General features: G+C 55.7%; 2 protein-coding genes across 2 annotated transcripts in view; one reads left to right on the plus strand and one right to left on the minus strand.

The window, feature by feature from the left end:
- Positions 1-8,550, plus strand: part of LOC137457364 (FERM domain-containing protein 7-like) — a 15,662-nt gene extending 7,112 nt beyond the window's left edge. The window contains exons 4-13 of the mRNA XM_068169255.1: positions 1,497-1,575; positions 2,303-2,400; positions 2,550-2,664; positions 3,319-3,466; positions 5,958-6,053; positions 6,310-6,473; positions 6,877-6,945; positions 7,023-7,098; positions 7,310-7,900; positions 7,970-8,550. Coding sequence (XP_068025356.1) covers positions 1,497-1,575; positions 2,303-2,400; positions 2,550-2,664; positions 3,319-3,466; positions 5,958-6,053; positions 6,310-6,473; positions 6,877-6,945; positions 7,023-7,098; positions 7,310-7,900; positions 7,970-8,392 — 1,859 coding nt within the window. The 3' untranslated portion in view covers positions 8,393-8,550. The remainder of the gene's footprint in view (positions 1-1,496; positions 1,576-2,302; positions 2,401-2,549; positions 2,665-3,318; positions 3,467-5,957; positions 6,054-6,309; positions 6,474-6,876; positions 6,946-7,022; positions 7,099-7,309; positions 7,901-7,969) is intronic.
- An 8,901-nt stretch (positions 8,551-17,451) lies between these two features.
- LOC137457369 (serine/threonine-protein kinase 26) lies at positions 17,452-59,033 on the minus strand. The gene is made up of 12 exons (XM_068169270.1): positions 58,735-59,033; positions 58,510-58,629; positions 37,516-37,746; positions 30,272-30,328; positions 27,253-27,361; positions 27,002-27,159; positions 24,716-24,901; positions 23,949-24,097; positions 22,531-22,624; positions 21,042-21,104; positions 20,815-20,951; positions 17,452-18,849 (listed from the first exon to the last, which is right to left on the minus strand). The coding sequence occupies exons 2-12, from the start codon at positions 58,549-58,551 to the stop codon at positions 18,825-18,827; spliced, it is 1,251 nt and encodes a 416-aa protein (XP_068025371.1). The 5' UTR covers positions 58,552-58,629; positions 58,735-59,033; the 3' UTR covers positions 17,452-18,824.
- Positions 59,034-69,144: the final 10,111 nt, after the last annotated feature.

A 69,144-nucleotide genomic window follows, 5' to 3' on the forward strand; every position in this document is an offset into this window, starting at 1 on the left:
GGGACAGGGCTCTGCTTTCCAGCGTGCAGCTGAGCTGATTTGATAGCAGGGCAGGACTGGTGGCAAAGACACAGCAGAAAAGCTGCTGCCTTGGCAGCCTGCTCCCTGCCCCAGCTTAGGCTGAGCTGGTGACAACCTGGCAGCCTGGCAGAGGAGCTGCCTGCATGTGTGTGAGCATTGCTCTGCTGGCAGAGTGGCAGGCATCGCTCCTGCCTGCCCTCCTGTCCCCTCTGCAGCTCAGATGCCTGCCTGAAGTGGGGGTTAGATAAGAAGGGGTTATCCCTAAACTGGGGTGAGCCATAAAGCTGGGTTAGCTGTGGAGTGGGGACATCCATGAAGGGAGGTTATCTCTGCAGTGGGGTTAGCTGTGAAGAGAGTTAGCCATGAAGTGGAGTTAGCTGTGGAGGGAGGTTAGCCATGAAGGGAGGTTAGCCACGAAGGGAGGTTAGCCATGAAGGGAGGTTAGCCATGCAGTGGGGTTAGCTATGGAGGGAGGTTAGCCATGAAGTGGAGTTAGCCCTAAAGTGGAGTTAGCCATGAAGGGGGGTTAGCCATGAAGGGTTAGCTGAAGGCTGGGGCTAGCCCTGTACCTTGCAGGCTCTGCCACTCCTCCAGCCCTAGCCCCCCCAGCCTCCCCATGCCACTGCATGGAGATGCTGCCTGACCTGAATTCAGGCTCAGCACCTCCTGCCATGCCCACACCCAACATGAACATGGTGCCTCCTTCAGCTGACGCCTGCTTCCCCCCTGCAGTGAACCAAACAATAATTTCCCCAAAGCTAGGGTGATGAGGAGGTGGTCGAGGACATGAGACCCCAGTATTTGCCAGGGGCTGCAGGGCAGGAGGCTGCAAGGCAGTGTCTGCAGGAGTTTCCTTGTCCAGGAAAAGTCTTTCTGGGTGCAGCAGAAACAGGATTATTTCAGGCACTGATTTTCTTCCCCATCTTCCTTCTGACCTGAGCCTCCAGGAGCACCTGAAGATGTGGTGCTGAGGGCCTGCTTGGACTGGGTGACCTTAAAGGGCTTTCCCAACCAAAGAGATTCTATGATCCCACAACGTGCCAGAGCCTCTGAAACTGCCTCCCTCCACACTCCTTGGCTTGGCCTTTGCTGCTTGCCCTCACTCCTCCTACCATAAAGCTTTCCCCAGCCAGCCTCCTGTGGGGCTGCTGCATCCCAAGTGCTTGGAGGGCAAAATGAAGCTACAGCCATGCGCTGGGGCCATGCCCCTGGCAGCGCTCCGTGCAGGCCCTGCTCCTGGCCCTTTGCAGCTCTCTGGGACATGTGCTCTCAGTGTGGTTTTGGTGTCACTGGGAACACCGGTGGGGGGCTGGACAGGCTGGTTTGTGGGGGCAGGCTGGGCTCCCTGAGGTTCAGGGCTTCCAGGCCTGATTTTTAAGGGTGAGTCACTCCATGAGGGGACAGCAATGTGTGAAGAGTTGTGAATGTTCTGACAGCCATGGCAAAGCAAACTCATGCAGGTGTTGTGTTTTAAGATCCTAAGGAGGTTCTTTTCAAATTTATGGTGAAATTTTTCCCAGTGGACCCCGGGCACCTGAGAGAAGAGCTGACCAGGTACAGTCCTTGTTCTGTTGCCTTCTTACCACCCAGCCCTGTATTTTGGCAGCTGTGAAGGATGGATTGAATTCCTCATCTTCACCCACCTGCACCTGCCTGTGAGCTGGGATTATCCCAGGCACTGAAAGAGCTCTGTGCTTTACAGAACCAGTCCAGAGAGTGTCTCTTCCTGATCCTCTGTTGCTAAACAAATCCACTGGAAGGATTAGCTGCCTTGGGGGCTGCACTTTGGTCCCTGACAAACACTTCAGGGGCTGAGCACCAAGCCTGGCTTTGCTCAGTCTAGCTCCTGCCTCAAGCTGCCTTCTGAAAGGACTTTAGTTTTCATTCTTAAGAATTACTTTGTTAGCTCCTACACTTCACAGCAAAGTTTGTGTCCGGGGATGGAGACTAACACTAAGACAGTGCTTCTGCACAACCTTAGCCCCAAGAGGCGCAAACACCCTCCAGAGCACAGAGGAATGTTAACTCTCAAACCTCCCAGTGGGGGTTTCAGTGGCAGGGACATCCCGGTGGTGGGGGTGTGCAGCCGCAGCCTTCTGCAGGGGCTGTGCCCTCCTCCTCCGTCCCCGCGGACCTGCGTCCTTTGGGCTGGAACCTGTGCCGAGGGCAGGGAGAGGTGCGGGGACAGCCTGCACGGAGCCCTCACCGCTCAGCCCAGCCCCTGGCTCCCTGCTGAGCCCTCATCCCCCCCGCCAGGGCATGCTCCTGTCCCCCTCCGCAGGTACCTCTTCACCCTCCAGATCAAGAAGGACCTAGCACTGGGGCGGCTGCCCTGCAGCGACAAGAGCGCGGCGCTGCTCGTCTCCCTCCTGCTGCAGTGTAAGGGCAGGGCAGCGCCTGCAAGGCTGCTGCCTCCTCCTGCGGGACCGCTGGGGGCAGCGGGGCTCTGGCTGCATTGCCAGGGGTCCCCCCCGAGGCAGACACCCCTCACAGCCTCACCCATGCCCTCCTCATGTCTTCCCCCGCAGCCGAGCTGGGTGACTTCCACGAGGAGACAGACCAGCAGCACCTGGAGACGCACAGGTACCTGCCCAACCAGGAGTATCTGGACAACAAAATCCTGCACTACCACCGCAGGCACGGGTAAGGGCTGCCCCCGGCCACAGATGCCACCCACGGCACCTGCTGGCTGCCTGCCGGAGGAGCTGACCCCATTAGCAGGCAGGGCTGGCAGGGGGGGCGATGCCAGTGTGGGCAATCCCAGCATGACATTTTTGCAGCCCATTTCAGTAGATCCCTTCTCACTCTTGTTGCTGGAGCAGGTCCAGAGAAAGGCAACCAAGCTGGGAAGGGTCTGGAGAACAGGGCTGGGGAGGAGCAGCTGAGGGAGCTGGGGGTGTTCAGTGTGGAGAAGAGGAGGCTGAGGGAGACCTCATTGCTCCCCAGGCTCCCTGAGAGGAGGCAGCAGTGAGCTGGGGGCTGGGCTCTGCTGCCTACTCTCAGGTGATAGAAGGAGAGGCAATGGCCTGAAACTGTGCCAGGGGAGGGTTAGGTTGGAGAGGAGGAAAAATGTCTTTGGTGCCAGAGTGGTCAGGGCCTGGCAGAGGCTGCCCAGGGAGGTGGTGGAGTCCCCATGCCTGGAGGTGTTCCAGACCCCTGTGGCCATGGCACCTGGGGCCATGGCTTGGTGGCCATGGTGGGGCTGGGCTGCTGGCCGGCCATCAACGACTGGATGACGTTTCCAGCCCTAATGATTCTCTGCTTCTCTGCTGAGTCCCAACACGCCTGTGCCTGCAGGGGGAAGACGCCTGCCGAGTCGGACGTGCAGCTGCTGGACGTGGCCAGGAAGCTGGAGATGTATGGGATCCGCCCCCACCCTGCCAGCGATGGAGAGGGCACCCAGATCAACCTGGCTGTCACACACATGGGGGTGCTGGTCCTGAGGGTGAGCACAGGGCTCAGGGCGCCGGCCAGCGCCCAGGCAGGGTGGGGGCAGCACCTTCAGTTGGTGGGGAGGGGGTGGTGGGTTGAAAAATTCCTCCCCCCCTTCCCCAACATTAAATTTGCCAGACCAGCTTAGCTGGAAGCAAATGAAAGCTGTAGTTACAAGTGAAGAAACTAGGGGTGGGGAGATTGAGATTGGCTGTGAGGAAGAAGTTGTTGCCCATGAGGGTGGTGAGAGCCTGGCACAGGTTGCCCAGGGAGGTGGTGGAAGCCTCCTGCCTGGAGGTGTTTGCAGCCAGGCTGGAGGTGGCTGTGAGCAACCTGCTGTGGTGTGAGGTGTCCCTGCCCATGGCAGGGGGTTGGGGCTGGCTGAGCCTTGGGGCCCCTTCCATCCCTGACAATTCCATGACCTACAATGAAATGCAATGAGTACACATGCAGTGGTTACAATATTTACAGGTATTTACAATCGATGAGCAGCACAAGGACCCCCCTGGGCAAAGACCAGGGGAGCTGCTCCTAGCTTCTCCCTCCCAGCCTCCCTCTTACCGCCCTGTACACAAAGGCACAAGAGAAAGGGGCAGAGAGACATTAGAACTCAGCCCAAACAATGCAGCCGCGGTCAGGCAGAAGCCAGTTGGTATGTCTCAGAAGGAAGAAGGCAAGAAGAGAGAGACACTGTTTTGTGCAACTAGTTGAAGTCCTTTGTGTCTCCCGATGGCTTTGTTCGGACGGATCGTCGCTGTCCTTCGCAAACCCAGCAGTGATTCATTTACATTCTGCTGCTTTCTGTTCAGGATCTGTGAAAATATTTCAAAGGCATAGCCTGAGACTACCACAGGAGGGACACCAAACCCTCCCACACCCTCCAGGAGGGAGCGTGCCCTGGCAGCCCCCGGGGGTGGCGGTGATGCGCCGAGGCGCTGGCGGGAGGCTCGCCCCGGGGCTTCCAGCCGCGCCGGCTGCCTGCTGCCGGAGCTGCCGCGGCTCTGCCGGCTCTTGTCACAGCGACGGTGGCTGCGTAAGCACCGCGGGGGACAGGGCAGGCTCACATGTGTCCCCTCTATAATCTCCCAGTGCAAATAGCCACCTCCTGCCTGGGTAATTACCCAAGGCTGCAATCACCGCGGGGCTGCAGAGTAAACAGAGACTTGTCAGAGCCGGCATGAAGCAGCGCTTGCCTCCCACACCACCTCGTTTCCACCTGGGAACGTCGTACCAGAGCAGACAAGGAGACAAAAAAGGAATCCTAACCGTGGTGCTGCTGCTCCTAATGAGCACTGCCAGCCCCAGCTGTTTGTTCAGAGGCTTAAACACTCCTCAGGCAGCATTAGAGCATCTGTGATCCCACTCAAATATGGTCTTGCTCAGAAAGCTGAATGGGTCTCGGGGCCACAACTGTACCTGGTCCTGCTGGGACATCAGTGCTGTGTGGCTGTGGCTAAATGGATGGACAATGCTCATGAGTGGTAGGGTCCCCTTGCTGCCTGCTCAGGCTGTCACAAGGGGAGCTGAACTCTGCTGCACTTGCCAGCAAAGGAGAGGAGGGTCTTGCTCTCAACAGGGAGCTCATTTTGCATTGATTTGTGTGAGCACAGATGAGACTTCCTGCCTTGACCTCTGTAGGCTTCATCTGGGGCTCCCAGAGTTTATGGATAGCTTCAGTACTTGAGAGCAGCCTTGAGCAGAAGGCCTTGGGGGTGTCAGGTGGTGACAAAGTCCCCAGGAGCCAGCACTGGGCCCTGGCAGCCCAGAGCCAGCTGAGTGCTGAGCTGCAGCCAGAGCAGGGAGAGCAGCAGCACAGGGAGGGGATTCTGCCCCTCTGCTCTGCTCTGCTCAGAGCCCACCTGCAGCACTGCCTCCAGCTCTGGGCCCCCAGCACAAGAAGGACCTGGAGCTGCTGGAGAGGCTCCAGAGGAGGCCACCAAGATGAGCAGAGGCTGCAGAACCTCCCCTGTGGGGCCAGGCTGGGAGAGTTGGGGCTGTGCAGCCTGCAGAAGAGAAGGCTGCAGGGAGAGCTCAGAGCAGCCTGCCAGGACCTGAAGGGCTCCAGGAGAGCTGGGGAGGGACTTGTGACAAGGGCTGGGAGTGCCAGGATGAGGAACAATAGCTTTGAGCTGGGAGAGGAGAGATTGAGCCTGGAGATGAGGAAGAAATAGTTGAGAGTGAGGCTGGGGAGACTCTGGCACAGGCTGCCCAGGGAGGCTGTGGCTGCCTCCTGCCTGGAGGTGTTGAAGGCCAGGCTGGATGAGGCCTTGAGCAGCCTGTGCTGGTGGGAGGGGTCCCTGCCCATGGCAGGGAGCTGGATGAGCTTGAAGGTCCCTTCCAACCCAATCTATGAGTTAAACTCTGAACCTCAGTTCATACTTTTGGATCCCAACCAGCGCCTCCTGTCCTCAGCAGCAGCAAGAACCACATCAACAACTTGTGTCGTTGCCCTGCAAGCCTGGCTTGCCCCATCCTGCTCTAAGTGCTGTGCCCATCCTTTGCAGGGCAATACAAAGATCAACACATTCAACTGGTCCAAGATCCGCAAGCTGAGTTTCAAGAGGAAGCACTTTCTCATCAAGCTCCACCCAAACATCTCTGTGAGTACCAGGCTGCAGGCAGCAGCCAGGCTCAGCGCAGCTGGGCAGAGGGGCAGCCCCCAGGGCCTCTGACCTGGAATAAAAGCCACTTCTGCAGCTCGCAGGTGACTCTCCTTGGGCGTGGTGTGTGCCCCCCCTTCATGTGCCCGGAGGCCAGAGCCACTGCAGCCCAGTGTGGTCCCTCGGGGCTGAGGAGGCGGAGGGCAGAGCCTGGCCCACGCTCCCAGCGCTGGCTCTCTTGTCTCTGGCCACGCAGGCGCTGTGCAAGGACACGCTGGAGTTCACCATGGCGAGCCGGGATGCCTGCAAGGCTTTCTGGAAGACCTGTGTGGAGTACCACGCCTTCTTCAGGCTGTCTGAAGAGCCCAAGTCAAAGCCCAAAGCCCTCCTGTGCAGCAAGGGCTCCAGTTTCCGGTACAGGTAACTCAACACAGGAGGGGAGGAAGGGCTTGGGGATGGCTCCGAGGCTTCTTTCTCTTTTTCTGTCTGGGTGTGAGGGGGCGATGCCCAACGGCTGCTTTTCCTGGAGAGACCACCTCCCTGCTCCTGCCGTGTCCCCTCGCCTCCCCTGGGATGTGGGGATGGGGCAAGGGGATGTTTAGGCTTGATCTTAGAAGTTCTTCACAGCAAGAGAGATTGCCCTTTGGGATGGGCTGCCCAGGAGGCAGTGGGGTGAACATCCCTGGAGGTGTTTAAGCAAAGCCTGCCTGAGGCATTCGGTGCCATGGTCTGGTTGATTAGTTAAGGCTGGCTGGTGGGTCGGACTTGGTGATCTTGGCTGTGAGTCTGTGATTCTGCTCATACCTCTCCCCCCTTGCTGCAGTGGGAGGACACAGAGGCAGCTGCTGGAGCATGGGAGGAAGGCAAAGATGAAGAGTCTGCCCTTTGAGAGGTACCTGGGGGGCATGGAGGGGAAAGGTGCCCGGGTGGGGGCTGGCCGTGCACCCACCTGGGCCCTTGTCCTCGCAGGAAGCACTACGCATCCCGCTACGACGAGAGGCAGTGCCGCTCCTCCCCGGACCTCCTGACCGACGTCTCCAAGCAGGTATTTCCCCTCAGCACCACTCAAAGGGGTTTGGTCTGGGGGTTGGGGGGGGTTTGGCGAGGGGAACGGGTCCTGGTGTTGCAGCCCTTGATGGTGGAGCAGACTGGCGGTCAGAGCAGACTCTCAGCTTTGCAGGCTCACTCTGCTTGGCCCCTCTGCCTGGTTGAGGGTCTGGGCACCCACCCACCCCCCGCCCTCTGCCCCTGCCCAGGTGGAGGAGCTGCGCCTGGCCTACGGCAGCCGGGGCTCCTACCACGCCAACGGGGTGCACGCCTCCGAGCCCACGCTGGACAGCCGGCGCCGCAACTCTGCCCTGGAGGTGACCTTCGCTGCTGAGCTGGAACGCTCCAAGCCCGAACCGGCCCTCGCCTTCCTGCCCCACTCCAAAAGCTCCTCTGCCTTCCCCGTGCTCTATGCTGAGCTGGAGCTGGAGCGGGCATGGGAGCTGGCTGACCCCTTCAGTGCCAGGAACCCCCTCACCTCCTTCCGCCCCCACCACCAGTTCTCCGGCAACAGCAAAAGCACCTCGGTGGGCAACATGCGGGAGGTGAGCGCCCGGCCGCTGGTGTACACGGATGTGCCATGCCCCCAGCCTGCAGCCGCCACGGCCCCGCAGATCCTCTTCTACCTGGACAAGCCCCCGCAGCCCCCGTGCCGTGCGCCGGTGCCCAGCGAGGAGGACGCAGCCGGTGGGTACAGCCCCGTGGCCGCGCAGCCCCTCAGGCGGAGCCCCAGCGGCGCTTGGGCCAGGGAGCTGCACCGAGAGGTGGCTGGCACGGCGGCTGGCACGGCGGCTGGCACGGTGGCTGGCACGGCGGCGGGCACGGCGGCTGGTACAGCGGCAGGCACAAACGTTGCCCCGGCTGGGGAGAGCAGACCGCTGGCTCGCTCCTTCGATTGTGGCCTCCAGGAGCAACCTCCCAAGCGGTCGTGGAGCCAGTCAGACATGAAAGCCATCCGCTTCCCCTACGGCTCCGAGTTCAGGCCCCTGGGCCCTTGCCCGGCGCTGAGCAGCCGCAGGCTTGGCCTCTTTCGGCCGGGGCCGGGGCCGGGGCCGCGGCGCTGCGCCGAGCGCTACGTGGGCAGCAGCACCGAGTCCAGCGACTCGGACTCCGACCTCCTGGCCGCCGACTACTGCTCGCCCTACGGCCACCGGCTGCGCTCGCCCATGACCCGTGTGCGCCTGTCCTCCGGCAGCCTCCAGCTGGACGAGGAAGAGGAGGAGGTGTCCTTTGCCACTGGCGCTGCTGCTCAGGAGAGGACTTCCAGGGGCACCGGCAGGTATTTCACCTAGGTGCCTGACCGTGGCCAGAGGAAGCAAGAGATGGCCAGCACCGGCCTGGGGCCACGGAAGGTGACACTGACATGGAGGGCTGCTTGTGAGGCAGCGGCGGGGCTTGTGCTGTGCGAGTGCTCCGAGCTGTAGAGCAACGGGCAGCGGGCAGAGTACCCATCCCCTGCACCCTGCCGCGAAGCTGGTGCGCCACTGAGGGGGGTCCTGCTCGAGGCAGAGGGGCCAGGGCTCTTCTACAGCCCTGCACAGATCCTGTGTCCTGCCTGAGCCGGTGGCTGCTGGCCAGGCTTGGTGCTGGGCTGCTGGAGTCTCCGCTGCAGGGATGGAGCACGACGAAAAGGGAGCAGCTGCTCTTCCAGCTGCAGGGAAGCACACTGCTGGGTGGGGGCTTTGAGGCCCATCTGGTGAGGAGCAGAACGGTGAGAGGAGGCTGCTCCTGGAGCTGCCCCCCTCGCAGACATGGCTCATGCCCCATGACAGAGCCCATCCCCTGCCTCTCCTCCTTCCAACACTGCAGGGACTGCCTGGCCCCCGAGGATGAGGTTGCTTGTGTGAAGTGACCCTTGTGACGCTTGGAGCCCTGGGGAAAGGGAACTGCTCTGTCTGCTCCCTGCCTTCTTCCCCAGAAAACATCTCTGCAGTGCTTGTGAATCATTTAGCAGCATCCCAGAACAGGCTCTGGCAAGCAGGTCACTGGATCCTGTACAGATCCTCTTTCTTGCACCCATTAGCTGCCATGCTCTGGCAGCACCTCCACAGCCCTGGTACCCCAGTGCCCTGCTTACATTCAGGGCAGCAGGTATGTGCTCTGCCACATCAGGCCCCAGTTAGGCAGCCTGGGGGAAAAAAAGATCTCCTGAGGGGGCAGGGAAATGACAGGCAGCTGGTGCTCACCCTTGGCCTCGGGAAGGCTGCCCTAACCATGGTGCTGCCAAACGTTCTCTGCTGCACCAGCACAAAGTGATTTTTACCAGGCCTGCCTGGAGCTAGAGAGAAGGAGCAGGAGATGGGGTTGGTCACCATCCCTGGGACAGCTGGAGGGGATTCCTGACTTACACATTGCTCCCTCAGGGGGAAAATGTATAAAGATACTTCCTGGGACTACTTTTGCTGCAGGAACTTATTGCCCTGATCCCACACGAAATCCACTCAGAAAACTGGAGGATGGTGACACCTCTGTAAGCTCTCAGGGGGGGGCTTTGTTGCTGCTCCTCAGGAACAACCTCAGAAATACCTGTGCAGATACCTGACTGCAAAGAGAGGGAGAACCCAGTAAACCCACAGCTGAGAAACCACTGCAGGCTGCTGGGATGGATCCCAGCAACCAGGAAACTGGGAGAAAGGCTGAAAACAGGAGAGAAGAGAACCAGAGCTGGGTGATGGCTGCTGCTGCCTCTGTGCATCACTGCCCTCTGCTTCAGAAACTGCACAATAACATTCAGTTGTTAACACCTGAGGTTCAGGTTCCTCTTTCTGCCCTGTGCCATCTGCATCCCTAGCCCTGCAGGCACCCCCAGGCCACCTTCCCCTGTGCCTCCCAGCTGCCAGGGACCTCTCCTTGCTCCGTGGGCTTGTCAGGCTGCTGTGCCTCTCCTACAACAGCTTGCTGGCTTCCTCTGTGCCTGCACTGTCTCAGCAGCTGGAGGGACTCACAGAGACCACAGATCCCAGGATGTTAGGGGGTGGAAGGGACCTCTGGAGAGCTTCCAGTCCAACCTCCTGCCAGAGCAGGAGCAGAGAATCCAGCACAGGTCACACAGGAACACATCCAGACAGGGCTGGGAAGGCTCCAGAGCAGGAGACTCCACAACCTCTCTGGGCAGCCTGCTCCAGGCCTCTGGGACCCTCACAGGGAAGAAGTTCCTCCTCCTGTTGAGCTGGAACCTCCTGTGCTGCAGTTTCCATCCAGGGGGCCCAGGGTGCAACTGAGCAGAGCCTGTCCCTGTCCCTTCCTTCCTGACCCCCAGCCCTCAGGTATTGATAGATATTGATCAGATCCCTCTCAGCCTTCTCCTCTCCAGATTGAACACCCCCAGAGCTCTCAGCCTCTCCTCCCCAGGCACTGCTGCAGTCCCTTGCAGCCTCCCTTGGACTCTCTGCAGCAGATCCCTGTCCCTCCTGAGCTGGGCAGCCCAGAGCTGGATGCAATATTCCAGGGGAGGTCTCAGCAGGGCAGAGCAGAGGGGGAGGAGATCCCTGAACGCTGCTGTGAGCAGCCACCTTCTCCAGGGGTTGCACAAAGGAATAGATCAGATCAGCATGAGGAGATGCTCTAAGGTTTGTTTTCACTGCTGATGACCCTGTGCTGGAGAAGCTGTGAACTGCAGGGCCCCCTCAGGCTGCTCTGGCACATGTCCTGCTGGAAAAAAGGGAGAACCTTTCTAGCTGGAGTTGGTTCTTCCCTTTCCCAAAGCCCTGCACTGCGGATAGAGAAAGGGCTGCCCCTGAACACGGGGGGGCAGCCCACAAGCACTGCCATGGGGGGGAAGCAGAAAATCAGCAGTGTCTCAGAGGGGACACACAGAATGGTTTAGGCTGGAAGAGACTTTAGGGATCAGCTACTCCACACCCCTGCAATGGGCAGGGACCCCTCCCACCAGCACAGGCTGCTCAAGGCCTCATCCAGCCTGGCCTTCAACACCTCCAGGCAGGAGGCAGCCACAGCCTCCCTGGGCAGCCTGTGCCAGAGTCTCCCCAGCCTCACTCTCAACAATTTCTTCCTCATCTCCAGGCTCAATCTCTCCTCTCCCAGCTCAAAGCCATTGTTCCTCAGCCTGGCACTCCCAGCCCTTGTCACAAATCTGCTCATCTTGGTGGCCTCCTCTGGAGCCTCTCCAGCAGCTCCAGGTCCTTCTTGTGCTGGGGCCCAGAGCTGGAGGCAGTGCTGCAGGTGGGCTCTGAGCAGAGCAGAGCAGAGGGGCAGAATCCCCTCCCTGTGCTGCTGCTCTCCCTGCTCTGGCTGCAGCTCAGCACTCAGCTGGCTCTGGGCTGCCAGGGACCAGTGCTGGCTCCTAGGGACTTTGTCACCACCTGACACCCCCAAGGCCTTCTGCTCAAGGGCTCTTGAGCCACTCTTGGCCCAGTTACTGTTGTATTTGCCCCTAAAGGGACCCTAAGCTCAGGAAAACCTGCAGAAACACAGCTCCTGAGAGCATGTGCAGACACAGGTAAAGGCTGGCCCTGATCAGGTCTACCTTGAGCATATCCCAGGACATGCAGTCCCCCAGAGAGGGACTGGGATCAACATGCAGCCACTCTGCCCTGGGCTCCAGGAGCTGCCAGCTCTGCTGTTCAGGGTGTGCTGGGAATCAGCCCTGGGAAGGAGAAACAAGGACTCAAGGACTTGGGAAACTATTTTTGGCTGATTCCATTGAGCAGAGAGCACTGGGGCACAGCACATGCACAGCCTCCGACCCCCTGGTCAGCAACAGCAGAGGAACAAAGCAGCTGATGGGTGAGGGACAGCAATCACCATCTCCACGCTCCAGCCACTGCGTAGCTTCCTTGGGACTGACTGAAAGAGAGGAACCAGCCCAGAGAGCTGTGGCTCATGTGCAAGGAGCAACTGAAATAGGCCTTGAGTGAGTCCTGCCCCACAGGCCCTGCTCAGCTCTGTTCATCCCAAAGAGATCACAACATGGACTGCAGTGACACTAGGGGAGAGAAGAAGGATGGGGAGAGGCCACAGAGTGGTTTGGCTGCTGGCAGGGAAAGGGGGGACAGCAGAACTGGAAAAGGGACACTTGCACAGCCCTGGCATGAGCAAGCATTAGCACAGGGGGAGGAGGCACAGCAACAATGGGGTCAGAGCATTGAGCAACTCAGAGCTCCTGGGCTGAAGTAAGTAGGGTTCACCTCCCACTGCCAGACAAAACTGATCTGGAATCCAGGTGCAGGAGTTTCCTACTTTTGAACTAGCAGTAGGAAAGCAAATCTCCTCCCTGGCTTTGTGAGGGTTGGTAACTACTGCTACAAGTGATGGGAAGGAGGGAACAGTTCCATCCTCTCCCAGGTGTACACCTGCAAGATGCCCTAGAGCATGTGGTTAGTGACCTTGGATGCTGGCTCTGGGCTTTCTGCACTCTGATGCTGTGACTGAAGGCTGCATCTGTATGGAAGGTTAGGGGTTGGAAGGGACCTTAAAAGATATCCAGCCCAACCCCCTGCCAGAGCAGGGTCACCCAGGGCAGGGCACACAGAACACAGCCAGGGGGGATGGAAAGGCTCCAGAGCAGGAGACTCCACAACCTCTCTGGGCAGCCTGCTCCAGGGCTCAGCAGCCTCACAGGGACAAAGGTTTCCCTCCTGTTCCCCTGAGACCTCCTCTGCTCCAGCTTGCCCCCAGTGCCCCTTGTGCTGTGCTTGGCCATCCCTGAGCAGAGCCTGGCTCCAGCCCTGCACAGCTTTATCCCCAGCCATGAGGTCACCCTCAGGCTCCTCTGCTCCCAGCTGCAGGACCCCAGCTGCCTCAGCCTGGCCTCACAGGAGATGTTGCACTGCCTGCAGCAGCTCTGTGCCTCTGGGCTGGACTCTCTCAAGCAGTTCCCTGAGCTCCTTCTTGCATTGAGAGGCCCAGAGCTGGACACAATGTTCCAGCTGTGGCCTCAGCAGGGCAGAGCAGAGGGGGAGGAGAACCTCTCTGACCTACTGACCACAGCCCTTCTAATCCACCCCAGGATGCCCCTTGGAACAAATCCATTTGTGTCCTGTAGCTCAGGCTCTTTGCTAACACTTCAGTATCAATTCCTCTCCAGCAGCAGTGGGAGCCCAGCAAAGCCACCAAGGCAAAGTTCCTTGAGGAACATTTTGGATTTGTCTTTCCATCAGCTGTCTGCCAGCAACAGAACCCTGCTGAGTGAGTCACACAGCTCATCCATTACTAACTGAGGGTGGGGAAAAGCACAGCTGTCCTCTGGCAGGCAGGAGCACAGCCAGAGGGGGCTTCTGCAGCAGGTGACAGCAGCTCCAGGTGCAGAGCTGCCATGTCCAGAGCAGGAGAGCCAGGCAGGGACTCTGCTGCAGGGGAACCAGGCAGTGCTATGCACACATGCAGGAGTTTTTCCCCACGCTGCCCCATGAGGCAGGAACACATCCCAGGCCCTTCCCAGGAAAGGAGGAGGTCCCAGAGCTCAGCAGTGTGTCACTGTCACAGCACAAACAGGAGAGCTGGCCCTTTCTCACATGATTCACAACTCTGCCTACCCAGAGTGGGTTCTAGAGTGGCAGAGGTTGAAACCCCAGCACCAGCAGGGCAGAGCCACTCTTCAGACAGATCAGGAGGTACACCCAAGCACTTCTGCCCTCACCCTCCCATGGGGAAAGAGCAGCTTAAGGGAAAGGATCTGGAAGCAAAAATGTTTGTGACTGAACATTTGCATGGAGCTCTGACCATGAGATTTGGGTGAAGACTGCTGAAGGGAGAGCTGAGGTGTAGCTGCCATAGGTTCATAAAGTGGGTTGGAAGGGAACTCAAAGATCAGCTACTGCAAGCCCCAGCCATGGGCAGGGACCCCTCCCACCAGCACAGGCTGCTCAAGGCCTCATCCAGCCTGGCCTTCAACACCTCCAGGCAGGAGGCAGCCACAGCCTCCCTGGGCAGCCTGTGCCAGAGTCTCCCCAGCCTCACTCTCAACAATTTCTTCTTCATCTCCAGGCTCAATCTCTCCTCTCCCAGCTCAAAGCCGTTGTTCCTCAGCCTGGCACTCCCAGCCCTTGTCACAAGTCCCTCCCCAGCTCTCCTGGAGCCCTTCAGGTCCTGGCAGGCTGCTCTGAGGTCTCCCTGGAGCCTTCTCTTTTCCAGGCTGCACAGCCCCAACTCTCCCAGCCTGGCCCCACAGGGGAGGTTCTGCAGCCTCTGCTCATCTTGGTGGCCTCCTCTGGAGCCTCTCCAGCAGCTCCAGGTCCTTCTTGTGCTGGGGGCCCCAGAACTGGAGGCAGTGCTGCAGGTGGGCTCTGAGCAGAGCAGGGGGACAGAATCCCCTCCCTGTGCTGCTGCTCACACCTGTGACCATGCCTGTTTGTACCTTCACCTCACAGTGTTCTGACACCTGAACCACATTGCCACTGGCCATGTACACTGTCCAAGTGCACAATCACAGAATGTCAGGGCTGGGAAGGGACCTCCAGAGATCACCCAGTCCAATACTTCTGCCAGAGCAGGGTCACCCAGGAACACATCCAGGTGGCTTTGGAAAGGCTCCAGAGCAGGAGACTCCACAACCTCTCTGGGCAGCCTGCTCCAGGGCTCAGCACCCTCACAGGTCCTGAGGACTCCTCTACAGCATCAAACTGCCCCCTGGGGATGCTCCATCCATAGGGTGCTGTAGCAGCTGGTAGGTGCTCTCCAGGAAAGAACACCATGGGGAGGATCAGGGGGGATACCCAAACCTCTTCAGAGCAGCCAGGCATCTCTGAGCATGGCAGAGCTCTTCTTCCTTGTACTAAACATCAGCTTTGTAAGTGGCACCTTCACACCTCTGAGGCTCTGCTGCAATCCAGCGGGCAGCCCCCAGCTCCGGGCCTCTGCTGCAGCCCAGGGGGCAGCCCCCAGCTCCGAGGCTCTGCTGCAGCCCAGCGGGCAGCCACCAGCTCCGGGGCTCTGCTGCAGCCCCGCAGGCAGCTCCCAGCTCCGGGGCTCTGCTGCAGCCCAGCGGGCAGCCCCCAGCTCCGAGGCCCTGCTGCAGCCCAGCGGGCAGCCCCCAGCTCCGAGGCTCTGCTGCAGCCCCGCGGGCAGCTCCCAGCTCCCAGGCTCTGCTGCAGCCCAGCGGGCAGCCCCCAGCTCCGAGGCCCTGCTGCAGCCCAGGGGGCAGCCCCCAGCTCCGAGGCTCTGCTGCAGCCCAGCGGGCAGCCCCCAGCTCCGAGGCCCTGCTGCAGCCCAGCGGGCAGCCCCCAGCTCCGAGGCCCTGCTGCAGCCCAGGGGGCAGCCCCCAGCTCCGAGGCTCTGCTGCAGCCCAGCGGGCAGCCCCCAGCTCCGGGGCCCTGCTGCAGCCCCGCGGGCAGCTCCCAGCTCCGGGGCTCTGCTGCAGCCCCGCGGGCAGCTCCCAGCTCCGGGGCTCTGCTGCAGCCCAGCGGGCAGCCACCAGCTCCGGGGCTCTGCTGCAGCCCCGCAGGCAGCTCCCAGCTCCGGGGCTCTGCTGCAGCCCAGCGGGCAGCCCCCAGCTCCGAGGCCCTGCTGCAGCCCAGCGGGCAGCCCCCAGCTCCGAGGCTCTGCTGCAGCCCCGCGGGCAGCTCCCAGCTCCCAGGCTCTGCTGCAGCCCAGCGGGCAGCCCCCAGCTCCGAGGCCCTGCTGCAGCCCAGCGGGCAGCCCCCAGCTCCGAGGCCCTGCTGCAGCCCAGCGGGCAGCCCCCAGCTCCGAGGCTCTGCTGCAGCCCAGGGGGCAGCCCCCAGCTCCGAGGCTCTGCTGCAGCCCAGCGGGCAGCCCCCAGCTCCGGGGCCCTGCTGCAGCCCCGCGGGCAGCTCCCAGCTCCGGGGCTCTGCTGCAGCCCAGCGGGCAGCCCCCAGCTCCGAGGCTCTGCTGCAGCCCAGCGGGCAGCCCCCAGCTCTGGGGCTCTGCTGCAGCCCAGCGGGCAGCTCCCAGCTCCGGGGCTCTGCTGCAGCCCAGCGGGCAGCTGCCACCTCCCAGGCTCTGCTGCAGCCCAGCGGGCAGCTGCCACCTCCCAGGCTCTGCTGCAGCCCAGCGGGCAGCTCCCAGCTCCCAGGCTCTGCTGCAGCCCAGCGGGCAGCTGCCACCTCCCAGGCTCTGCTGCAGCCCAGCGGGCAGCTCCCAGCTCCGAGGCTCTGCTGCAGCCCAGCGGGCAGCCCCCAGCTCCGAGGCTCTGCTGCAGCCCAGCGGGCAGCTCCCAGCTCCGAGGCCCTGCTGCAGCCCAGGGGGCAGCCCCCAGCTCCGAGGCCCTGCTGCAGCCCAGCGGGCAGCCCCCAGCTCCGAGGCTCTGCTGCAGCCCAGGGGGCAGCCCCCAGCTCCGAGGCCCTGCTGCAGCCCAGCGGGCAGCCCCCAGCTCTGAGGCTCTGCTGCAGCCCAGCGGGCAGCCCCCAGCTCTGAGGCCCTGCTGCAGCCCAGCGGGCAGCCCCCAGCTCTGAGGCTCTGCTGCAGCCCAGCGGGCAGCTCCCAGCTCTGAGGCTCTGCTGCAGCCCAGCGGGCAGCTCCCAGCTCTGAGGCTCTGCTGCAGCCCAGCGGGCAGCCCCCAGCTCCGAGCTCTCTGCAGGCAGAAGCAATGCAGGACAGAACAAGCTGGTCAAAGTTTACAGAACTTAAATAGTTTATTCTTTTTAACCCATCTGAACCCTCCCCTCCCCTCCCCCAACACTGAAATAAGCTTCATCTATAAACAGATTTACAGACTAACAGCTACAGAAGCTAGAGAGAGCACTAGGGTTGGTTTCTGTGATGCAGGTCCCTGGGGAAGCTTCAGATCAACTATTTACAATTCTGCTGCTTTGACATTTATAAAAATATTTCTTTCAGCCATAACATTTTTTTGTTTCTTTGTTTTCAAAAACTATTTCCAGGCTTCTTTTTTCCTTTCCACCTCTGTCCTCAGCTGTGAATCCCAAAGGAGTCTCAGTCCTACAGCAGAGGAGGAGCAGCTCCAGACAGAAACCTTTGCTTTTCGTTTTAAATTAAAACAAGGAGTTAAAAGCAGTTTATTTATTGAATTCTTTTCTTTACAGTGTAGGCACCATTGAAAATAATTGTCCTTGGCATATCCAACCACCACCACCTCTCCCCAAGTGTCCTTTATCTGTGACCCCCCCCCAATGTAATGGCAACGTTTGACTCCCCCTGCAGCCTGCCTTCCACGCCCCTCCTGCTCCCTTATTTGGCAGAGAGATTTTGTCTGATCCTTTCAGATGGCTCTCTTTTGTTTGTGCAAACCCAACCCAACCCAACCCATGTGCAGGTTTGAACCACAAAATAAACACCCCCAGCCTTTATCAAAAATAAATTTACACCAACAGTTCCACAGCTAAGCAGTGAAAGACAAAGGAGGAAAAAACCAGCAACCAAACCAAAACCAAACCAGAGCAATCCCAGTTGAACAACTTCAGCATAATATACATACTGGGGGGGGGGGGAAGGGGGGGAGGAGGAATAGAACCCCAACAAAATAAACCAGAAATGAAGACATTACTCACCTAGCAGTACCATCAATACAGAACTGAAAGCTTTAACTATTTCTTTTAATGAATAAACCCAGCCCAAGCCCTCCCCTCCCCTCCCCCCAGAATAAATCACTGCATACTGCACAGCACTCCCTCAGGGTGAGGGAGTACCTGTCACCCAGTGGTTTGCATATTGAACTGGGACATACACATTGCAAATACACTCTCAGAGGACTATAAACAAAGGGTGGGTGATGTATGCTTAATGTCTTTCAAGAAGCAAAAGCCATCCAGAAGCCTCCCCCCAGCCCAAAGAGGATCACTTCTCTTACAGGACACACACAAGGGCTGCTGGTACTCTGACACCTGCTTGGGAGGTATCCTCTGGCTCCCTTCCACCCAGAGAGGGGAAAAGCAATCAAACCAACCCAACCACAACAATGAAAAACTGTTAACTGAAGTTGAAATTGGAGTTCAGGTTTTGTCCATTATTGCCAGAAGCCCACCCCCCCTCCCCCCCAGCTGTATTGCTCTAAGGTTATTGTTTCCCTGCCTACCCTGACGCCTAGGAGACTGAATCCCTACTTCCAAAGCTGCTTGCAGAAGGTAAGAGCTAGGGCTGTACATCAGGAGCTAACCTGTTGCTACATATCACCTGCAGACTAAGGACATATTGCTCTCAAATAGACTTCATCATAGAGCTGCCTAAAATACTGTACCACCGAGGCTCCCTCAGGAGCTGCTCTTTGCAGGTCTCTCTGGCAGGGCAGAGGGGAACCATGTGCTGGTTGAAGCAGGTGCTGCAGCAAGACCCTTGCTGCTAGGCTGCACGTCGTGAAGGAAGGAAACCAAAACACCCACACCAAACAAAACCCCCCAAAAAGCTGATTTTCTCTGAAGCTTTGTTAGTGATTTACAAAAGGTTTTTGGAACTCATTGATACAAAAGAGACCCTGCACAGCCCCCTGCACAGGAACAGAACAGCATCGAAACCCAGACTGCACTCGCACCGTCCTACAGGAACTAAAAGGTTGTGGTCCTATTCCTAAAAGCAAAACTGCACCTGGACATTTTCCTCAGCTTCCAAACAGGTGAAACTACAATATTAAAAGTTGTCCTTTACAAAATAATTTCCTGAAAATATATAAAACCATGTGCACTGCCACAAAATAGTTGAGAGTAGGCTCTTCCAAAGCCTCCAATCGCCCTCCGTAAATGTCGCAAAGATCCAAAAGGCACAAGGAGCTCATGAGCTAAGCACTGCCAAGCTTGAAGTAGTTTTGGTGGGTTTCACTGGGTCCATATGAAACAGCAGTCACTTAGGGGAAGGTTCTTAGGATGAGTCATTAACAGAAAACCTAGGAGAGAAAAACCACAAAGGTGCTGATCCCACTCTTGGAGCCCAGGGAGCAGCGCAGGGTTAGTAGTGCATCACCTCCAGGGACTGCAACTCAGCAGCTCACAGGGAAAGACCACCACAAGGGACACCGCCAAGAAACGGTCCCCAGAAGGGTAACTTAAGCATTCCCAGAATCACACAACATTGGGAGTTGGAAGGGATCCCCAGAGCTCACCCAGACCAAGCCCCTGCCAGAGCAGGGTCACCCAGGGCAGGGCACACAGAACACAGCCAGGGGGGATGGAAAGGCTCCAGAGCAGGAGACTCCACAACCTCTCTGGGCAGCCTGCTCCAGGGCTCAGCACCCTCACAGGGACAAAGGTTTCCCTCCTGTTGCCCTGGCACCTCCTCTGCTCCAGCTTGCCCCCAGTGCCCCTTGGGCTGTGCTTGGCCATCCCTGAGCAGAGCCTGGCTCCAGCCCTGCACATCTTTATCCCCAGCCATGAGGTCACCCTCAGGCTCCTCTGCTCCCAGCTGCAGGACCCCAGCTGCCTCAGCCTGGCCTCACAGGAGATGTTGCACTGCCTGCAGCAGCTCTGTGCCTCTGGGCTGGACTCTCTCAAGCAGTTCCCTGAGCTCCTTCTTGCACTGAGAGGCCCAGAGCTGGACACAGTATTCCAGCTGTGGCCTCAGCAGGGCAGAGCAGAGGGGAGGAGAGCATCTCTGACCTACTGACCACAGCCCTTCCGATGCACCCCAGGATGCCCTTGGCCTTCTTGGCCACCAGGGCACATTGCTGGCTCATGGTCATCTTCTGTCTACCAGGAGCCCCAGATCCCCTTCCCCTGTGCTGCTCCCTAATAGCTCAGCCCCCTCCTACACTGGTGGATTTCATTCCATTTCTCCCTGCCCAAATCTCAGCCTGTCCAGGTCTGGCTGCGTGGCAGCACAGCCTGAGGGCTGTCACCACTGCTGCCAGTTTGGTGTCATCAAACTGGCTGACAATGCCCTCTGTGCCCTCATTCAGGGGTTGATGAAGACACTGAACAGTCCTGATCCCAGTACTGACCTCTGAGGGACTCCACTAGATAGAAGCCTTCCACTAGACTGCCCCACTCTGCACTCTGAACTCCTTCCTTCAAATCCCCAGCATCCTGCTCCCTTACTGACTCTAAGCATGCTTAGACCACAGGTGCAGGCTCAAGGAAAGGAAGCAAGGTGTAACAACTGCAGCACCAAAGCAGCCCTGAAGACCAACCCCACTGTAACTGGTGCTGTGCTTCAGCCTCAAACAGCAGTGCTACACACAGCCGAGCTAAGTGTGAAGCACTGGACATGGCAGAGCTCCCACTTGGCACCAAGCTGCTCAAATTCACCCACCAGAGGAAGTTCAGTGTTGGCTAAGGGAGACTACCTTGCTCTCTACACCCCCCTGAAAGGAGGCTGGAGCCAGGTGAGGGCTTCTGTCCCTACTTCAGTGCAATTTGGGAAAACTGCTTGGTACATCACAGCCAGAGCAGTGAGAGCAGACCTGCAGGTGCCTGCATGATGTTTGGAAGGGCAGAGGCAGAGAACAGGCAAAACAGGGGCTGGTCAGTCTGGAGAAAAGGAAGGGAAGATGGCATGGCCCTCCAGCTCTCTGACAAGAGGCTGCAGTGAGGTGGGGTTGGTCTTCTCCCTGTTATCAGGTGACAGGAAGGGAGGAAATGGCCTGAAACTGTGCCAGGCTGGAGATTAGGAACAAGTTCTCTTTCCAGAAAGGGTTCTCAAAGCCTGGCACAGGCTGCCCAGCGAGGTGGTTGAACCCCACGGCTGGAGGTGTTTCAGAGAGGCAGAGCTGTGGTGCTGAGGGCCATGGTGTAGCACCAGCCTTGGCAGCATTAGGAAGGGTTGGCCTGGATAGTCTTTCCCTCTGTGGCTACCCCCAGCTGTCCATCAGTGCTTTCAAAGGTACACTATGTTTTAAGAAGGCCACACAACTTACTTCTGAAATTTCTCCATGAGTTTCTTCACCATCTTGTCTGTGATTCCTGGACATGTTGCTTCTGCCACATTGATGCTTTTCTCAAGGTCTTCAATTGCTTTCTTCCTGCTTGCATTGTTTGTGTCCTGCTGTTTGAGCTGTGGAGAAAACCCAAGCAAAGAAAACTCAGAAGTTATCAGACACTTGGCCAATGATTTGCAAAGAGGTTTCTTAAAGTCCAGACTCACCTCAGCAAACACAGGGGTGATTATCATGGTTAAGCAACTCAGGGTTTTAACAAGATCCTGATCCTAGAAGTTGGCAAAGAAGGATTCCATTAATTAGCTGATCCCTGCCCAGTGCCTGTGCTGCATTTAACACAAGGCACTTGGGAAGTTCACTGCACTCAGCAGGGTGCTTGAAATACAGCACAACACAAGGAAGGCACAGAACATCTACAGTCCTTATCTCACGTGGAGGCAGATGCCTGATGACACCTCTGAAACAGTATCACAGATCATCAGAAAGAGCTTGGCCTTTCCTCTCTAACATTGTACATGTCCTTAAGGTTCACATCTCCCTGGCCAGCTCTCCCAGCATGCAGTGTCTCCTGCGCTGGCAGCCGACACGGGCAGCAGAACAGCAGCACACACAGGACACTGAACTGGTGGAGTGGGGGAAGAGGCTGTTCTCAGATGGCTTTGGAAGGCTGTAGGGAAGAGTTGCCTTTGCTTGAGTTAGAGGAAGCTCTGTTTTGTCTTTGACTCTGAGGGGAATGTAAACACCTGGTGAGTGAAGGAGAGAAGCTGGGCAGAGCTTGGTTGGCTGTGTTAAAATACTGCTTGGTTATTTTGACCTGGTGCATGCCCTAACTACACACGTGCCACAGAGAATGACCAAGTGAGAGGTGACACCTGTGCCTCCTGATGGACTGGATAGCCTTGCCGTGTAAGGTAATGAAGGGCTCGGCCTGCTCACACCTTGTCCTGGAAGCACCGCTCGGGGTCAAGCTACCGTCTGTGTCCGATCTGTACTGTAACCAACGGCGCCCCCCGCCGTGCGCCGCGGCCGCCTGCTCCCTGCGGCTCCCGCCGGGGGAAACATCGCCTCTAGGGGCTGCTGGTGCTCCTCAGCCTCACCAAGGGAGGCCTTGAGCTCACTCTCGGTGCGACTGACCATTGGCTTTCACGCCGGCCAGGTGACCACATCGGCAGAGAGAAAAGAGGAGAAGAGGGCAGAAAAGACAACCAAAAAAGGTATCTGGTAGTGGTGCAAGATGCTCAGAGGGCTGGAGAACCTCCCCTGGGGGGCCAGGCTGAGAGAGCTGGGGCTGTTCAGCCTGGAGAAGAGAAGGCTTCAGGGAGAGCTCAGAGCAGCCTTCCAGAAGGGGCAGTGGCTTTGAGCTGGGAGAGGGGAGACAGAGTGGAGATGAGGAAGAAATTGTTGAGAGTGAGGCTGGGGAGACTCTGGCACAGGCTGCCCAGGGAGGCTGTGGCTGCCTCCTGCCTGGAGGTGTTGAAGGCCAGGCTGGATGAGGCCTTGAGCAGCCTGTGCTGGTGGGAGGGGTCGCTGCCCATGGCAGGGGCCTAGGACTGGATGGTCTTTAAGGTCCCTTCCAACCCAAGCCATTCAGTGATTCTGATGACCACTAAGCAGCAGCAGCTCCTGACCTCCACGCAGCTGCTCAAGGGCCAAGCTGCAGCCCTGGCCCTGCCCTGAGCCCCAGGCTGTACCTACCGTCCCGTTCTGCAGCTTCTTCGCATCTGGCTTCTTTCGCACCGTGGTGAAGCTCCACTCGGGGTGAGAGTTGTTCTCCTTGTTACTGGACTCCCTGAGGGAAGGAGGACACCAGGTACATAATCCCAGCCAGCACACACCCCTGCACACCATGGCTAACCCAACATCATCATACATCTAGCATGGGTTAGTTTTGGATTCCTTAAAATAAGAGAGCCTGCATCAAAAGATTGCCTGAAGTTCCCACCCAACAGCTTCAGAGGCTGGGTAACCTGAAACATGATCAAAGAGAAGATCTTATCTCCCCATAAAGCCTCCCTTCTCCTTTGGCATCCCATTTAAATCAGTTATCTGATAGCCAGAAATGCAAGAGACTGACAGCACCACTGCTGTTCCCCAGGCATTGTGCAAGCTTCCTCACACCCCTCAGCCTCGCTCTGCAGCCTCCCTAATCGTGACTCAGGGCTTTAGCTACAAGCACCAGCCTCAGACTGGGGAATACTCAGCACTTCAACACAGCTGAAGCTGAGCTCAGAGTGAACCTTCAAAGAGGCAATGAGCTTGACTTAAGCACTGCTCCTCAGTGTCCTATAAGAGGATTTCTTGAAAGAAACCAAGGCCCCAATGTGGGGGTGTCAGGTGGTGACAGAGTCCCCAGGAGCCAGCACTGGGCCCTGGCAGCCCAGAGCCAGCTGAGTGCTGAGCTGCAGCCAGAGCAGGGAGAGCAGCAGCACAGGGAGGGGATTCTGCCCCTCTGCTCTGCTCAGAGCCCACCTGCAGCACTGCCTCCAGCTCTGGGCCCCCAGCACAAGAAGGATCTGGAGCTGCTGGAGAGGCTCCAGAGGAGGCCACCAAGATGAGCAGAGGCTGCAGAACCTCCCCTGTGGGGCCAGGCTGGGAGAGTTGGGGCTGTGCAGCCTGGAGAAGAGAAGGCTCCAGGGAGACCTCAGAGCAGCCTGCCAGGACCTGAAGGGCTCCAGGAGAGCTGGGGAGGGACTTGTGACAAGGGCTGGGAGTGCCAGGATGAGGAACAATGGCTTTGAGCTGGGAGAGGAGAGATTGAGCCTGGAGATGAAGAAGAAATAGTTGAGAGTGAGGCTGGGGAGACTCTGGCACAGGCTTCCCAGGGAGGCTGTGGCTGCCTCCTGCCTGGAGGTGTTGAAGGCCAGGCTGGATGAGGCCCTGAGCAGCCTGTGCTGGTGGGAGGGGTCCCTGCCCATGGCAGGGGGCTGGAGCTGGATGAGCTCTGAGTTCCCTTCCAGTCTAAACCATTCTGTGACAGCCACATGGCCCAATGACAGAGGCAGAGGAGTGAAGCACAGAGGGGAGCTGCCACAATGCTGCTTTAGGAAGCATTATTGAAAACTAAAATAATTAGAGAAGCAGCCCCAGAGAGAGTGCCCTGAGCATCCACTCACGAGTCAGAGCCATCAGAGTCGCTCTCATCACTGCTGTGCCCCTCAGCTTTCCACCTCTTGAACCTGTCGATCAGCTCCGTCAGGTAGGAGGTCTTCTTGGCGTTCTTCAGGATGAACTTGTGCTTCAGCAGCTCCTTCGCCGTGGGGCGCTGCAAGAGACACTTCAGACAGTTAATGCCCTGCTGTCCTGTCCCTACTGCGAGGTCAACAGGGAGATTCTCAGCCAGAGGAGTGGCTCCTGCAGCAGCCACCCAGCAGCAGGAAATGAGCGAGAGAGGAAGCCGGGGAGGCAGCGATGCACAGTTACCAGCACTCTAAAAATACGCTGGTGTGTCACAGCCCCTGAGCTTGTGCCTGCTGGGCTGCAAGGTACACACCCAGGAAAATGACTAAGCAGAATTCTCCAGTGCAACATTTCCTTGTAAGCAGAATTCAGACACAGAGCAAAAGTTCTGCTGGAGGCAAAAAACCCAACATGTAAGACCCTCTCCTCCACTGAAGCTTCTCTTCTGACACCACCCCAAAGCTTGAGTGCTCTTCAGGAAGCTGATGCTGCTGGCTCCCTCCTCCTTGCAGAGTGTTTCAGACAAGCAGGATGGAGCCCCAGCTCTTACAGAGCACCATGGCCATGTGCAGTGCAAAGAACAGTGGCTAAAATTATTTCAGTCAAGTGTGATGCTAAAATTATTTCAGCCACAATGCACTTCCCAAGCATGAGAAAGCAGAAAGCCACCCCCAAAGACCCAGAGACACAGGCCTGTACTCACAAATGTGGGGTCCTTATTCAGACATGCATCAATGAACTCCTTGAAAGGTTTGCTGAACTCTCCCAGCAGGGTTGGAGGATTGTTTTTTGGAATGAGGAAGAGGACTCTCATGGGGTGCATGTCAGAGTTGGGAGGCTCCCCTTTGGCCAGCTCAATTGCAGTGATTCCCAGAGACCAGATGTCAGCCTGAGAAAGGCAAAAGTCACTGTTAGCACAAAATCAGGGGCTCCTGTGACCAAGTGTTCCTCCAGAACTGAAGCCTTCACATCTATGGAAGGAAATTCATTCTGGTCAACAAAGAATGCACAAAGACTCCTCTCTGACAACTGAAGGCAGTAATTCTGAGCCCCTCAGTCCAAAAGGGGCCACAGGGAAAGACCTCTGTGCTTGAAAGAGTACACAGAAGAGTCCTGAGTCTGGGTATGAACACCACCATGGATCAGTGTAGGTGGGGAGCTGAGCTGGTAGAGAGCAGCACAGGGGAAGGGGACCTGGGGACAGAAGGATGACTCCTGTCTGCCGGTACACAGAAGGATGCTCATGAGCCAGCAATGTGCTCTTGTGGCCATGAAGGCCAAGGGCTTCCTGGGGGGGATTGGAAGGGCTGTGGTCAGTAGGTCAGAGAGGTTCTCCTCCCCCTCTACTCTGCCCTGCTGAGGCCACAGCTGGAATACTGTGTCCAGTTCTGGGCCCCTCAGGTCAGGAAGGAGCTCAGGGAACTGCTTGAGAGAGTCCAGCCCAGAGGCACAGAGCTGCTGCAGGCAGTGCAACATCTCCTGTGAGGCCAGGCTGAGGGAGCTGGGGCTGGGAGCAGAGAAGCCTGAGGGCTGCCCTCATGGCTAGGGATAAAGATGTGCAGGGCTGGAGCCAGGCTCTGCTCAGGGATGGCCAAGCACAGCACAAGGGGCACTGGGGGCAAGCTGGAGCAGAGGAGGTGCCAGGGCAACAGGAGGGAAACCTTTGTCCCTGTGAGGGTGCTGAGCCCTGGAGCAGGCTGCCCAGAGAGGTTGTGGAGTCTCCTGCTCTGGAGCCTTTCCATCCCCCCTGGTTGTGTTCTGTGTGCCCTGCCCTGGGTGACCCTGCTCTGGCAGGGGCTTGGACTGGGTGAGCTCTGGAGATCCCTTCCAACCCCTAACCTTCCATATAGATGCAGCCTTCAGTCACAGCATCAGAGTGCAGAAAGCCCAGAGCCAGCATCAAAGGACACTGGCAGTTCACCACCCAGTGCTCTAGGTCATCTTGCAGGTATACACATGAGAGAAGATGGAACAGGCTCACAGGATGCTAGGGCTTGGAAAGGACCTCTGGAGATCTTCCAGGCCAACCCCCTGCCAGAGCAGGAGCAGAGAATCCAGCACAGGTCACACAGAACACATCCAGACAGGGCTGCAAAGGCTCCAGAGCAGGAGACTCCACAACCTCTCTGGGCAGCCTGCTCCAGGCCTCTGGGAGCCTCACAGTGCAGAAGTTCCTCCTCCTGTTGAGGTGGAACCTCCTGTGCTGCAGTTTCCATCCATTGCCCCTTGTCCTGTAACAGGGCACAAGTGAGCACAGCCTGTCCCTGTCCCCTCCTTCCTGACCCCCAGCCCTCATCTGTTCCCTCCTTATCATCAGCAGGAGTTACCAATCCTCAGAGAGCCAGGAAGGAGATTTGAGTTTCTGCTATCATCAGTTCAACATCAGGAACCTCTCCCTGGCACTCAGTCATCCATCAACAGCTCTCATAGCAGAGCACGGTGCCATGATGCTACCACAGCTCCCATCCTGCAGCTGAAGTTCCTTTTTAACTTCTCAGGATCAGTTTCTTGTGCTGAAACTTTCAGCAGCACACAGCAAACCCTCTAGTAATTAAAATCAATCAATCAATCAGAGCTCCTCATAAACACCAGAGACTAAAGCTTCAGCTACAGCTTGGCTTTCCAGAAGAGTGCAGGGTCTGGGGGCATTCTCCATTAGGAGACCTTTGTCGCTGCTTTAATGGATGCAAGAAGGTTGAATTGAAGTTAGAACCAGGTCAGCAAAGCTGAAAGCACTGAGGGAGCTTCCCTGAATGAATCTTAACATGAAAGCATTAAGCTGCTTGGTGAGCTTGCAGGGCTCTGGCATGTGAGCACAGGGATGTGGAACTGCTCCATGAAAGCAATTTCACCTTACTTCCCATTTGTTATTTGAACCCCTGGAAATGCAAGTCTTGGCTTTTCCCCTCCATGCTGCCAGGACTAAAGCCACAAACCCCAACTGATTCCTGCTGGAGCTGCAGACACAAACAGAAGCTCTCATACTCACTTTGGAATCATAGGCTGACTGCTGAATAACTTCAGGGGCCATCCAGAAAGGAGTTCCAACAAAGGTATTCCTCTTAATTTGTGTGTCTGTCAGCTGCCCAGCAACTCCAAAATCAGCAAGCTTAACATCTCCTTGCTCTGATAGCAAGACGTTGGCAGCTGCCAAGGGGAAACAACAGCACACCAGCATCACAATGCTGCTCTTAGGATGTGTAAAGGCTTTTCCAAAGTGCCACTTAAACCATGACAAACCTTTTATATCCCTGTGAATTTTCTTCTCTGAGTGTAGGTAGTCAAGGCCTTTCAAGATCTCCTTGAGCATGGTAGCAATCTGGAACTCATCAAAGGGGCCGGCACGCAGCTGCAGAGAGCAGACATGGAAAGCATCTTAGACTTGGAGCAACTCTGTACCTTGCTACTGATTTAATTCCAGCTGCAAAGGTGAAAGATTGTCTGAAAGGAAAGAACTGTAAGAATTCATGACAGCTTCAATGATGTGTGTCAGCCACCTACCAGAAACAGGAGCCACTGGAATGAGCACCTTCCCAGAGTCACAGCATGCCAGGGGCTGGCAGGGACCTCCAGAGATCACCCAGCCCAAGCCCCTGCCAGGGCAGGGTCACCCAGGGCAGCTCACACAGAACACAGCCAGGTGGGCTTGGAAGATCTCCACAGAAGGAGGCTCCACAGCCCCCCTGGGCAGCCTGCTCCAGGGCTCTGGCACCCTCACAGAGACAAAATGTTTCCTCCTGTGTCCATGGCACTTCCTCTGCCTCAGCTTCCACCACTGCCCCTTGTGCTGGCATTGGGCAGCACCCAGCAGAGCCTGGCTCCAGCCTCTGGGCACTCCCCTTGCACAGCTTTAGCAACAGCAAGGAGCTCACCTCTCAGGCTCCTCCTCTCCAAGCTCCAGAGCCCTCAGCTCCCTCAGGCTCTCCTCCTGAGGAAGATGTTGCACTGCCTTCAGCATCTTTGTGGCTCTGTGCTGGACTCTCTCAAGCAGTTCCCTGAGCTCCTTCCTGACCTGAGGGGCCCAGAACTGGACACAAGATTCCAGCTGTGGCCTCAGCAGGGCAGGGCAGAGGGGGAGGAGAATAGATTGGGTTGGAAGGGACCTTAAACCAGTCTAAACCCTCTGCCATGGGCAGGGGCACCTCCTACCAGCCCAAGTTGCTCAAGGCCTCATCCAGCCTGGCCTTCAGGGAGGGCACATCCACAACCTCCTTGGGAGACCTGTTCCAGGGTCTCACCACCCTCACTGTCAAGAATTTCTTCCTCCTCTCCAGCCTAAATCTGCCCTCCTCATCCTTCTTACCTCCTGCTGTCATACCCTGCTGCTCTTTCTCTACCACATGCAGCATGCAAAGCACAGGAGAAGCCAGAACTGACTCTCCACACAGCTCCAGTTCCCCCCAGACAGACTGCATTTTGCATTTCACATTGGGTGACTTCAGCTCAACTTTGTTTCAAAGTACATCAGTCTGGTGGCTGTGGGGCTTCCATTTACTGATGCTTCTTTTCCTCTGGTGCCAGTATTTCTGATTCCATGGCTGCTTTTGCACCCACCACACTACTCTAAAGCTGCTAGTGTGGAAGGAGGGTAAGCTTTGCCCATCAGGAAACCCAAAACAATTCATGTTGGTGCTTCTGCTACACAATAGAATAACCATGAGTGGAGCTGTGAAGCAGAGACCACCATGAGATCAGAGAGTGGCAAATGAGGCAAAACTGGGAGGTTGATTCACCTCCAGGTTCAGCTGTCACTGGTCACAGCTGCTTCAGCACTTCTGACACTCCACAGAGCAGGAATCACCCAAGACCCCTAAAGCATAAATACCTCACAGCACCTTTCTCAGAAAGCTCCTGAGCTACAACTCCTATGTGCTGCTCATCCCTGCTGTGCCCTTGCCTGCCTACAGCCTGCTTGTAGAGTTTAGAGAGTCACAGAATGCCTCAGGTTGGAAGGACCTCAGGGAGCCTCTACTCCAAGCCCCTGCCATGGGCAGGACACCTCTCAACTAAACTTGGTTGCCCAAGGCCTCATCCAGTCTGGCCTTCAACACCTCCAGGCAGGAGGCAGCCACAGCCTCCCTGGGCAGCCTGTGCCAGAGTCTCCCCAGCCTCACACTGAAGAACTTCCTCAGCTCCACTCTAACCCTGCTCTGCCTCAGCTCCAAACCCTTCCCCCTTGGCCTGGCTCCAGACCCCCTCAGCAAAAGTCTCTCTGCAGCTTCCTGCAGGATCCCTTCAGGTGCTGGCAGCAGCTCTGAGGTCCCCCTGGAGCCTTCTCCTCTCCAGGCTGCACACCCCCAGCTCCCTCAGCCTGGCCTCATTCAGGGCTTGTGAAGCTCAGCACATAGTTCAGCTCCTGCAGACAGGTGCAGTGTTAGCACACCTGGAACCAGCACTGCAGACAGGCCATCTGCCCCTCAGAAGCACACAGAGATGGAGTTCTAGCAGCTTACAGGATAGGGTGGACCTCAGAGCCTTACAGCTGAGGCAGAGCTGTACTGAAAGTAGAGGCAAACCACATCCACGGGAGTGTGCTCTGGTACTCTGAGCTACAGCCTTCATCAATGCTGCACTAGCTCAAGTCAAGAGCACTTTCACCCTCAGCTGGAAATACAAAGCCCAATGGCTTTTAAGCAGTGATTTTACCCAGGGCTCTGTGAGCAAACTCCAGTCATTCTTCAGCCCCAGCCCCACAGCAACATTATTGATTTATTTTAACTCAAGTGCAGTGAAGTCTCCTGGGAGGAGGGGGCAGGGAATGGACAGAGAACCCCAACCCCCCCATGTATGCCAAGAGGCTGGGGAAATACTGCAACAGGTTGCTCAGAGGTGTAGTTGAGACCCCCATCCCTTCAAGGGCAAACTTGCTGGAGCTTGGAGCAACCTGATCCAGTTACAGATGGCCCTGCTGACTGCAGGGGGGGTGGACAAGAGGAGCTTTAGAGGTCCCTTCCAAGCCAAACCATTCTACCACTCCATGAACAACACTTTGCCTACCACCACAGACACTTGCCTGAGAACAAAGGGATGTCTCCTGATGCTTGGAGACACAGGGAAAGCAATAAAGCAGCAATCAAACCAAAATAACCAACCTTGCTGCTTACCAGGCCTACCAAACTCACACCTGTTGGAGCATTACAGTGGAGCACCGATGGCAGATCAGCTGCCTCCAGGGACTAGATTCTAGGAAGCAACAGGGAAGCACAATAGAATCAGCTTCACTGCCACTGGGAAAGGAAAAACCCCAACACATACTTACAAGATCCAAAGCTGAGCCTCCACCCAGGTATTCCATTATTATCCATAGTTTTGTGCCCTGCAAAGGCAAAAGGCAGCTGTTAGATGGCAAACACTCACTCCATTTCGCTCCAGGAGCAGCACAGGCAGAGGAGTGCAAGGGCAGAACCCCAGGAGTCACCCAATCACAAGGGACCTCCTGTGCAAGAGATCTGACTAGCAGGGGAAACTTTGACTGCTCTAGTCCAAAAAGCAACCAAGAAAACCACACCCTGCCTCCCCCACCACCCCCCCGGCCCTGCCGCCCCCAAGCTGCTGTTAGCTGCTGTCTGAAATGATTCCACCTGAAGCAATGGAACTTGGAGCAAAAGAGGAAGTGCTGTGGGGGTGGCTGCAGCTCAAGCTGAGTGCTTTAGTTCTTAGGAGAAGCTCTCTCTGCACTGCCATATTAATTCTCTGATAAAGCAGCATTCCAGCTTTAACAGCAACCCTCCCTTGTCACATCACCACACCTCTCATCTGAGGAAAACACAGCTCAGAGTTACTGCTGAGTCAGAGAGCCAGCAGCCAGGGGAAACTGCACCTGGAACCCTCCCAAGCTCTCCAGGTGTGCAAAGCTTTCAGAGCAGAGGTTTCAAATCAGCCATAGAAAGGTCAAAGATAAGAGCAACCCAGTTCAGTAAGATCCAGGGCTCAAGGTACCTCCCAAAGCAATAGTTATTGTTATTGTTCCCAGGGATATTGCAAGGCTCATGCACCCCTCCACAATGGGACTGCAACAACAAATATGCTGCTGCCCCCAGCATGAGGGAGATGGAGCTGCTGGAGAGGCTCCAGAGGCTGCAGAACCTCCCCTGTGGGGCCAGGCTGGGAGAGTTGGGGCTGTGCAGCCTGGAGAAGAGAAGGCTCCAGGCAGACCTCAGAGCAGCCTGCCAGGACCTGAAGGGCTCCAGGAGAGCTGGGGAGGGACTTGTGACAAGGGCTGAGAGTGCCAGGATGAGGAACAATGGCTTTGAGCTGGGAGAGGAGAGATTGAGCCTGGAGATGAAGAAGAAATTGTTGAGAGTGAGGCTGGGGAGACTCTGGCACAGGCTGCCCAGGGAGGCTGTGGCTGCCTCCTGCCTGGAGGTGTTGAAGGCCAGGCTGGATGAGGCCTTGAGCAGCCTGTGCTGGTGGGAGGGGTCCCTGCCCATGGCTGGGGGCTGGAGCTGGATGGTCTTGAAGGTCCCTTGCAGCCCAAACCATTCTAGGAAGCAGACCTGCTGAAGCCCCACTCAGGGGCTGGAGCTAGTTCCTGGTATCAGCACCAGCAGAAGCACTCCTTCAGGCCTCTTGATTTCTCCATTCTATGCTTTCCCTGCTGCTGCCTGACCAGGGAGAGAAGCCAGAAGAACACTCCCCAGGCAAACAAAGGTGCAGCTTCTGAAAGCCCCACATCCAGTGCCCCTCACAAAGGGTGCTCTATTCCCTTCCCTCTGAACTGCAGCCTCTCACCATGCAGCAGAGGCTGTTCCAACACCATGAGCTCAGCAGGGAAGGGCTGCCTCCTTTTAGCAGATTTCATAAAGCCTGACTTTGTCAGCAGAGGAGACCTGCAAGGAGCTCCAGCTGAAGGCAAACATTGTGGTTAGCAGACATGCCTGGAGCATTTGAGCAGGACTTGCAAACAGTCTAAGGTACCAGTGAGTAAGTGTTGGTGAAAGAAGCTGCTGCTGCCCACTGGAGCTGGGGGTGGACACCTCCCAGGCAGGCAGGGACAACCTTGTCCCTAACTCTGTTAGCCCAATCAAGTATAAATAGCCAATGGAGAACAAGCAGTACCCTCCAGATGGGCCCCAAGCTCTGCTGCACACTAAGTGCTGGCTCATGCTGATGGATCTCTCTGGATGCTACCAGAGGACTTCTCCAGAGGCAAACCTGAACAGCTGAGGAGAGCCCCAGGCTGGTTTTAGTTGCAGAAGAGCAAGCCCAGGGGGCTCCAGGAGGGCAGGACAGATGCTGAAACCCCCAGGCAAGGGACATGACGTTGCAGGCACCAGGAGCAGCTCTGCCTCTCAGATGGGAGCCACAGCTCAAGAATCTTATCAACCTTCAAGCATTTGTGTGGCCAAAACCTTCCAGAAGTAGGAGAACTTTGAATACCTTTAACCTTTTTCTTGCTTCAAGTAAGGCAGCAGCACAGCTGGACCAGCCAGTAGGCTGCAGCAGAAGCAGCATGGCCAGCAGATCAGGAGAGCTGATTCTGCCACTCTGCTGGGATCTCACCCGAGTGCTGTGTCCAGCTGTGGAGTTTCCAACACACAGCAAGGACAGGGACCTGAGGGAGTGAGGCCAGAAGAGGCCACAAAAATGATGGGGGCTGGAACACCTCTGCTGCAAGGACAGGCTGAGGAGCTGGGGGTGCTCAGCCAGGAGAAGGGAAGGCTCCAGGCAGACCTCAGAGCAGCCTCTCAGTGCCTGAAAGGGGCTCCAAGAAGTCTGCAGAGGGACTGCTCCCAAAGGCCTGCAGGGACAGCCCCAGGGGCAATGGTTTGAGATGAGAGCAGAGCAGATTGAGATTGGATGTGAGGAACAAGTTCTGCCCAGGAGGCTGCTGGAACACTGCAGCAGGCTGCCCAGGGAGGTGGTTGAGGCTCCATCCCTGGAGATACTCCAGGTCAGGCTTGGTGGGGCTCTGGGCAACCTGATGTGGTGGAGGATGTCCCTGCTGCCTGCAGAAGGAGTTGGGCTGGATGAGCTCTGGAGGTCCCTTCCAACCCAGACCATGCCATGGCCCCAGGGTCACTCTTGAGGAGAGCTGCAGCACTGGGCACTGGCACTGCCAAGGGAACCCTCCACAGCCAAGGCTTCCTTTCTTGAGCTGTGATGTTAATTGCAAGCGAAGGGCAGCATGGCACGAGGAGGCAAGTGCAGACTCTGTGCTTCCCCTGCTGTGAACATCTGCAGACACAGCTGGAGACCAGCAACAGGTGGAGCTCCTCAGGGGTCTGTCCTGGCTCCAGGGCTGTTTGACCTCTGTCAGCCACAGGGGCAGTGGCATGGAGGCAGCCTCAGCAGGTTTGCTGCTGGCACCAAGCTGTGTGCTGAGCTGGACTCACTGGAGGGCAGGGATGGCATCCAGAAGGATCTTGACAGGCTTGAGAAGTGGCCAGGGCCAGCTGCAGGAGGGTCAACAAGTCACAGGGTAAGGTCCTGCAGCTGGGCCAACCCCAGGCACCAATCCAGGCTGGGTGCTGAGTGGGCTGAGAGCAGCCCTGCAGAAAAAGCCTTGGGGGTGCTGGGTGCTGAGCAGCTCCCCAGGAGCCAGCAGTGCCTCCTGCTGCCCAGCAGGCAGCTGTGTGCTGGGCTGCAGCCAGAGCAGGGTGGGCAGCAGGGCAGCAGAGGGGATTCTGCCCCTGGGCTCTGCTCTGCCCAGACCTCACCTCCAATCCTGCCTCCAGCTCTGGTGTCCCCAGCAGAAGGACGACACAGAGCTGCTGGAGTGAGGCCAGAGGAGGCCACAAGGATGATCCAAGGGCTGCAGCAGCTCTGCTGTGAGGCCAGGCTGAGGGAGCTGGGGGTGTGCAGCCTGGAGAGGAGAAGGCTCCAGGGGGACCTCAGAGCTGCCTGCCAGGAGCTGAAGGGATCCTGCAGGAAGCTGCAGAGAGACTTTTGCTGAGGGGGTCTGGAGCCAGGCCAAGGGGGAAGGGTTTGGAGCTGAGGCAGAGCAGGGTTAGAGTGGAGCTGAGGAAGAAGTTGTTGAGAGTGAGGCTGGGGAGACTCTGGCACAGGCTGCCCAGGGAGGCTGTGGCTGCCTCCTGCCTGGAGGTGTTGAAGGCCAGGCTGGATGAGGCCTTGGGCAGCCAAGTGTAGTTAAGAGGCTTCCCTGCCCATGGCAGGGGCTTGGGGTAGATGATCTCTGAGGTCCCTTCCAGCCTGAGCCATTCTGTGATCCTCTGGTCCACAGCATGTGATGGTTTGGGCCAAGCTAATGCAGGGACCAAGGGGCTTCATGCCTCAGGTGACCCAGGGGGAAGTGTGGTTTCACTAAGGAAGCCTCAGAGCCTGACTGCTGCCCCAGCATCTCCCCAGAGGCTTTCTGAAGATACAGCTGGAGGCAGAATGGCAGATTCTCAGAAGAAGGCAACTGTTCAAGCTCCAGGGTTATAGCTGGATCAGAAGCGTGCCTCTGCATCCCAAAGTGCAGCAAAGAGTAAAGCTGCAGACTATGGAGAGCAGGCAGTCCAAACCCCTCATCCACAAGGGCTGCAATTAGAAACCCCTCACAGGTAACATCTCCTCTTTCATGTCTGAGTCCTAAACAACCTTGTCATTAGCAAACCTGCTGTCCTCCTGGAAGGAAGAACTGAAACTGACTACGAGGGATGCCAAGAACCATCTGCTGCTTCCAAGCTTACCTCAGATTGGTTTGAAAACTAAGAGTAAGCTCCAGCAAAAGATTGATAGATTGGTTTGTGTGGAAGGGACCTCAAAGCCCATCCAGTTCCAAGCCCCTGCCATGGGCAGGGACAGCTCCCACCAGCACAGCTTGCTCAAGCAGCCTGGCCTTGGACACCTCCAGGGAGGAGGCAGCCCCAGCCCCCCTGGGCAGCCTGCTCCTATGACACAGGACAGCAAACTCCACTGCAGCTCAGAGCTCTATTATAAACAAAAACAACCCCTTGGTTGAGCCCAGCAAGAGGAGTGCAGGAAACAAAATCACTCATGGATTCATGGATTCCTGCAATGGATTGGGTTAGAGGGGACCCTGAAGACCATCTAATTCCAACCCCCCCACTTTCTACTACCCAGGTTGCTCAAGGCCTCATCCAGCTTGGCCTTGCACACCTGCAGGGACGGGGCAGCCACTGCCTCCCTGCACAACCTGTGCCAGGGTCTCATCAACCTCACTCTCAAGAAAACTCTTCAGACATTGTTCCTCATCCTGGCACTCCCAGCCCTTGTCACAACTCCCTCCCCAGCTCTCCTGCAGCCCTTCAGGTCCTGGAAGGCCCCAGAATGTGACAGTTCAGTGACCAAAAGAGGGAAGCAGCTCCAAGAACACTCCTCAGTCAATTCTGCAAACAGTTCTGTGTCACCACAGCAGAAGTGTGGCACAGGAACCTTGCTCAGAGACCTGCCTTTGACATCCAAAATGCAGCTATACTCTAGGGGACCAGAAATGCCTAAACACCACCACCAAAGCCACCCCAAACAGCCAAAGAGCCACCACCACAAGCAAAAGCACATGGAAAGCAAGAAAGCACTCCAATTACCCAAACATCCAACCTCAAGTGAAAACAAACTCCAAACAAAAGCCCCAAAACTACCAATCAAAAAGAAATGACCCCCAAAAGCTCACAGTGCAAGCAAGCCCCAAAGCTCAGCTGTTTAAGGCAGCTCTAACTGATGACCACTCCAGTCTTGGGTCAGGTTTGGGTTGATTTTGAGATCCTCTGAGCCCCACACAAATCCTTGCAGCAGCATTTCAAGGGGATCATACCTGCCAGCTCTGCAGGCTGGAAAGCCTTCAACTCAACAGTCTGGATTTCATTGGTGTTTGTTTGGTTTCAATGATGCCTCAGAGGACATTTCACACTGGTTACATAACTCTGCTGATGGCAATTTTGCTTTCTCTCAGCCCTACTATGCTGCACAATTAGAGAATCTCACACAATGGGAGGGTTGGAAGGCAATGCCAGAGATCATCCATTCCACCCTCCCTGCCAGAGCAGGGTCACCTAGGGCAGGTCACACAGGATCAAACCCAGGCAGGTTTTGAATGGCTCCAGAGAAAGACACCACAATGCCCCTGGGCAGCCTCCTGTCCCCTTGGCAGCCCAGAAGGCTGCTTTGATAGCAACCCAGGCTGGGGGTGGTGAGATTGAGAGCAGCCCTGCAGAGAAGGCCTTGGGGGTGCTGGAGGGGGGGAGAAGCTGGGCAGGAGCCAGCACTGGGCACTGACAGCACACAAGGCCAAGGGCAGCCTGGGCTGCATCCAAAGCAGTGTGGCCAGAGCTGGAGAGAGGATCCTGCCCCTCTGCTCTGCTCTGGGGAGACCTCACCTGCAGCACTGCCTCCAGTTCTGGGGCCCCCAATACAAGAGGGACCTGGAGCTGCTGGAGAGGGTCCAGAGGAGGCCACCAAAATGATCAAAGGGCTGAGTACCTCTGCTACAGAGAAAGGCTGATAGAGTTGGGGCTGCTCAGCCTGAAGTAGAGAAGGAACCAAAGAGACCTCAGAGCTGCATTTCAATATCTGAGGGGGACCTCCAGGTAGACTGGGGAGGGACTGTTCAGAAGGGGCTGTGGGGATAGGACAAGGGACAAGGGTTTGGAACTGGAGCAGGGCAGAGGTAGGTTGGACATCAGGAGGAAGCTCTGCACAGGGAGGGTGGTGAAATATTGGCTGCCCAAGGATGTGGTTGAGTCCCCATCCCTGGTGGCATTCAAGATGCAGCTGTGGGCAGCCTGATCTATTTGGAAGTGTCCCTGCTGCCTGCAGGGAGTTGGACAAGATGCCCTTGGAGGCTGCCTTCCAACCTGACACAATCAGTAAATCTGAAGATGGAAGTGAAGGACAACCCCAGGTCCCTAAGCAATAGACACGGCAGGAGGAACGCTCCAGCAGCTCTGCTCTTTTCTAGCCGTAGTGTCTATGTCCCAATCTCAAGAAGCAAGCAGCAGAAGGAGCAAATCAAAGGGAAAAGCTCTGTTTGAAACCAAGCAGGAAGCTGCCGGGCAAGGGCAGCCCCCGAGCCGCCGGGCAAGGGCAGCCCCCAAGCCGCAAGCCGCCGGGCAAGGGCAGCCCCGGGCCGCAAGCCGCCGGGCAAGGGCAGCCCCGGGCCGCAAGCCGCCGGGCAAGGGCAGCCCCAAGCTGCAAGCCGCCGGGCAAGGGCAGCCCCCAAGCTGCAAGCCGCCGGGCAAGGGCAGCCCCCAAGCCGCCGGGCAAGGGCAGCCCCCAAGCTGCAAGCCGCCGGGCAAGGGCAGCCCCGAGCAGCAAGCCGCCGGGCAAGGGCAGCCCCCAAGCCGCCGGGCAAGGGCAGCCCCCAAGCTGCAAGCCGCCGGGCAAGGGCAGCCCCCAAGCCGCCGGGCAAGGGCAGCCCCCAAGCTGCAAGCCGCCGGGCAAGGGCAGCCCCGAGCAGCAAGCCGCCGGGCAAGGGCAGCCCCCAAGCCGCAAGCCGCCGGGCAAGGGCAGCCCCGGGCCGCAAGCCGCCGGGCAAGGGCAGCCTGCTTGGGGTCTGATTTCTCCGAGCTGCACTCAGCCCAGCCGGGTGCTGCACCTTACCTTTAGATAGGATCCATAGTACTTGGTTACGTAGGGGCTGTCACACTGGCTGAGCACAGTTATCTCTTGCTGAATGTCTTCTATCTCATCCTCAGCTTCCTCCAGGTCGATGATTTTGATGGCCACCACCTGCTGGCTGCGGTTGTCGATGCCTTTGAAGACCTCCCCGAAGGAGCCCTTGCCGATGCGCTCCAGCTTGGTGAAGAGCTCCTCGGGGTCTGCCCTGTGGTTCTAGGCACAAAAGGAAGGGGGCAATGAAACACAACGCTCACTGTGCCTCCAAGCTACCACCCTCATTACTCCCCAAGGAGCACATCATCCAGATTCATCCTAGAATGGCTGGGGCTGGAAGGGAGCCCCAGACTTCATCTGTGGTCTCCAGCTGTGTCTGCAGATGTTCACAGCAGGGGAAGCACAGAGTCTGCACTTGCCTCCTCGTGCCATGCTGCCCTTTGCTTGCAGTTACCATAGAATCAGTCAGGGCTGGAAGGGACCACAAGGGTCATCTAGTTCCAACCTCCCTGCCATGGGCAGGGACACCCCACACTAGATCAGCCTGGCCAGAGCCTCATCCAGCCTGGGCTTAAACACCTCCAGGGCTGGGGCCTCAACCACCTCCCTGGACAACCCATTCCAGGGCTTCACCACTCTCATGGGGAAGAACTTCCTCCTCACATCTAGCCTGAATCTCCCCACCTCCAGCTTCATTCCATCATCACATTCCATTCCATCACAGCTCAAGAAAGGAAGCCTTGGCTGTGGAGGGTACCCTTGGCAGTGCCAGTGCCCAGTGCTGCAGCAGCTGAGCTGCCTTAGCTCAAATGATTGCTCTCCTCAAGAGTAATCCTGAAACCATGGCATGGTCTGGGTTGGAAGGGACCTCCAGAGCTCATCCAGCCCAACCCCTCTGCAGGCAGCAGGGACATCCTCCACCACATCAGGTTGCCCAGAGCCCCACCAAGCCTGACCTGGAGTATCTCCAGGGATGGAGCCTCAACCACCTCCCTGGGCAGCCTGCTGCAGTGTTCCAGCAGCCTCCTGCTGCAGACCCTACACCTCACATCCAATCCCAGTCTCCTCTTGTCTAATTCCAAACCACTGTCCCTCAGTCTAGCTCTACAGGCCCTTGTGAAAATATCCCTCACAGCTCTCCTGGAGCCCTTCAGATAGTGGGAGGCTGCTGCAGGTCTCCCTGGAGCCTTCTCATCTCCAGGCTGAACAGCCCCAACTCTTCCAGCCTGGCCCCACAGGGGAGGCTCTCCTCCCCTCTGATCATCTTGATGGCATCTTCTGGACCCTCTCCATCAGCTCCAAGTCTCTCTTGCATTGAGGCCCCACAGCTGGCCCCAGCCCTGCAGGTGAGGCCTCCCCAGAGCAGAGCAGAGGGGCAGGATCCTCTCTCCAGCTCTGGCCACACTGCTTTGGATGCAGCCCAGGCTGCCCTTGGCCTTCTGTGCTGCCAGTGCCCAGTGCTGGCTCCTGCCCAGCTTCTCCCCCCCAGCACCCCCAAGGCCTTCTCTGCAGGGCTGCTCAAATGGAGCTGAGAAATGGAAGCTGTTTGTGTACTAACCAGTGTAGTTACTCAGCAGAGTGGGTGTCCTCAGCAGTGCTGTGCTGCCTGCTGCTGTGCTCCCATTTTTCTGGCATGTTTGGGTGTTACCAGCCAGTCCTGATCAACACCCTTGCTTCAATATTCTGCTTCAGCCTTCTTACTCCTTCTCTGAACAGCACTCAGTCCCTTTTCATAGGGTCATGGTGTGGGCTGGGTTGGATCTCCAGGATCATCCAGTTCCAACCCCCTGCCATGGTGAGGACACCTCACACCAGAGCAGGTTGCTCAGAGCCTCATCCAGCCTGGCCTTGAACACCTTCAGGGGGAAGGCAGCCACAGCCTTCTCCCAGTGCCTCCCCAGCCTTACTCTCGACAATTCCTTCCTCCTCTCCAGCCTCAGCCTCCCCTCTCCCAGCTCAAAGCCCTTGCCCCTCGTTGGATGGCTTGCCAGCACCTGTAGCTGCCCTGAGGATGCTGGACCTGAGCAGCTGTGGGAATCTGCTGGCAAACACTGGGTGCTGCAGGCCCTTCACAGCTGGCTCCACACTGCATGACTGGATGAGATGTTTCATCTGACTAAGGCCAGCTACCAGGCTCAGGCTTCTCTGCCTGGGTGATGCTGTTAGTGCTGCTGCAGTCCCCTTCTCCTGCATTACTGCACCAAGAAGATGAATATGAAGAGCAGCTCCATCCTTCCATTCTACAGTGGTGGAACATAGAAAGTGAAATGACTTTTGTACCTGACTCCCTCCATGCTCAGGCTCCTTTACCTTTCACTTAATTGCATAATGCATGTCTGTAATTAATGGCTGAACTGGAACTCAGTGGGCAGGAAATACATTCATCTGATGCAAGCCTGCTGGTGGTGCAGGGTGCTGCACCTGGAACAGAACAGCCCTCAGCAACCCAGGCTGGAGGTGGTGAGATTGAGAGCAGCCCTGCACAGGAGGACTTGGGGGTGCTCAGAAACCTTTTAGTTAGACAGAACCTCACCAAAACGACCAGGAAACCTCCCAGCTGCCTAAAGGTGGCCCTGCTGCCATACACCACTGCTGCAGCTCCAGCAGTGTGGCCAGCAGGAGGAGGGCAGGGAGCAACTCCCTGCACTGGGCACTGCTGAGGCCACACATTGAACATTGGGTTCACTTAGGGCTGGTCAGTCTGGAGAGGAGAAGGCTCCCAGGACACCTTCTGGTGGCCTTCCAGGATCTGCAGGGGGCTCCAAGAAAGCTGGGGAGGGACTCTTGAGGGTGTCAGGGAGGGATAGGACTTGGGGGGATGGAGCAGAACTAGAAGTGGGGAGATTGAGCTTGGCTGTGAGGAAGAAGTTGTTGCCCATGAGGGTGGTGAGAGCCTGGCACAGGTTGCCCAGGGAGGTGGTGGAAGCCTCCTGCCTGGAGGTGTTTGCAGCCAGGCTGGAGGTGGCTGTGAGCAACCTGCTGTGGTGTGAGGTGTCCCTGCCCATGGCAGGGGGTTGGGACTGGCTGAGCCTTGGGGTCCCTTCCAGCCCTGGCAATTCCATGATCTGGGGTTGTTCAGCCTGGAGAAGAGACTGAGGGGAGACCTCATCACTCTCTACAGCTCCCTGAAAGGAGGTTGCAGTGAGCTGGGGTTGGGTTCTTCTGCCCTGCATCAGGTGACTGAAGGCCAGGAAATGGCTGAAGTTGTGCCAGGGGAGCCTTCAGCTGGAGATGAGGAAAAATGTCTTTGGTGCAAGAGTGGTCAGGGGTTGGCACAGCCCCCATCCCTGGAGGCGTTCCAGAACCCTGTGGCCATGGCTCTTGGGCCATGGAGGGGTTGGGTGCTGGTTGTTGTGGGTGGTCTTGGAGGCCTTTTCCAACCCAAACAATTCTCTCATTTTGTGCTTTGTTCATTTCTAAGAAAAAAAAAACAACAACAACTTGCAAATCTCTTTAGGGCTTTCAAATCTATACTCACAGGTGTTGAAAAACCTTCTTGTAGGGAGAGGTGTGGCAGAAGTAGCAAGCACTGGCACCCAGCCTGTCCCTGCTGCTAGTTAGGCTGCTCCCCACCTAAGGGTGTTCCTACACCACATTAATTGCAGTAAGGGGAAGTTAACTGAGAGCTCTCCCCTTCCAGCCAACAAAGACACCCCCCAACAAACAGCAGAGTTGAGAGAGGCCTAGCAAAAGCTGTCAGTAACCCTACAATGCTAATCCTCCTTTGGAGACCTTGGCAGCTGAGAGCCCAGAAATCACTCAGGCTAACTAGCAGCTGCTGCTGAGCTGAAACCTGTCTGACACTTCCAGACACAGCAGAGAACCAACAATTTAATCACAAGCCTAGGCAGCTCAGCCAGCCCTTCACAAGTGCTTGATGAACTCAAAGGACAAGGTTTCACTATCTGCAGGGGAGCTGCAGGCAGCTGGGGAGGGACTGTTCAGAAGGGGCTGTGGGGACAGGAGAAGGGACAAGGGTTTGGAACTGGAGCAGGGCAGAGGTAGGTTGGACGTCAGGAGGAAGCTCTGCACAGGGAGGGTGGTGAGACACTGGCACAGGCTGCCCAGGGAGGTGCTTGAGGCTCCATGCCTGGAGCCATCCAAGCTCAGCCTGGCTGTGTCCCTGTGCAGCCTGCTCTGGCTGGAGCTGTCCCTGCTGCCTGCAGGGCTTGGACATGGTGACCTTGGAGGGTCCCTTCCAACCCAGTGCAATCTGTGAAGCTGTGGAACTTGGGCTTTGCTTGGAGACTAGCCTTAAGCAGTACAGCCTCTGGGCTCCTGGGTGGACACAATCCTCTACACACTCTTCCCTCTCACCAACCACACAAGCCAGGCCTCCAAACTCTCCTCCAAGCTACTTCAGGTGAATCAGAGCCTTAAAACCCTATTTGAACTTGCAACAAGTCCTAAGGCCATTAATGGGAGTGCTGCAGTACAGGGAGAGAGAGGAACAGATGGACTCTCCACCACTGTGGAACTCCAGGTAGATCCCCAGGAGGGAGAGGTGGAACAGAGGGGCATTGGAGGAGAACAAACTGTGCAGGGCTACTAGAGGGAAGAGTCACATCCTTCTATTCTGAGCAAATCCTCTCCCAGCAAGCAGTCAGCTTTAGACAGCTCCTGCTATCCACCGAGGCTGACTGCAGGACCCTGGAGGAGCAGGGCAGGTATTTCTGAGCAGCTCAGAGGGGGATCATGTCCTTTGAGAGAGGCAGCAGCAAAGCTCTTTCCCAGCCCACTCTTTGTTCTAAAGCTGTCTTTTAAGCTGTGTTGAAGCTGTTCCAATTGCCTTGCCTTCCAAGGGACTGTTTGGCAGGGCTGCTGTTCTACAAGCAGTTTGTTTGACCAGAGGTGAGCAGACAGAATGGTTTAGTGGCCATGGCACTCAGGGTGGTGCTTGGACTGGATGATCTTAGAGAGCTTGCCCAACCCAAACACTTCTATGGGTCTCTGTTGTGAAGCAATCCTGAAATTGTCAGGGTTGGAAGGGACCTCAGGGATCATCCAGTCCCAACCCCCTGCCATGGGCAGGGACACTTTCCATGAGATCAGGTTGCCTATCCCCCTCCTGCTGTGGCAAAGGGTGGAGATAAAGCTCACACAAACTGAACTGCCTGCACCCCTCCAACACACACCAAGCAGCTCTCACAGCACACTCCCAGCTGAGCTCTGCTCTGGTACAAACTCAGAGGTCTCAACACTATCTAACACTCCTGAGCAGAGGCCCCAGCTGCCACCCCTGATCCTGCCCTGCATGGCAAAAGCTGCCTGCACAAATGCTTGTGGTTGTTTAAGAGAAACAAAGCAAACCAAAGTGGTTCCTCTGAGGACTCTGCTGGGCAGCAGACAGCACAACAAACACTGCATGGCCTCCATCACCACCTCTCCCAACACCTCTCAGCAGACAAAGCAGGCAGAGAAGCTCCTGCTCTCCCCAGGCCTGTTTGCACAGACAAAAGCAGCAGCAGGTCTGCCAAGCAGAGGCACACTGGCACAGCCAGCTCCAGCCTGGCCAGCTCCAGCAGCAGCCCTCTTGCAAGGCCTCTGCAGAGCTCAGCAGCTCCAGCACTTCACCAGGCCACAACCCCACAGCCTGTGCTAGTGATCACACAACATTAGAGGTTGGAAGGGACCTCCTGAGCTCACCCAGTCCAAGCCCCTGCCAGAGCAGCATCACCCAGGGCAATCTGCACAGGAATGCATCCAGGGGGGTTTTGAATGTGTCCAGAGACTCCACAGCCTCTCTGGGCAGCCTGCTCCAGGGCTCAGCTCCCTCACACCAAAGAAGTTTCTCCTCATGTTGAGCTGAAACCTTCTGTGTTCCAGTTTGTATCCATTGGTCCTTGGCTTACTGCTGTGCACCACCCACAAGAGCTTGGCCCCCTCCCCTTGCCCCCCAGCCATTGATAGGCATTGATCAGATCCCTCTCAGCCTTCTCCTCTCCAGACTAAACAGCCCCAGGGCTCTCTTCACAGGGGAGATGCTCAAGTCCCCAGAACCAGCAGAATCTCTCCTCCTCCCTTACACAACCACAGGTCCTGGCCATCTGTATGGGTCCATTCATGTGTATAAACAGTCACAGGATCAGAGCATAACTCAGCTTGGAAGGGACCTCAGGAGCCCATCTCACCCAACCACCTGCTCAGAAGCCCCAGATCAAACCCCCTAGCCTAAACCACCGCAGCATCCTCTTGGCCAGTGCAGCTGCAACAGGAGAGCAACAACAAAGGACCTGGGGGTGTTGGCTGATGGCCAGCTGAACATGAGCCAGGGGGTGCCCAGGTGGCCAAGAAGGCTACCAGCAGCCTGGCCTGAAGCAGCAATGGTGTGGCCAGCAGGAGCAGGGCAGGGATCCTGCCCCTGTGCTCAGCAGTGGTGAAGCCACAGCTCTCACACTGGGTTGAGGTTTGATGAGGCATGGCTGCATTTGTGATGCATTTGCTGCACAGGTTTGGTCTGGAGAGGAAAGGCAGGGAGGGGATCTGATGAATGTCTGTAGACACCTGCAGGGTGGTGGCAAGAAGAGGCCAGCCTCTTTTCACTGGTGTCCTGTGATAGGACAAGGAGCAACCATACAAACTGCAACCCAGGAGGTTCCACATCAATGTGAGGAGAAACTTCTTTGCTGTGAGGCTGCTGAGCCCTGGAGCAGGCTGCCCAGAGGGGCTGTGGAGTCTCCTGCTCTGGAGCCTTTCAAGTCCCACCTGGCTGTGTCCTGTGTGCCCTGCCCTGGCAGGGGTGAGACTCAGTGCAGCCCCTACCATCCTGTGATTCCCTTGTCTCTTTCCAGGCACCACCTGCAGGTGGTTTCAGCTCTCAAGCACACCCATTAGCACACACCACACATTCTCTAACAATTTACAGTCACACACCCCCCCCACAGGGAGCAAAAGAGTCCTGCAGCTCCTCCCCACCTCCTCCTCCCACCACTGCTCCTTTAAAACCCTGTTACAGCTGAAGCACACCAACAGCTCCCAGGCCTGTGTGCACACACAGCAAAGAGGCTGCAGGTGATGCAGGCTCAGACCCAGCAGAACTTAGAGGGAAAAAGCAGACACCCAGCCCAAAGGTGCAACCTGGAGATGGGCTTTTCCTCCACCCTGCGCACACACTCCTGCCTCTCAGCAACCTCCACCTGCAGCCCAGCTGCGATTGCTGCCCTGCAGTGCTGGGCAAGACTCAGCTAGCACAGTGAAGCCTCTGCTGCCCTGCTTCCTGCAGCTGTCTGACACATGCTGAAGAGAAAACTGTCCTACCAGCACCACAATTTCATTGTATGAAGTACCAAGCTGCCACATTGGCAAGCTGGGGCCAGGCTTGGTCAACACCTTCATCTAGGACCTGGATGAAGAGCCAGAGTGCACCTTCAGCAGCTTGCTGGGGACACCCAGCTGGGAGGGGTGGCTGACACCCAGGCTGTGCTGGCACCCAGCCAGGCCTGGACAGGCTGGGAGGCTTGAGGAGAAGTTCAGCATGGGCAAGTGCAGACTCCTGTACTTGGGGAGGAACAACATCCCCTGCAGCAGCACAGCTGAGGGGGTGCCTGCTGGGAAGCAGCTCTGTGGAGGAAGGGCTGGGAGTGCTGGTGGACAAGGTCACCATCAGCCAGCTGCACTGTGGACAAGGCAGCCCACTTTAGTCTGGGGGGCATGAGGAAGAGAGGCCAGCAGGCTGAAGGAGGTGCTTCTGCCCCTCTGCTGTGCCCTGGTGAGGCCCCACCTGCTGGATAGTGTCCAGCCCTGGGCTCCTCAGCCCAGCAGAGACAGGGAACTACTAGTGAGCCCAGTGGAGGCCACAAAGGTGCTGAGGGGCCTGAAGCATCCCTGGGAGGGGGAAAGGCTTGAGAGACTTGGGGCTGTGTAGCATGGACAAGAGAAGACTGAGCTGAGGTCCTCTCAATGCTGATCAACATCTGAAGGGTGGAGGTCAAGAGGATGGGGCTGGGCTCTGTGAGTGCTGCTCACTGAGGGGAAAAGGGACAATGGGCACAGCCTGGAACACAGGAGGTTCCCCCTCACCGTGAACACAAACTGCTCTACTTTGAGGGTGGCAGAGCCCTGGAGCAGGCTGCAGAGTCTCCTTCTCTAGAGACTTTGGAAACCCACCTGGACACATTCCTGTGCTCTGGCAGGGGTGGGACTGGATGCCCTCCAGAGGTCCCTTCCAAGCCCTACCATTTGGGGCAAGTCACAGCAGGCTCAAAAAGCAGATCTGAGCTTTGCTGTCCTTAAATGGGACCTGACCTCCATTACACACTTCATGAAGAGTTTCCTCAACCTGACAAGGCCCAGACTCAGCATTTTGAGTGAGAACCTGGAGATCTTCAGTAGGAAACAAGCAAAAATAAGCCAAAAAACTAACACTGTGTGGCTCTGTTCTGATCAGGTTTTAGTGGCCCTGCTGCCATACACCACTGCTGCAGCTCCAGCAGTGTGGCCAGCAAGAGGAGGGCAGGGAGCAGGCCCCTGCACTGGGCACTGCTGAGACCACACATTGAATACTGGGTTCACTTTTGGGCCCTCATTCCATGGAGGACATTGAGGGGATGGAGCATGGCCAGAGAAGGGCATGGTGAAGGGTCTGGAGAACAGGGCTGGGGAGGAGCAGCTGAAGGAGCTGCTGGCTTGAGAGCAGCTCTGGAGAAAGGCCTTGGGGGTGCTGGGGGAGGAGAAGCTCAGCAGGAGCCTGCAGGGAGCACTTGCAGCCCAGAGAGCCAAGCAGAGCCTGGGCTGCAGCAAGAGAAGTGTGGCCAGCAGGGCCAGGGAGGGGATTCTGCCCCTCTGCTCCACTCTGCTGAGACCACAGCTGGAGCTCTGGGGCCAGCTCTGGAGCCTCTGTGCCAGGAAGGCTCTGGAGGGGCTGGAAGGTGTCCAGAGCAGGGCCACGAGGAGGAGCAGAGGGCTGGAGCTGCTCTGCTCTGGAGACAGCCTGAGAGAGTTGGGGTTGTGCAGGCTGGAGAGGAGAAGGCTCCCAGGAGACCTTCTGGTGGCCTTGCAGGATCTGCAGGGGGCTCCAAGAAAGCTGGGGAGGGACTTTTGAGGGTGTCAGGGAGGGATAGGACTTGGGGGGGGGTGGAGCAGAACTAGAAGTGGGGAGATTGAGATTGGCTGTGAGGAAGAAGTTGTTGCCCATGAGGGTGGTGAGAGACTGGCACAGGTTGCCCAGGGAGGTGGTGGAAGCCTCCTGCCTGGAGGTGTTTGCAGCCAGGCTGGAGGTGGCTGTGAGCAACCTGCTGTGGTGTGAGGTGTCCCTGCCCATGGCAGGGGCTTGGGACTGGCTGAGCCTTGAGGTCCCTTCCAGCCCTAAAAATTCCATGATTCTAAGGGAGGTGAGCTGCTCAAAAATCCCTCTGGCTGTCCAACCCCAGCATTCCAGCCCAGCCCCTGGCAGATTTGTAAGCAGAGAATCTCCTTCACCTTCACACCATCCCTGCCCTGCAGCAGATGCAAGCTGTCAAGTGCACTTTGTGCTGAAAATGGAAATGCCTGAACTTGCTGCTTCTATTCCCAGCCCTTCCTTCTCTGGGCTCACACAGCATGAGGGAACAGCACAAATAAGCAAAGAGAAGGAATCATAACCCTGCTCCCAAAGCCTTGCTCCTGGAGGCAGGCACTAACAACACTTCACACAAGTCATTTGTGAAGAGGACTCTGAGCAAAACAACCCCCAAGCTTCCCATGCCACTGAGCTGCCCTCCCTTTGCTTCCATCCTCCTCTTAACCTACCCAGGACCTGCTAAAAGCATCCCCAAAGCCCTGCATGCAGCTGCACAACCTGCAGTCTGCTCACAGCAATGCCTGCCAAAGCTGTCAGCAGGACTGGGGGGGAAGGAGCACTCACTGAATGTCCAGGGCTGCACTGCATTCTGAACAAGACTCAACTGGCTAAATGGTCTGCAGCTAGAAAGATCCTACAGTGGTTTGGGTTGGAAGGGACCTTAAAGATCACAGGATTAACCAGGTTGGGAAAGACCTTCAAGATGATCAAGCCAACCTCTCACCCAGCACCACCTGATCAGCTAAACCATGGCACCAAGGGCCTCATCCAGTCTTATCTGAAACACCTCCAGGGATGGGGACTCCACCACCTCCCTGGGCAGCAGAGCCCAATGGCCAATCTCTCTTGCTGGGAAGAATTTCCTCCTTACATCCAGCCTGAACCTCCACTGGCACAGCTTGAGATTGTGTCCTCTCCTTCTGTCACTGGGTGCCTGGGAGAAGAGGCTGACCCCCACCTGGCTACAACCCCCCTTCAGGTAGCTGTAGGGAGCAACAGCCTCCTCCTCTTCTCCAGGCTAATCAGCCCCAGCTCTCTCAGGCTCTCCTCAGGTGAGAGCTGTTTTAGACCCCTCAGCATCTCAGAGGCCCTGTGCTGGACTCTCTCCAGTAGTCCTTTTTGAGCTGGGGAGCCCAGAACTGGACACAGCACTCCAAATGTGCAGACTAGAGGACCACACTCCTCTCCCTCCACAGACTCCTTCCACTAGACCAGACTGCTCAAGGTGGAGAGTCTCAGATGCAGGCAGAAGTCAGTTCAAGAAAGGTTCTCCTGCCCATGGCAGGGGGGCTGGAGTAGCTGATCTCTGCTGTCCAACCTAAGCCAACCTGTAAGTCTATGATGAAACCAACAGGTTGTATCATAGTATCACAGCATCATTCAGGGTTGAAAGGGACCACAAGGATCATCTAGTTCCAACCCCCCTGCCATGGGCAGGGACACCCCACACTAGATCAGCCTGGCCAGAGCCTCATCCAGCCTGGGCTTAAACACCCCCAGGGATGGGGCCTCAACCACCTCCCTGGACAACCCATTCCAGGGCTTCACCACTCTCATGGGGAAGAACTTCCTCCTCACCTCCAGCCTCAATCTCCCCACCTCCAGCTTCATTCCATTCCCCCTAGTCCTATCACTCCCTGAGATCCTGAGCAGTCCTTCCCCAGCCTTCCTGTAGCCCCCTGCAGATACTGGAAGGCCACAATGAGGTCACCTGGGAGCCTTCTCTTCTGCAGACTGAACAGCCCCAACTCCTTCAGCCTGTCCTCATAGGAGAGGTGCTCCAGCCCTCTGACCATCCTCCTGGCCCTTCTCTGGACACGTTCCAGCATCCAGAGCATCCCAGCTCCCTTCTGCTGGTCTTGCAAAAGCAATTCCATCTCATTTGTTGAGCACCAGGACAAGAGCCTGCTGAGTGGCTCACCACCCCACCTCAGTGCCCTAGCTGCCTGCTCACCTGGACCAGGGTCAGGAGAGGGCACTCCTGTGATCCCTCCTTGCTGAAGCACCTTTGTACTCTCCATGCTATCAACTGCTTTGGAAAAACCTCAGCTGCAGGCAGATCCCAAAAGCCACATGGAGCAGGGAGAACTCAGCCTGCCTGAGCTCAGCCTACTGCTAGCAGGACGCTTCTCCCCTCTGCAAGCAGGCTGCTTATCAGCACAGGGTGGGGCTTCATTTTCGCCTCACCCATTTAAAGGAACAGCTACAGCACAATTCTGCCAGCCAGAGACTAGCTCACTGCAGCACTTGGAGCAGTCTCCTACTGTTTAGAGGTTAGAAAGGGCATCTGCCTCAGCAATTGCACAGCCCTCCTCACTGCTCTGTGTTAGGAGCCACAAGTTAGAACCAAAGAAAGGACCTCAGAGATCATCTATCCCAAGCCCCTGTCATGGGCTGGGACATCTCTCAGCTACAACATGTTGCTGAAAGCCTCATCCAATCTGACCTTGAACACCTCCAGGGAAGGGGTATCCAAAACCACTCTGGGCAGCCTGTGCCAGAGTCTCCCCAGCCTCACACTGAAGAGCTTCCTCCTCAGCTCCACTCTAACCCTGCTCTGCCTCAGCTTGGCCCAAACCATCACATGCTGTGGACCAGAGGATCACAGAATGGCTCAGGCTGGAAGGGACATCAGAGATCATCTACCCCAAGCCCCTGCCATGGGCAGGGAAGCCTCTCAACTACACTTGGCTGCCCAAGGCCTCATCCAGCCTGGCCTTGAACATCTCCAGGCAGGAGGCAGCCACAGCCTCCCTGGGCAGCCTGTGCCAGAGTCTCCCCAGCCTCACACTGAAGAACTTCTTCCTCAGCTCCACTCTGACCCTGCTCTGCCTCAGCTCCAAACCCTTCCCCCTTGGCCTGGCTCCAGACCCCCTCAGCAGAAGTTTCTCTGCAGCTTCCTGCAGGATCCCTTCAGCTCCTGGCAGGCAGCTCTGAGGTCCCCCTGGAGCCTTCTCCTCTCCAGGCTGCACAGCCCCAGCTCCCTCAGCCTGTGCTCACAGCAGAGCTGCTGCAGCCCTTGGAGCATCCTTGTGGCCTCCTCTGGCCTTACTCCAGCAGCTCTGTGTCCTTCTGCTGCTGGGGACACCAGAACTGGAGGCAGGATTGGAGGTGAGGTCTGGGCAGAGCAGAGCCCAGGGGCAGAATCCCCTCTGCTGCCCTGCTGCCCACCCTGCTCTGGCTGCAGCCCAGGATATGACACAGCTTTTACCTTCAAGTTTTCCCCATAAATAACAGGCAGCCCTGAAGTTGAAGCACATTTCTCTTTGTTAAATGTCTCTGCTGAAGTAGTTATTACTTACTTACAGGCCACACAGTAGAACAATGCTAGCTGGAAAAGGATGGCTCCAGAACACAGTGTAGTTAGAGAGCAGACCCCAAGTTTATTTACCACAGAGAAGTCTCCAGGCACAACCACTGCCTGCAGTGAAGCCCAAGGGGGAAGCCATGGCTAGAGGACATCACACCACTCCTTCAGCTTTGGCAGGGACCATTCTGAGAAAGGAAGACTGCTGCCCTCTCCCCAAGGCTAGAAAGCTGTGCTCTGCACTGCACCACTGGCCCTTGGTCCTAGCAATCACACTGCCCCTGAAGCCACGAGGAGCACACAGGGGAAAAATCCTGGAACTGAAATGCAGCTCCAAAAGGCAGCAAGAAGCCTCCCTGCCAGCAAGCACCTGCCTGCTGCAGGAAAGCCCTTTTGCAACTGCTCTGCAGCTCCTACCCAACAGGGCAAAGCATCTCATTACATAAAGGCATGGGGAGGGGTAGGGGAGGAAGAGAAACACCCTGGAAAAAAATTCAGCTTCTTCTTGCCAACTAGGCTGGAACAAAGCTTGCAGGGATGGGAAAATGCTCTTGCCACAACTGCTTGCCAGATGGCCCTTCCCTAGGTGAGAGCTCACCAGCAAGGTGATCCTGCTCCCCTCACAGTTCCATGGCTTTGATTCACACACATCAGAGTCACACACCTTGCTTTACACAACTCCTGGTCATTTTGTGCTGTAAAGTGGTGTTCCTACCCTGTGCTCAGCTCCCAACACAGAAGCCTGCACTGAACTACAGCCTGACATCTAGCAAAGCACACCCAGCAAAGCAGCTCAGCACCCCTCAGCACCCCCAGTTGAAAGGCAAGCCTGCAGAGTCAGAACCAGGGGGGAAACAGGAAATACTTCATGTTCTTCAGGACTGAACACATGGCTCCTGAAAGCAGTGAAGCCACCCTAGACCCACAGACTCCCTCCTCCCCAGCTCATGTGTGAAAACTGCAGATTACTTTTCTCCTTCTCTGTTCGCTTTCACTGATGCCCCCTGAGTCCCTGCAGAACCAAGGCAGCTCCCAGCAGAGAGCCCTTCCACACAACAGTGCCTCAGCCAGGGCCATGCAAACCCAGGCCTGGCCTGACACCTCCAAGTGTCACCTACACACTTCTGCAAAGCTTACTTCATAAAGATCCAAGCTGGAGCCAGGCTTCTTCCCAAGCCATGCACCCAATCAGCACAGCCTACCCCTGCAAAGCCACATGTGCAAGACCCAAGGAAGAATGAGATCAGCAAGGTGCTGTCAGCTTGTCACTGCTTTGTTACTGGAGGCCTTTTCCCTGGGTATTTGGCCTGCAATCACAGCATGGTAGGGGTTGGAAGGGACCTCAAGAGATCACCAAGATCACCCAGGGCAGGTCACACAGAACACATCCAGGAGGGTTTGGGAAGCCTCCAGAGCAGGAGACTCCACAACCTCTCTGGGCAGCCTGCTCCAGGGCTCAGCACCCTCACAGGGACAGTTTTCCCTCCTCTGCTCCAGCTTGCCCCAGTGCCCCTTGTGCTGTCCTTGGACATCCCTGAGCAATGAGGGCAGACTTCAGGGTCCTCTGCTCGGGCTTGGAGCCTCAGCTCCCTCGGCTGTCCTCACAGGGAGATGTTCCACTGCCTGCAGCAGCTTCGTGGCTCTCTGCTGGACTCTCTCCAGCAGGTGCCTATGGCAGAATCCCTCTGGCAGGGTGGATTTCAGAGAGTACCACTGGAAGGGCATCCCTCCACAAAACCAAGTCTCCTTCAGAGCTCAGGAGTGTGCTTAGTGATCCTCAGCTAAGCAGCAGAACAGACTTGTTCTAGAAGACCTGCCAGAAGTTCCAACTGAAAGAGCAAGTGACAGCTCTGAAATGGAGTCAAGAGTAGTGAGGCAGCATGAGGAAGGAATTTGACTTTCCATTATTGGAAGTCAGAAAGAAATGGCAGGGTTTGGAACAGCGAGTCCTGCTGGGATAGACTCCTCACCAACTCTGTATCTCTTCAGAAACAACATACATGGAGCTAGTAAGGACAGCATGTCAGAAAACTGGTACAAACCCAGCTTGGTACTGCTCATCTCCAACCCCATCCCAGCCAAAACTCATCCCTGCCAATTAAATGCAGCCCCTAAGAATAACTAAGGGCAAAACGAGAGCCCCTCATCACTTTCAAGAGTTCCTGATCCTGTCTTCTACCTGGTAGCACTGTTACTGACAGCCTGAAAACCTCACCCCTTCACTTGTGCAGATGGCTGAGAACCACATCTGCAAGCCCTTCACAACAATGAATACTGAAGCTAATCCTCTTGCCTGCCTTCACTGAGATGCTTCTTTGGTCTCATGTGACCAATACTGCTGTGGAGGCACATTCAGTCACAGGCTGAGAGACCTGGGGCTAGTAGGCCTGGAGAAGGGAAGAGAAGACTGAGAGGGGATCTCATTAATGTCTGTAAGTATCTGAGGGGTGGGTGTGAAGAGGATGGAACCAACCTCTTTTCAGTGATACCCAGGGACAGGACAAGGGGCAATGGACAAACTCAATCACAGGAAATTCGATCTCAACATGAGGAGAAGCTTCTTTGGTCTGAGGGTGCTGAGCCCTGGGGCAGGCTGCCCAGAGAGGTTGTGGAGTCTCCTGCTCTGGAGACTTTCAAGCCCCACCTGGCTGTGTTCTGTGTGCCCTGCCCTGGGTGACCCTGCTCTGGCAGGGGGGGTTGGACTCAATCTTCTGAGTATCATTCTATGATATACTCATGGTGTGCCACAAAGTTACCAGAAAGAAAGAATCCCCTCCTCAAGATAAAGATGCAAATAACAATGGTAGCATTCTTCAGCAACAAATTGCAGTGTATTCCTGAGCTGTTACTTGCTGTGGATTGGAAAAAAGGAGGAAAGAAAAATAAACCTTGCCCAAGCCTTGTAAAGCTGAGCCTGGGCTTCAAAAAGCACCCAGCATGGATCAGTGCCCACAGCAAAGGCCCAGGATTGAGTTAACTATTCTATATTTTTGGAAGTTAAAAGCCTGGCTGCTGATGAATTGGGGAAATTATCCTCTGCCCGAGAGAGACAGAAGGGCAGAGCAGGTGAGAGGAGTTGAGCTGATGTGCTCTTTGCAGCTTCAGCAATTTGCCTCTGAGTTCCAGGTCAGTGCCCTTACAGTGAGTATAAAACTGGAAAATCTGCACAAGGAAATGCTAGCAGGAGACTGCTGTGGGTTCCTTCCTTCTGCCTGATAACAGGGTCTGCTGAATCCCAGGTGATTATACCTACCCAGCTACCAAACACCCCCAAAGCTTGCTCTAGCCTCCTTTTGTTGCCAACAGAAGGACAGTGCATGCACAATTGAGCCCTACTTTTCCTTCTGATCAGAAACTCCTCACAGTGCCTGAGATGGAAGAGCCCAGTTCAACTGACAAGGCAGTCTGCTTGCTAACTTGGCTCAGGCTGTTAGATAGCACACAGCTTTACATCAAGTGCAGCCAGGAAAGGAACAGCCCCAGTGCTGAACTCCATGAACATGTGAATGCATTTCTGCTTCAAGCAGGGGAGAGGGATGGGCTGCACAGGTCTTCAAAAGCTATCTTCTGCAGTCTGCCTGCACTGTGGCTCCCACAACACATCTGGAATCCATCCTAGCTTCACCCTAAGAAATCACTGTCTTCTAGGCACTGTGGCAGTCTCCTGGCACCTGCCAGTCTCAGCCTTCCTCACTTCCTTCAGGAAAGCCAAGTCTCTAAGTGAAACAAGTGCAAAGCCTTTCCAGATTCACTGTAGAAGCACCTGGACACAGCTGAGTTCCCAGGAGAGGAATAAATGAACAGATCCTTGAGTGGATCTTTCTTGGAAGGTTTTAGCACCTCCAGTGCCACCCTCTAAACACACAGGTATCTGCTCTCAGGAGAAGTCACATTCTTCTAACTACAACTCCTCAGGTTCCAGACTAGCTTTAGGCACTGAAGAGCCCAAGTCTACAGGTACACCAACTCAAGAGAAAACTTTTTCTCCCCAGCTCAGAGGAGGCCATAAAGATGATTAGGGACCTGGAGTTCAGCCTGAAGAGGAGAAGACCTAATAGCAGCCTGCCAGTACCTGAAGGGGGCTACAGGGAGGCTGCAGAGAGTGTTGCCAAAGGCCTGCAGTGACAGGATGAGGGACAATGGCTTCAAACTACAGCAGGTTTAGACTGGATGCTAGGAACAAGTTCTGCACCGTGAGAGTGGTGGCACACCAGAATAGGCTGCCCAGGGAAGTAGTTGTGCCCCCATCCCTGGAGACATTCAAGGTGAGGCTGGACAGAGCTCTGGGCAACCTGATCCAGTGGAGGATGTCCCTGCTGCCTGCAGGGGGGTTGGGCTGGATGACCTTTGTAGGTCCCTTCCAACCCAGATTGTTCTATGAAAATGCAGTGTTACCTCTCCTTTACTCTGTCTATACTCATCCAAGAGCCACATGCACTGTTCTGTCTCTGAGCAGGCTGCAGGAAGAACCTCTCCAGCTACCAGGCTGCAGCACCCTGGCAGCACAGAGAGCAAAGCTCACCTTTACATCCAAGTTTGTCTTTAATCCAGCAAGCCTTCAGCTGTGAATCAGAGTACACTGGCTGACAGGTCACATGCTCCTGGCTGCTCTGCTTTTAGAGGAAGTTAGGCTCTTTATTGCAAGACAATCTAAATGCCAATAAAAATAGATGCAGATCAGGTCTGAACAGCCTCCCTAACTGCACTCAAGACCATTGCCATACAGGATCAGGAGACACCAGCACAGCCATCAGAAAGAGAGCCAGAAGTGTTTAGATGAGTAAGAGAGCAGTAAGTTTTGGGGTACTGAATGACAGAAGTGCAACCAAAAATTAATGACATCCTTGAAACATTCCAACCACCTGAAGCAAACACCCCTCTGAACTATGCAACCTGCCTGCTGGCCAAGGGAAAAGGAGTACCTAGGAGGCCAAGCCCTTCACTTCAGTGCTGTTCTTGGCACAGGTCCTGTGCTGGTGAACACCACAGGCAGGCTCTAACATCTCCTTGCAAGCCCCATGCAGAAATGCTGCGTGTGAGCCCAACAGGATTCCTTGGACATAGGGCCCACTGAACAGCTTCCTCACTGCGAGATCTCAAAGCACTGCAATATTGCTAACACAAGGAACACAGTTACAGTGACACTACTGAACAAACACTCCCACCTGATGCTCTAACTCACTGCACACTGCTCTCTTCACTGTGCTCACACAGCTCCACCAACCTTTCATTTTTCCCTCTCACAGAACCATACAACAGTCTGGGTTGGAAGGGACCTTCAGAGCTCACCCAGCCCAACCCCCTGCACTCAGCAGGGACATCCTCTACTGGATCAGGTTGCCCAGAGCCCTCTCCAGCCTCTCCTGGAATAGCTCCAGGGATGGGGGCACAACCACTTCCCTGGGCAACCTGTTCCAGTGTCCCAGCAGCCTCATGGTGCAAAACTTACTCCTAACATCTAATCTAAATCTTCTCTTTTTAATTTCAAACCTTGCTCCTCATGCCATCACCACAAGCCTTTGGGAACAGTCCCTCTGCAGCCTTCTTGTATTCTCCCTTCAGGTACTGGAAGGCTGCTCTAAGGTCTCCCCAGAGCTTTTCTCTTCTCCAGGCTGAACAGCCCCATCTTGGATGCTCTGTAAAATGCCACACTTTGGGAGCATGGTGCTCAGTTTCAGAGCACTCCTTTGAAGCTTTCACTAAACACTTCCATTTTACTTGGATGGGCTTTGACATTTAGCAGCTGGGTAAGTCAGCATCACACAGCTGGATCAAGTGGAGGCTTTCCAGAGGAGGGAGGGAAATGAAGGTGCTTAGGAAGTTGTTTGCACAGGCAAGAATTGCTAGGTATAAAAGTTGGTTTTGCTAGGGACACAAGACAGGTCAAACAGAACACAACCACCATGCACACAGATGGCTCTGTAACTACTCATAAGGGCAACAGATAATGCTACCTTTGGGCCTTCCCTGGCTGCCAGGGGACTACAAGCCTGACTCCAAGTTCTCCAAAATAACTCTCTGTGACTTTCTGTAATTTTCCATGTTTGGATATTTTTTGTGGGTGGTGGTTTGGGGTTTTTTTTTTTTAAGGGAACCTGATGCTTCCAAAAATGAAAGGCCTTAAAATAGTCTCAAAAAGCCTCTGTCATACTTTGGTGCTAAACTGCCAGAGTCCTCTTTTTGGAGTGTGGGAATTCCATCATCCAGTACTCCTGCATCTTCTGTGCAATGAAATGAGAGGGAAAATAGAAGATCACAATAAAACTGAAAGCATCAAACCTCTAACACATTCTGCTTGGGCATTTCAGTTTCCAGCTGTTACAGTCAATAAAATGCTTCCCTCAACAGACTGCACAACAAGGGCTCTGACACTACAGACACCTCCCCACTCTGCTGGTTTTAATGTAACTTGTAAGAATACTCAGATTCTTCTGTGATGCAGGAAGAGCTTTTTCCAGTCAATCAATCAATCAATCACCATGCATTTACTCTAACACTGCACATTTATCAGCACTGGATGGTCCTCACTGAATCATTCAACTACCTTAAAGAAAAAACACACACACACCCCTCCCCCCAAAGAAACAACCCTTACACCTCAAACTACCACACTCCTCTAGACCAAGGGGTGGGTTGGTTTGGGGTTTCTAATTAAAACAAACCCCCCCCCAAATGTGTATTATGACTCTTCTTGTATTAAGAGTCAGCAGAGTAATTTCACCACAAATTCTATTTCTTTGTATTTTAAGCCCTTCAGGACTTGTGTAACAGTCTCCATTAAAAAGGTCACCAAGGGGGAAAAAAAGATGCATTTTGTGTGCAGCTGTGCAGCTACCTGGCAGTCAAAAATGCTCTACAGATATACATTAAGGAGTCTGGGTGGAAACAACCCTAGCTGTGCAACTGAGTAGGCCATTACATAAAGTTTGTTGCTATAAAAATAGAAAGCAGGACCTGACATAATTTCAAGGTCTTTTTGTGCTGATAGGGCAGCTACAGAAAACAGGAGAGGAATACAGTCAGCAGGTCTGAAATTGAGACATTCTCAAATTTGGATTTTAAGATAAAATCTTCTGAATGCAAAGACACCAAAACCCCTCAAGAGACGTCAAAAAGCAGCCAAGGCTAAAGCTCTGAATCTTTCAGCACAGCATTTCTTCAGGATGTCACAAGGCCAACACTAACCCTGACACAGTAATGGGACAAGGAGGCTGAGGAAATGTGGTTTTGGTCCTCCTGCACCAACATAAAGTCGAAGGCTGAGGGAAATTTAAGCTATTGCAGATTGTCAGAGATCAGAGAGGAAACCAAACCTGGGGATTGCAATCAGTGTTGCTGAAACATCAGTGCTACTCTTGAAAATACCTGACCCAGAAACCGGGGTCTGAAACCTCCTGAACTGTTTACAGCACATCTCTCTCACACACACAGTCTCCTACGTGGTTTGAACTGAAAAAACTTCCAAAGTCACACAGGTATGGCGAACCCAGCAGGGAAACCTCACAACTGACTGAGCTAATAGGGTCTGGACAAGCAAACAATCACCACTAAAACGTGTTTGGTGTTCAGCTCCCTTAGCTTTGACACAGACCTCTGACCAAGCTTTGATGAGCTTGCCCAGCAGAACAAGAACAAAGAGGCAGAGGTATTCCAACTTCCCTATGAAAAATCAGTGACCTGCAAGCTTGTTTGCTTCCTAAGCAGTTACCCCCAACACACAGCAGTGCCACCAGGCCTCACTCCCTGCCGCAGAGACGGACAGGGTTCTGACAGGCGGCCGCTGTGCTCTCCCTCCTGGGCCTCGCTTTCAGCACCTTTCCACTAACTCAAGCTCCTAGAGGAGCCCAGGCCCAGCACCGAGTGCAGCCTGGTGGGGAAGCCCTGCAAGGAGGCTCTCCTCGCCAGCGAGCCTGATATGTCATTTACAGCACACCCACACGCCCTACGATTAACTTCATTTCGTCTTTAATCGGGTTTAGAAGCTCTTACGTGCTCCTGTGTGCAGAGTGGCCAGCCCCGAACAAAGAGGGGAAAGAGGGAGGGAGGGAGGCAGGGGGAAGCCTTCGCCCCCGAGGGGCTGGCTGCGGGTACCTGGCCCCCCGCCCGCCGCCGCCGCGGCACGCCGAGGGAGCGGGGCAGGCCGAGAGAGCGGGGCCCTCCAGGGCCGCCCTTCGCCTCAGAGCACCCCCGGCCCGGCAACGGCTCCGGGCCGCGCTCCTCCCGAGGCCGAAGGAGGCCTCTCCGCGGCCAGGCCGCGCCACCCGCCCCTCGTCGCCCACCCGCCGGCCCCCGGCCCCTGCGCTCCGGCGGCGGCCTGCAGCCGGCGGGGCCGCAAGCGCCGCTTCCGGAGCCGGGGCCGGGCCCGCGGCCTCCATGTTGGGCCCGGCGCGGCGCTCACCTGCATACCGGGCACTTGCACCGCCACGGGCGAGTGGGCCATGGCGGGCTGCGGCGGCCGGGCGCCGCCCGCTGCTCCTCTCTCGGCCTCCCTGCTCCTGGGCGGCGGCGGCGACGGGGCCTGGAAGGACAAAGCGGCGGGGAGGCGGCTTTAGCGCGGCCGCGCTCCCTCCTTCCCGCGTCGCGGCCCGCCCCGCCCGGCAGCCCCCGCCCGCCGCCGGCTCACCTCGGGGCCGCGGCCGAGCTGCGCGACGCGGGCGGGAAGGGGGAGTCCCTAGCACCGCTCTGCCATGCCCGCCGGGCGCCTAGCAGCGGCCCCGCCGGCTAGCGCCGCTCGCCCTGCCCATTCCCCCCCTGCCCGGTGCCTGCGCGGACGTGGCTGCTCTGGGCACTGCGGCGGCGTGCGGAGCGGCGGCTCTCGGGACGGCCGGGGCTGGGCTCAAAGCGCCATGTCAGACTCCGGCAGCAGGAGGAGACGTCGGTGGCTCCTGTGCGGCGGCTTCTTCCGTCTCGGCTCCGGCCTTGTGGGGCGGAGCCGCCGCCGCACGGGCCCCGGCGTCACTGCCTCCCCCGCCTCCTGCCCGCGGCGGGTGGGCAGGGACCGGGGCGGGGGGCGGGGCAGGGACCGGGGCGGGGGGCGGGGCAGGGACCGGGGCGGGGGGGCGGGGCGAGGGCGGGGGGCGGGGCGGGGGCGGGCCCCTCGTGCCGGCGGCCCCTCGGGGCGTTGCGCGGCGCCGGGGTCCCGTCGGGCCTCGTCGCTCCAGCCAGGGCGCCTCGGGGGCTGTCACACTGCTCTTGAACCCCTTCAGGCCCTGCCTCGGGGTCCTGGCCTCCCACACACGTGCTGTACACACGGCCTCGGCCCCTCGTACCCCACTACCCTGTCACACCGTGCCTGCACCCTTGGCTCCCATTCTCCGGGGACCCAGGAGTGCAGGTAACCGAGTGGGTATTTGCGGCTTGTTTGCTTTCGCGACACCGAGAAGTGGTGCCTTAGGAAGCTGCTGGCAGCCAGCCGTGTGAGCAAGTCCGCCGTGGCTGTGGAGGTTCAGCTGGCAGCCGGGGGGGCTGGATGAAGGATTTCCCCACCCACGCCACCCCTCCCCCAGCCCTCCCCCAGCCCTCCCCCAGCCGTTGCAGGGCTCTCCCGACGCAGGCTTCTGTCCTTCACCACCGCCTTCCCTAGTGGGCTGGGGTGGGCTGCTAGGGGGACGAGAGAAAAATCGTAGTCACAGGATGGTTTGGGTTGGAAGGGACCTTCAAAGGCCATCTGTAGAGTTCAACTCCCCGTAGTGAGCAGGGACATCTTCAGCTCGATGGAGTTGCTCGAATCCCTGTCCAACCTGACCTGGAATGCTTCCAGGGATATAACTACCAGGACCTGGGGAGCAGAAAATAACAGTGTTTTCGGGTGACATTTTTCCCATTCACACATGAGTCACCTAGGAGTGTGCATGATTCACATTCCTGTGCATGGAGGTTCTGCCAGTTACCCAGGCAAAGCTAAATCCAACAGCTTTTATGGCACTGGTCTTTCCCTCACCCCCCTGAGCAAGAATCACAGAAACATTCAGATTGGACAAGACCCTCAGGATCACCAAGTCCAACCCATGACCCTGCTCTACAAGGTTCACCCCAACCACCACATCCAGGGCTGGTGACTCAACCACCTCCCATCAAATCGACCTCCCTCCACACGGGCCCAGCAAATACCCTTGTGTGTATGCAAGGGCTTCATGGAACCACTCAATCACTTGGGTTGGAAAAGACCTTTAAGATAGAATCACAGAATTGCCTGGTTGGAAAAGACCTTAAGATGATTGAGTCCAACCATAACATCTCGCTGCCACGCAGCAGTTAGACCATCTCCCTAAGTTCCTCATCCAAACAGCTATTAAACACCTCCAGCGATGGCGACTCCACCACCTCTCTGGGAAGCCTGCCCCAGTGCCCAACGACCCTGTCAGTGAAGACATTTCTCCTAATATCTACCTAGCCCTCCCCTGGTGTGATTTGAGGCCATTTCCTCTCATCTATCACCTGTAACCTGGGAGATGAGCCCAGCCCCCACCTGTCTCCAACCTCCTTTCAGGGAGCTGTAGAGAGGAATGAGGTCTCCCCTCAGCCTACCCTTCACAGAATCACAGAATTAACCAGGTTGGAAAAGACCTTCAAGGTCATCAAGTCCAACCTCTCACCCAGCACCATCTGATCAACAAAACCATGGCACCAAGGGCCTCAGCCAGGCTCTTCCTAAACACCTCCAGGGATGGTGACTCCACCACCTCCCTGGGCAGCACAGTCCAGTGGGCAATCTCTCTTGCTGGGAAGAATTTCTTCCTCACCTCCAGCCCAAACCTCCCCTGGCACAGCTTGAGACTGTGTCCTCTTGTTCTGGTGCTGGGGGCCTGGCAGAAGAGACCAACCCCCACCTGGCTACAGCCTCCCTTCAGGGAGTTGGAGAGAGCAATGAGGTCTCCCCTGAGCCTCCTCTTCTCCAGGCTAAGCAACCCCAGCTCCCTCAGCCTCTCCTCACAGCGCTGTGCTCCAGACCCCTCCCCAGCTTTGTTGGCCTTTCTGGACACCTTCCAGCATCTCAACATCTTTCCCAACCTGAGGAGCCCAAAACTGGACACAGGACTCAAGGTGTGGCCTAACCAGTGCAGTGTACAGGGGCAGAATGACCTCCCTGCTCCTGCTGGCCACACTGTTCCTGATGCAGGCCAGACTGAACAATCCCAGTTCCCTCAGCTGCTCCTCATAGGAAATGTTTTCAAGAGGGGTCTTGAGATTGTGGAGTCCAACCATTATCTAAGTCAAATTCACAGTTTGTATGTCTAAAAGCCAAAAGAACAGAGAGCAAGCTGGAGATGTTGGCTTGCTGGCCATAGCTGAGCTGCCCTGCCTGGCTCAGAAAGGATGTGTCAGAAGACAGTCTTCCTCCCTTGCGACTCAGAGAAGCACTGCACTGTGGCAGTGAGCACAAAACATCTCTGTTCAAGGTAAGGTTGTGTTAGAAGGGACTAAAGCCAAAAATTCAAAGCCAGGCAGTCTCCATCCTTAACTCACTGTGGTTTTGACCAAAGCCCAAACTCACAGTGGTGTTAGTTAAGGACAGGCTGGTGGCTCATGCTGGAATATGATTTTTTCCCCCAACGTGCCAGTTTGTTAAGCCTTTACTGTTATGAAAATGTTTACTTTCTTCTGTACCCTTTAAAACATAATGTACTTCTGTGTGCTCCATCTGTGTCTGACTTACCCAAGAGCCCAGGAGGAGTTCATTTGGATGGGTGGAATTTTTCAGGTCAGTATTTTCTGCAAGTTTAGACCACATCCTCGAACTTTAAAAAGGGGCTTTTTATTAATAAGCCTCTGGGAGGGAAGAAAGAAGGATTTCTGCTGGAAAAAGCTTGCTCAGTTCTTGTGCAGTGTTATAGTCAATAAATGAATGAGCATCCACTCATGGAACTCCCGCACACTGCCCGGTTCATTCTCATCTAACATAGAGCCATAGAATCAAAGAATGGTTTGGATTGGAAGGGACCTGCAAAGGCCATCCAGCCCAACTCCCCAGCAGTCAGCAGGGACACCTTCCACTAGATCAGGTTGCCCAGAGCCCTGTCCAGGCACACCTAGACTATTTCCAGGGATGGAGCCTCAACCACCTCCATGGGCAACCTGTTCCAGCGTTCCACCACCCTCATGGTGCAGAAATTAGACTAGAATAGGATTAACCAGGTTGGAAAAGACCTCAGAGATCATCAAGTCCAACCTATCACCCAGCACCATCTGATCAACTAACCCATGGCACCAAGGGCCTCAGCCAGGCTCTTCTTAAAGACCTCCAGGGATGGGGACTCCACCACCTCCCTGGGCAGCACATTCCCATGGCCAATCTCTCTTGCTGGGAAGAATTTTTTCCTCACCTCCAGCCTAAACCTCCCCTGGCACAGCTTGAGACTGTGTCCTCTTGTTCTGGTGATGGGGGCCTGGGAAAGCAGATGACCCCCCACCTGGCTACAGCCTCCCTTCAGGAAGTTGTAGAAAGCAAGAAGGTCTCCCCTGAGCCTCCTCTTCTCCAGGCTAAGCAACCCCAGCTCCCTCAGCCTCTCCTCCCAGGGCTGTGCTCCAGACCCCTCCCCAGCTTTGTTGCCCTTCTCTGGACACCTTCCAGCATCTCAACATCTTTCCTAACCTGAGGAGCCCAGAACTGGACACAGGACTCAAGGTGTGGCCTAACCAGTGCTGAGTACAGGGCAGAATGAGCTCCCTGCTCCTGCTGGCCACACTGTTCCTGATGCAGGCCAGGATGCCATTGGCCCTCCTGGCCACCTGGGCACACTGCAGGCTCATGTTCAGCCTACCATCAACCAGCACCCCCAGGTCCCTCTCTACCTGGCTGCTCTCAGCCACTCTGACCCCAGCCTGTAGCACTGCCTGGGGTTGTTGTGGCCAATGTGTAGAACCTGGCACTTGGATGTGTTCAATCTCCTGCCCTTGGACTCTGCCCATTTGCCCAGCCTGGCAAGATCCCTCTGCAGAGCCTCTCTACCCTCCAGCAGATCAACTCCTGCCCCCAGCTTGCTGTCAGCTGCAAACTTACTGCTGATGGACTCAATCCCCTCCTCCAGATCATCAACAAAGACATTGAACAGGCTGGGGCCCACGTCCTCACATCCAGTCTCAATCTGCTCTAATCTAATTTGAAGCCATTGTCCCTCATCCTATCATGGCAGGCCCTTGTAAAAAGTCTCTCTGCATACTTCCTGTAGCCCCCTTCAGATACTGGCAGGCTGCTATTAGGTCTCCCCAGAGCCTTCTCTTCTCCAGGCTGAACACCCCCAGCCCCCTCAGCCTGTCCTTGTAGCAGAGGCGGTCCAACCCCCCTGATCATTTTCGTGGCCTCCTCTGTATCCATTCCATCAGGTCCAGGTCCTTCCTGTATTGAGGGCTCCAGAGCTAACACACTTACACCACCTCTCAGCTTACCTTTTAATGCTCTTTAGAGTATGAGCCCTGAAAACATCCCGAGAAATGAAACAGGAGGCCTTTTGTTTCACTCTGCTAATGCATCAGCATCCCTCTGCTCCTCTTCTGTCCCTGAGGCTCTGCCTTTCTTTTTCTGTCCATTTAGTACCTTGATTTTCCTCCCCAGATCCCGCTAACTGCTTACCTCAGGCTTGTCTACACTTTATACTCTCCCTTTCAAAGCACCTGACTGCCTTGTGTCAGGGGAGTGCTCATTGCCAATCCACTCCTCCTGGTTTGGGACCAAATGCTGCTGCCTTTTCATTGTTTTGTATATCTGATTTGCAGGCAGCTTCAATATCCCATGGAAGGGACTCTTGCAAATGTGTTGAACAGAGTAAGAGCAGAGCAATTGCTATGCATGTGATAAGGTATTCTCCAGTGATTATCATAAAGACATAGAATGCTTTGGGTTGGAAGGGACCTTAAAGCTCATCCAGCTCCAACCCCTGCCATGAGCAGGGACCCCTCCCACCAGCACAGCTTGCTCAAGGCCTCATCCAGCCTGGCCTTCAACACCTCCAGGCAGGAGGCAGCCACAGCCTCCCTGGGCAGCCTGTGCCAGAGTCTCCCCAGCCTCACTCTCAACAATTTCTTCCTCATCTCCACTCTCAATCTCTCCTCTCCCAGCTCAAAGCCATTGTTCCTCATCCTGGCACTCCCAGCCCTTGTCACAAGTCCCTCCCCAGCTCTCCTGGAGCCCTTCAGGTCCTGGCAGGCTGCTCTGAGGTCTCCCTGGAGCCTTCTCTTCTCCAGGCTGCACAGCCCCAACTCTCCCAGCCTGGCCCCACAGGGAAGGTTCTGCAGCCTCTGCTCATCTTGGTGGCCTCCTCTGGAGCCTCTCCAGCAGCTCCAGGTCCTTCTTGTGCTGGGGGCCCAGAGCTGGAGGCAGTGCTGCAGGTGGGCTCTGAGCAGAGCAGAGCAGAGGGGCAGAATCCCCTCCCTGTGCTGCTGCTCTCCCTGCTCTGGCTGCAGCTCAGCACTCAGCTGGCTCTGGGCTGCCAGGGCCCAGTGCTGGCTCCTGGGGACTTTGTCACCACCTGACACCCCCAAGGCCTTCTGCTCAAGGTGGCTCTTGAGCCACTCCTCACCCAGCCTGGATTTGTATATATGTCTGTAGTTAACTGCCACCGTTGCAGACTGGCTGAGAGCACTGCAGGGACAAAAGCAAACAGCAGAGTGTCCTGCACAGGGCAGTGCTGCTGAGGCCACAGTGGCTCAGAAAGCCTCAGGATGGTGTAGTGAGCAAAGCCAGGGAGGGAAATCTGTCAGAGAACCTTAGGTAATCAGCCAGTCACGTAGTGACTGAATCATGGAGCCAAGCTGTGAAGTGAGGTAGGCTGGCACCACAGCATCTCAGGAAAGGGCTGTAATATTGCCTGCCACTCTGTCATTAGCCAGCTCTAATTGGTGTGTTAAGAAACTCTGAGGGTCAGCTGCTGATATTGCTGGGTGAAAGACCTTCCCTACCCCCTTGCAGCCTGCTCTGTCTAAATATCTGTTGCTGCTGTTTTCCAAGGCTTAGAATGTGTCTGTAATTCACTTAGGGCAGCTCTCAGGGCCCAGCAGCAGCACTGTGACCCACATCAGACCTCCTACTGTTTCCTGCATTTCACTACTACCAGTCTGGGGTTGCTGGTGTGAAAACAGAATTGTTTTTCCATCAGGAGGCTGCAAGCAGCTAATAAACACACTGAGCTCTGTGAGAGTGCCTACAGCAGGTGAGTTGTTCAGACCTACCACCTTTCTCTCAGATTTCCAATCCTAAATGAATAAAATTAAATTACTGACACTGCTAAACAGAAAAATGCTGCACCTGGCAGCTGTGGGCTCCAGTGACTCCTCACAGTGATTTGCTGGGGTGAGGGGAGGGAGTCTGATCTGCTTCCAGAAGAGATGGTGCAGACACATTAGGAAAGATCCCATCAGAGTCACACATCTGTCTAGGAAATGTGATGCCCAGTTCATACAGATCTGAGTGGGTCTGGGTTAGAAACCTTTAGTGCCTCTTGACAAAGCTCAGCTGGCTGATGCAGCACTGACCCAGGCTCATGGTCACAGTCACAGAACCAGAGAATCAGAGAATGCTTTGGGTTGGAAGGGACCTCAGAGATCATCCAGCTCCAGCCCCCTGCCATGGGCAGGGACCCCTCCCACCAGCACAGGCTGCTCAAGGCCTCATCCAGCCTGGCCTTCAACACCTCCAGGCAGGAGGCAGCCAAAGCCTCCCTGGGCAGCCTGTGCCAGAGTCTCCCCAGCCTCCCTTTCAAAAATTTCTTCCTCATCTCCACTCTCAATCTCTCCTCTCCCAGCTCAAAGCCATTGTTCCTCATCCTGGCACTCCCAGCCCTTGTCACAAGTCCCTCCCCAGCTCTTCTGAAGCCCTTCAGGTCCTGGAGGCTGCTCTGAGCTCTCCCTGTTCTTCACCATGAGGTTGGTGGAACACTGGAACAGGTTGCCCAAGGAGGTGGTTGAGGCCCCATCCCTGGAGCTATTCAAGGTGAGGCTGGACAAGGCACTGCACAACCTGATCCAATGAAGGATGTCCCTGCTGCCTGCAGGGGGGTTGGGCTAGGTGAGCTTTGGAGGTCACTTCCAGTCTGGACCATTCTATGATTCTCAACAACATGACAGCAGCCCAATGCCACAAGGAGAATTAGCTGGCAAAAGCCTTCTCCAGCTCTGGGTTCCCCTGGAGGAGCCAGCTCAACCATTTTCCTGGAGCAGGTGAAGGGAGCTCCTTCAGCACAAAAGGGTTGTTTAGAGAATTCATCTGCCAGAGTCTGCCAGTGCCAAGCAGCTGCTCAGCAATGGAGGTTTTCCTGCCCTGTGGCAACCTGTGCATTTTCCCCAGGAGCCAGCAGTGGCACATCCCTGACACCAGGATGAGGACTTTACCAACATTCCATATCCTCCCTCACAAGCAAGGGGGCAAAATGCTACTTCTTAGCAGGGCAAAATGATGCATCTTCCAGAGATCTTCTTAGAGATGGCTGAGCTATTTTTTAATTGACACTCTGTGCTTTTAAGGGACATCATCAGGCTGAGGTAAATGCCTAGGATGGAAAACATGGGTGAGGGATGCTGCTTCACCATCTCATTCGGTGCAGGGACTAAGGATCATTAAATGAAACAAGCAGGTGCCAGGTTCAAAGCAAACAGCAGCAGGCACTTCTTCACACAGGGGGTAGTTAAGCTGGTGAGCTCCTTCCTACAGGCCAAAAGTGCCTGGATGATGTAATGGAAGGGAAAAAAAAACCAGCATTGGGAAATACCATTTATAAAACTAGCACCTCTGGTTGAGGAAGTTTGTGAGCTTCAAATCCCTGCAGGCTAGTGCAGGCATTGCCCCTGCTCACTCCCTTCTCAGATGCTCCTCTAAGCCCCTGCTGCATGGAAAAGACCTCAGAGATCATAGCATCATAACATCACAGAGCCATAGAATTGTTTTGCTTGGAAGAGACCTCTAAGATCATTGAGTCCAACCATCAACCTAACACCACCATGGCCACTAAAGCATGTCCTGAAGTGCCAGGTTTCTTGAACACCTCCAGGGAGGTTTCAAATGTCAGCAGAAACACAAAGAAATCAGGAGAGATCGAGGGCAAGGCTGAATTGTGAGCAGAGATCAGGTGGTTTAAAGCCCAAACTGGCAGATTTTGCTTTTAACATATCCACAGAACAATTTTCTTATCAGAGAGCCACAGAATCATTTGGGTTGGAAAAGCCCTTTCAGATCATCCAGTCCAACCATTCTCTAACTTTTCCAAGGCTGGTGCCAAACCCTGGCCCTCAGCACCATAGCTCTGCCTCTCTGAAACACCTCCAGGGGTGGGGATTTAGCCACAACCCAGGGCAGCCTGTGCCAGGCTTGGAGAACCCTTCAAGTGAAGAAATGTCTTCTAACCTCCAACTCAAAACTCCCCTGGTGCAACTTGAAGCCATTTCCTCTCATCCTGTCACCTGCCACTAGAGAGAAGAGCCCAACCCCCACCTCACTGCAGCCACCTTCCAGGGAGCTGCAGAGAGCAATGAGGTCTCCTCTGAGTCCCTTCCTCTCCAGGAAATGCCAGAGGTGAATTCATCAAATCCTCTCCCCAAAAAAGCAGCAGCTTCACAAATGGTCAGCTGCACAGAGGAGAGAAGCTGCATAGTTCCATCTCTTACCTTAGACACCTTAAGGCTTTAAACCAAGCAATGACCAGCTGAGGGCAAAGGCTGCGTGTGGGAAATCCCAAGCTGAAACAGGATTTTCTCTCTCCCTAGAGCTTTTTACCTGAGCAATGCCTCAGTTTTTTAAGGGTTAACAACATCAGCCACACAAGGGGTAACAAACACGAGCAGCATGGGTGCACACAACCATGGAACCATAGAATCATACAACCACAGAACCATGGAACCATAGAATCATACAACCATGGAACCATAGAATCATACAACCACGGAACCATAGAATCATATAACCATGGAACCTAGAGTCATACAACCACAGAACCATGGAGCCATAGAAACATAACACCATGGAACCATAGAAACATACAACCACAGAACCATGGAACCATAGAAACATAACACCATGGAACCTAGAATCATACAACCACAGAACCATGGAACCTAGAATCATACAACCACAGAACCATGGAACCATAGAAACATACAACCACAGAACCATGGAACCATAGAATCATACAACCATGGAACCATAGAATCATACAACCATGGAACCATAGAATCATATAACCATGGAACCTAGAGTCATACAACCACAGAACCATGGAGGCATAGAAACATAACACCATGGAACCATAGAAACATACAACCACAGAACCATGGAACCATAGAAACATAACACCATGGAACCTAGAATCATACAACCACAGAACCATGGAACCTAGAATCATAGAACCACAGAACCATGGAACCATAGAAACATACAACCACAGAACCATGGAACCATAGAAACATACAACCACAGAACCATGGAACCATAGAATCATACAACCGTGGAACCATAGAAACATACAACCATGGAACCATAGAATCATATAACCATGGAACCTAGAGTCATACAACCACAGAACCATGGAACCATAGAAACATACAACCATGGAACCATAGAAACATACAACCACAGAACCATGGAACCATAGAAACATACAACCACAGAACCATGGAACCATAGAATCATACAACCATGGAACCATAGAATCATATAACCATGGAACCTAGAGTCATACAACCACAGAACCATGGAACCATAGAAACATAACACCATGGAACCTAGAATCATACAACCACAGAACCATGGAACCGTAGAAACATAACACCATGGAACCATAGAATCATATAACCATGGAACCTAGAGTCATACAACCACAGAACCATGGAACCATAGAATCATACAACCATGGAACCATAGAAACATACAACCACAGAACCATGGAACCATAGAATCATACAACCATGGAACCATAGAAACATACAACCATGGAACCATAGAATCATACAACCACGGAACCATAGAATCATATAACCATGGAACCTAGAGTCATACAACCACAGAACCATGGAACCATAGAAACATAACACCATGGAACCATAGAATCAT

This window comes from Melanerpes formicivorus, unplaced genomic scaffold (genome assembly GCF_026170545.1).
Source record: "Melanerpes formicivorus ecotype bairdi unplaced genomic scaffold, bMelFor1.0.p_v2 SCAF_174, whole genome shotgun sequence".
NCBI lineage: Eukaryota > Metazoa > Chordata > Aves > Piciformes > Picidae > Melanerpes > Melanerpes formicivorus.

Excerpts from the sequence above, each read along its gene's own strand:
- LOC137457369 (XM_068169270.1), bottom strand. The coding sequence starts at position 58,551 with ATGGCCCACTCGCCCGTGGCGGTGCAAGTGCCCGGTATGCAG. Across the intron at positions 37,747-58,509 it reads TGCAAGTGCCCGGTATGCAG|AACCACAGGGCAGACCCCGA; the intron begins GTGAGCGCCGCG and ends TTTTGTGCCTAG. Across the intron at positions 24,902-27,001 it reads AGTCAGCCTATGATTCCAAA|GCTGACATCTGGTCTCTGGG; the intron begins GTGAGTATGAGA and ends TGCCTTTCTCAG.